The following is a 72,089-nucleotide window of genomic DNA, read 5'->3' on the forward strand; positions in this document are numbered from 1 at the left end:
GTAGTAGACTTTGGTGGGTCTAGTATCACTCTTGTGTTTGATGATTGCGATCCCTCGGCATGTGTGCCCTGGAACTGGAAAATATTTCCAGACACATGCGTGACAGGAATGCTTCCTTGATGCGCTACTAGGACACCTTCAGTGGCACTAGTCCCTAGTGGTGAAGAAAACATTTGTGCTTCTTTTCTCTCATCTTTTTCCTTTCTTGCTTTCTTTATCTGCCTCTTTTTTTAGTGTATCCATGTCGTCTCTGAAAGCATTAATGTGTTTCCTTGCCAATGACATCCCTTCATCAGTAGTGCAAGCGTCTTTTGCTTGTTTCTTGAAATCATTCAGAATAGACGTATATCTCATGATATTTTTTCCTTCCTCTGTCATACCCTTCTTAACCGTTGGTTGTTGGTAATCAGGCTCAACAAGATCCTCTTCTGGATCCCATGTCCACCTATCTAGGATATACCTCCTCGGTATCTCGTAGACTCCAATCTGTTCCATTACTCGTAGTATGTATGCGCACAATAGCCCATTGCGATCAAACTTGCAGCAAGTGCATGAGTATACCCCTTCATCCTTGTTTGCCTACACATGGTAGTCCCTATCCCCATACTTTGGTAGTATGCCTCGGAGCGACCACATCCTGAAGGTTCCATCTTGCAAAGTTTCACATCCGTAAGCAGTCTTTAGCGTCATCTCTACCTGGAACCTGAAGAACAGATTTTGTGTGTATATCCCTCGTATCTGTAACTTGATTGGGTTCAATGAATACATGTCTGCCACTTTGTAAATTGTGTCCACTTGCTCTTTCGCCACAACCACCATTACTTTCTCCTAGATTGCAGTGTATTGAGTTGCGAATTTAATCAATGAGTTGTTGGGGTTCACGTACTTCTTGAGCACAACATTGAATCCCTCGCTCCTTGCAGTTGTCTGCAAGAATGGAAAGAAATGCTTCATGTAGTACACTGAGGCCCAACATTTCCTATTTTCCCACAGCCAGTGAAAATGTTCGTTGTCGATCTGGCCATATTCATCCATCATTTCCCACCATTTGTTTTCAAACTCTTCCTCTATGATACACAAAACATGAGACAATTATAACATCATACACAATCATTGGTAATTAAAGTACAAGTATGCTGGTAACTTTTCTTAGTTGTTAGATGGTAACTTTGTTGAACAATTTTTCCAGATCTGGTAACTTTTCTAAACCAATAGTTGGTATCAACATATGTAATTGCCCCTGGTAATATAACCAACAAGATCATGGTAACTTGTGTAGACCCTCACATGGTAACTTGTGCATCACATATATTCATATGGCTTCTCAAGTTCGCTGCATGGTAATTAAAATGGGTCAACAGATTAGGTACGTAGCAGTCAAGGTGTTGTCGACACAGTCTTTGAACACTTTGTTTAGTCGTTTATCATCAGCCATAAGTTTTCCAAGTTTCTCCTGTGCCTTCTTCATTATATGCCAGCGGCAATTTCTGTGTATTATGTTCAAGAAGACCTCGTCGATCGCACTCCTCATTGCAAAGTCCTAGTCTGTGATGATGTTTTTAGGGGCAACACCACCCGTTGCATGGAGGAATGTGTTAAACAACCACACAAAGTTTTCCTTTAGTTCGTTTCGAACGAAGCCACACCCAAACTGGATGGATTGACCATGGTTATTAATTCCAATGAGTGGTGCACACAACATCTTGTACATGTTTGTCATGTATGTCGTGTCAAACGACAAACATTCATTATACTTTGCATATGTCCTGCGTGATGCGCCATCTAACCAGAACAAGTTCTCAACCCTGTCCTCATCATCAAGTTTGATTCTCCAGTAGAAATATGAATATCTTGCATCTCTTGGAAGTATGAAATTTTGCTCCCAACATCCTCGTGGCGATGCTCTAAGCGAAACTTAGCTCGTTGATTAGCAATGTCTTGTGTCGTGTAGGGTACGTCTTTAGTGCTCCTGTAGAACCATGACATCAGCTGCATCTGCCTCGCAGTCTCAACATTGCATCCATGCAGAACCCTCAAGAAGTCCTGCTCCTCCTTCGGAATGTACCGATGTGATGATAAGAATTTTGTTAGGGTCTGCTTTTTGATCAGGGAGTGATTGTGGGTGTCCTCGAAACGGTCAACATTCCACCATGCATCATTGTGGGATAGGTACATGTGTGCTTAACATTCAGTCCTAACAACTTTATTTTTTCCCTCTTCTTGACAATGCTAGCTGGGTTTTCCACATCTTGTAGCTCATCCCTGTCCTTGCGTTGTTTGCCATATTTTGTACAAACTAGTACCACCCTGCTTATAGTTCCATCAACTCTCTCTTTCTTAAATTGCTGCCTAATTGCAAAGCTAGTCCTGCGCGCATAGGTGATGTAGTGGTCACGTGCGCTCTCCAAGGTGTCAAATTTTGTCCCTTGTAAAGGTAGCTTAGGTGTGGAATACACCTCCATGTTGTTGCCTTCCATATCAGCGTCGATCCCAGTAGATTCTGGAGTTGCTGGTTCGCTTATTGTCTGCTCTCCAAGGCTCCCAGCTCTTGTGCTTGCATTTGTTCTAGCACTATGTGCACTTGTTCCACCACTGGGCAAGCTGTTATTTGCGCTGATTGCCCGAGCACCTGCAATTTGGCCTGGTAGATTAGTGGAATATTACATGATAAATAACAGTTTTCCATCATGGTAGTTTTCTGAAGATTCAGTGAATGTATCTTTCTTTTTTGCCTAAATAACCCTGGTAATTTGCATACTCTGAACCTAGTATTATGAGTGCACCAATGCTGGTAATTTTCAAACCCACTTCAATAGTAAAGCATTCTTTCTGCCTAAAAAACCCTGGTAATTTGCATTTGTTGGACCTGGTAATATGTGTGCACCAATGCTGGTAATTAAACCCACTTCAATAGTAAAGTATTATTTCTGCCTAAAAAAACCTGGCAATTTGCATTTTTGGACCTGGTAATATGTGTGCACCAATGCTTGTAATTTTCAAACCCACTTCAATAGTAAAGTATAAGACTGAGTTTTTTCATTCCATGATGATATGTAAACAATAATGTTGGTAATTTTACCTGTTAGCATGATGTTTGGGTATGCAGAATTGCTGCTTGGTGTGCGCGCTGCATTGTCCTCTTCATGCATTCTCCCTCCTCCTCCATCTTCTGCATTATCTCCTCTGCTAGCATCCATTTATCTACTCCTTCTTGATTTGTTTTTACATTTGCACATTAGTATACATTACACGCGTTGACTCTTTTTTTGAAACTCATTGTTTTGTTTACTCTTTACACAATTGTTTGAAGGCAAGAATCGTAGGGGTGATTGGAAAGAACACTAAACAGGACAATTACAGTACAACATGAGCATCTCCATTAAAAGGCATCACTTTTCTTTATCCAATGTTAGTACTTAGCTAAAGTGGATGATAACTTTTACTATGTATAGATTGATAACTTGTTTACTCCATACAGTATAACATTCTTGTAGACTGAAAAATGAACCTTTTTTGCAATGCATCTTCCATTGTATGAGAGAATGATTTTTGTGGTCAATAAAGGTTCCTCTTTCCTTTATTTGTCTTTATTTTTCCATGGTAGACACAAAATCTATGTTTTTTGTAGCAAGGGAATGGGGTATTTTTTGGGGTACTCTGTTAAGTTGCATAAAGTTGGTAACAAAAACTACGAGGGGTTGGTAATTTTGCACTTAGTTGATTGGTAAGTCACTGCAATAGGCAGAATTATGAGACAAGTTTGCTTATTCTGTTTCCATGAGGTGGAAGGATAGTAATTTTTGCACAGATTGGGAGGGGGGTGGGGTGGGGGTGGGGTAAGTCTTTGTATTAAGCAGATTTTTTTGGAGATTTTGGATGAGTCTTGATTCTTACCAGGGTGAGGTGATGTTGCCTGGTGATTTCTTCGCTGTATCCCTGGTAATTTCCACCGCTTCCCTGATGATCTGCTCTGGGTTGATCCAGATCTGGAGGAGGGGTAGGTCTTTGGTGTTGATTTTGAGTAGCTGTGTACGGGGGGGGGGTGAGTGGGTGGTGGGGAGGGGCGTGTGGGTGGTGGGGAGGGTGAGAGAGGGTATACTTACGTGGGAGGTAAGGGGGGTAGGGGAAAGTTGCGATCTGGAAAGTGCGTCGTTGGGGAGGGGGTGGCATTTTCTGTTTTTTTTTGACCAGGAACAGTAGGAAAGGCTCCTACTATGTTACTATATTAAAAGATTAGTCAAACTATACAATGGGTATTTACATAGGGGGGGAGGTGGAGGTACAACTTGCCAACTTTGTGACAAGTGAACTAAAAAACAAAACAGATGTAAACCACTAAAGGGAGTGCACAAGGTTCAACACAAGGAGCCTATGCTCCTCTTTGACTCTATGTTGAAGAAGCCCAAAGTCTTTCTTGAATCTGTCCAGCCAGGAATTGAGGGAAGGTGTTATTGCTCTAAAATGTTTATTTTTCCTCTCCTTCCAAATACTCCAGACTGCCACAATGAATTTCTCTAGGAACAGTGGGGTGGGATGAATGTTTCTGTGAGTTTCAACAGCTTGTATTCGGCCAAGGAAAGGTTCCCAGTTAAACCCAAGTTTGGCCCAGCAAAGCTTACTGAAAGAGCATGTGAAGATCATGTGCTCCACTGTTTCCTCAATATTCACTCCACATAAGAGGCAATTGTGGTCATCTCCTATGTTATAGTGCCTCCTTTTCAACATGTTCCTCGTATTGAGCCTGTCATGGAAGAGCAGCCAGGCAAAGACCTTCAACTTCATCGTGCATTTTGATTTCCAAATCCAGCAGAATATCTATTGCACTTGGACGTCCTTGAAGAAGAATTTATAGTAATCCGTTGATTTGTAGATGGTCTCGCCTCAAGTATAGTGCCAAATATCCGTGGATGATGTGGATGGCTGTAGCTGATCCGCAATTGTTTGCATGTCTCTAACCTCCGCAAGGGCTTGACGGGTCAAGGGCAGGTGGAACGTTTTTCCCAGCGATGTGATCCCTAGGAAGTTTTTGACCGAGATATCTTCGTCTAGAGAGTGAGAGAAAGCCCGAGGATGGGAGTCTTGGATTATTTGCCCTGACCACAAATCTTTCCAAAATAGAGTCGTGGTGCCACACACAATTTTGATTTGAGAAACCCCACGAAACTTAGGTGTGAGCTTGAGTATGTCCTTCCACCAGAATGAGCCGACTGGTTTAGAGGCATGTGGAATTTTTTGGGTATAGTAGGAGTCCCATGTGAGCTGCACCCAAGGTATATCCAACTTGTTGTAAAATTTATGCAAGATCTTCAGAAGCAATGCTTCATTCTGTACAAGAAGATTAAGCACACAAAGTCCTCCCTTATTTTTAGGTTTACATACCATGTCCCAGGCCGCCAGAGAGTTAAACTTATCACCTTGTTCGGTCTTTTGATCCATAGGCATCGACGCCTAATTTTGTCCAGGAGTTCAATGAGCTTGGGTGGGAGATGTAACGTGCACATAGTATAGATGAGTAATGAGGTAACTGTGGAGTTGAGTAGAGTCAACTTGCCAGCATGGGACATGAGGGACAGTGTTGACGACAAGCTTCTTTCAACCGTGCTGACTAGGGGCATAAAGTCATGAATGGTAGGCCGAGACGTGCCCAGAGGCAGGCCTAGGTAGGTGAATGACATGGTGCCAATTGTACACCCAAAGATATCAGCAAGTTGTGCAGCCAGATCCGCTTCCAAGTTTATGGGAATTAATGTGGACTTGTGGAAATTGATTTTAAGGCCGATGGACTATGCATATTTGGTAAGGATGTCTTTAATGATCAAGGCTTGCTGAGGGCAGGCAGGCATAAGCAAGATTGTGTCATCGGCGTATTGGACAATAGGGTAATCCATTTGTCCCGTGGCTGGAAAAGGAAGCTGTATTCTGCCCTCTCTATAAGCTTCATTAATGGTTGCTTGAAGGAGGTCGGCTGCCAGCACGAAAATGAGTGGAGACAATGGATCGCCCTATCTGACCCCATGCTTGCAGTGGAACTATCTGCCCGGAACACCGTTTAGGAGAACCGAGGATCGGCCTAAAGAAAAAATAACCTTTATCCAGGACATCCATCTTTCATTAAAGCCCATATGACTCATAATGTTGATCATGGGATCATGCTCGATCGTGTCGAAAGCGTTGGCGAAATCCAACTTCAGCAGAACAATCGGTCTCTTGGAGGCTTGGCATTGGTGAATGTATTGAAATGTCCAAGCAAGACAATCTTGTATAGATCTCCCACGTATGAATCCATATTGGTTACGATGAATAATTTTCAAAATGACCTTCTGGAGTCTTTTAGCCAGGAGTTTAGTAATGAGCTTAAGGCAGCAATTAAGTAAGGTGATTGGCCTGTAGTCATTAACTGTGGATGGGGATCCATTCTTCGGGATAAGAGTAATCAATCCATCATTAATGCTCTGGAGGTTAAGTGTTCCTGCATGGAATTGATCACACTGCGAGTAGAAATCATTTTTGATGATTGGCCAACATGCTTTAAGGAAGAGACCACTAAATCCATCCGGACCAAGTGCCCTATCGCCTCGCATCTCTTTAACTACCAAGTCAATTTCCTCATGTGTGAAGGGAAGGGTGAGGTGATCCAAGTTTGCATTGGGCCGGATTAGAGATGGGAGATCAAAATGCATTTGAGTTGGGCTAGAGGTGCCTAGTCTGTCGGAATATGCGTGGAAAAGCAGGGCCTCCTTTCCATTGTGATCTTCCACGACTAACCCATCCGGAGTTTGCAGATTAGCAATCTTGTTTTTGCGATATCTATCAGTAGCCATTGCTTGGAAAAATTTAGTATTTTCATCACCAAACTTAACCCATCGGATGGTACATCGTTTCTTCCAATATTGTTTTTGATAGTCCAATAGCCGAAGGAGATGATTTTTGATAATCTTGCGGAAGTTGCTCTCTGGTAGTGTGAGAGACCGCTGATTTTCCAGATCATCCAACTCTGTCAAGGTTTTGTTGGTGTTCTCAATAGCCACCGAGAGCCGTGAGATACCTTTGCTCCAAGCTTTGAGCTCCTGTCAGAGATGTTTGAATTTACGACAGAGCACAGTGGCTGCATTGTTCACCACAATGGGTTTGTCCCAAACTCTTTTAACCACGTCCATGAAGCCCGGGTGTAGAAGCCAGTAGGATTCAAACCTGAATAACTTGGCACGAGGGATTTTTGTCTCAATGGTTACAACACATGGTGTGTGATCTGATGTGGGCTTACAGAGAGGTTTGACCATGGTATTGGGGTAAACACTTGTCCAGTGCATGGAAGTAAAGAACCAGTCAAGTTGCTCGAGGAGTGGATCGTGTTGCATGTTACTCCAAGTGTATAGCCTACCCTTAATAGGTAATTTGACAAGGTTATGTTTGCGGATAATATCATTGAAGGTGGACATATCATTGACATCACCCCCTGGCTTGTTGCGATTTTCTGGCCCTCTGATATAATTAAAATCCCCAAGAAATAAGCAATCTTCATCTGCCTGAATGTCCCTGTCATAGAACCATTGAGTAAAAGTGTCCCGCGCAGGCCCAGTACAAGGACCATAGATGTTAAAAAGTGTCCACGCTTGGGCAGAAATGGTGCCAGTGAATTGAATTCCCAGAGCAAAATCTTCCTGAAGAACTACTAAACCAGAAAACATGGAGCTGTTCCAAACTGTGAGTAAACCACCCGAAGCCCCGTGAGAGGGAATATAAGAAAATTTATCGAAACGCTTAGGGCAGCAAGTTTTAATAAATGCTAGATTGATAATAGGTTTTTTAGTCTCCTGCAAACAAACGATGGCACAACCACTAACAGAAATCGCGTTCGACAGCGCTAATAACTTTTTCTCTGAATTTAACCCGCGCACATTCCAACATAGCACGTTCCAGCTACGCAAAAGTGGCATAAGAGACCGTGAACTTAAGCTGAAGACGAAGAGGAGCCTTCCGTCAGGCTATTGTGGATGGTAGCCGAATCTTTAGTAGCAAGCAGAGCAGCTTCAGTGAGCTCTTGAGGCGGGACAACGCAACGAATGATGCCAATGTCATGCATGGTGCGGAGAGGTGTTGGTGGAGGAGCCTGATCCATGACCACAGAGCTGGAGCTCGGAGCAGCAGAAGGTATCACTCTGGGCTTCACTTTGGAGACAGTGGGGCGCACATCAAAAATTTGTGGCACTCTGAAGCCATCAAAGCGCGTCGATCTTGTGCTGCGTCTAACTTCAGTAGTGACCACAGGAGCCTTGAACTTCGAGCGGCGAGGATGGGCTGCAGAAGGTCCCGACGCATCAGATAGGACTTGGGCAAGGCACAAATCAGAATCATTCTCCAATGGGCCCTGAGAGACCATAGGAGGCCCATCCCTGGAGACAGCAGATGGCGCCAAGTTGGGTAAAGCATCCAAAGGAGCAGTATCTGACGGCAGAAAGTTCAGAGAAGTGTGATCAGCATCAAGGGCCGCAGTATCATTTGAGGACAGCAGGATCATATCAGTTCTGTCTGCAGTGTCAATTGGGAGAGCACCAAGATGTTTAGAGGGCAGATCTATAGGATGCTCTTCCTCTGGTGACAATTCACTGATCTGCACCGAGGATGGTGTGGCATGCAGGATACACGGAGAAAAACATAGCATGTGAGTGGTCGATTGATCTGCCACCTGCAAGATAGAGCGAGGAGGAACTGCCTGAAATTCCAGCGGGGGCAAACCATAGCCAGAGCTCCAGGGACCAAAAGCAGCAACCATAGACAGGATGGACCTGGATAGATATGCAGTGAAGACATTCCTCGGGATCAAGTCTGAAGTTAGCACTGTGGCCAGCTCATTTCCCTCAACAGAGATACTGACATTCATAGTTGCAGCAGAAATTGCAATATCCACGTTGATGATATTTTGAATCTCAAGAGGATCCACAAAAAGAGTGCTGATCTGACTGTTAGAACCAAGAGAAGAGCCCTGAGTGCTTGCAGAAGAGGCAATTTCATACCAGACTGAATTCAGACTATCAGTTACATTATCTTCAGGTAGAATTCCATCTTGTACCCAGAGACCCTGAGCAGCAAGCCATGATTGGAAGTTAACCAGAGCAGCTGGCAGTTGAGGAACAGGAGGCTTCGGCCATGGGTCCCACTGGGCATCTTGTGGTCCATCATGCTGAGGAGCTAGGTGAGGTGCCTGATCATTACCGATCCCATTCTGAAGCAGCCAGTTCTGAAGCTGTTGCTGATAGAGCTGCTCCGCCTGAGGCCCTCCCCAAACATGGGATGCGGGACACCATTAGCCGGGGGTGGTTCTTCATCAGCTGTTGGAACCTCAGGATCATGGGCATTCCAATCTGTTCCACGGAGAATGAAAACAGCAGCGGTCTAGCAAGCTCTATCTCCACCTAACTGACGGATGACAATGCTCTTAGGTATGAGGCGCATATGAATGACTCGGACCTTAATAAGCACCACAGAGCGACCAGTATTGGGGCTACTCCAAGATACTAGCATGCCGTAATCATCAACCAAGCGTTGAAGATAGAAATCAGTCTGATAATCATCCGTAAAGCCGATGTACATAAGCCAAAGTTCAGGGCCATAGGTGGTGTTGCGCATATTAAGAGCAGCATTGTGACACACAAAAGAAATCACTAGATCCTCATCATCAAGCTGGAAAGTGGTGTTTACCGCAGTGTCTCGGATGAAAGAATTGGCAAAGGCAAACATACCCACTCCCAGCAGATGGTCAGAGGTCTCGGTGGTATGCAGTCCGGCCTCATGCAGCATGCCTTCAATCGTGTTGCGAAGATCTTCCCGGAGATGCAGGGGCATGAACCGGCTAGCTTCGGCAATGGTGAGGAAGTTGTTGTTGAGGGGCGGGATGGGATTGACAGCCATGTCCGCCCTAACCTTGCGATCTGCTGGCCCTGGCTCAATGGACCAGCCAGGCGGAAGGAAGGGAAGGGGTTGACAGGGTAGTTGGCCATGGTGGCGGGCAGGGAGGCGGTGGCGACGACGGCGGTGGTTTGCAGGGGTGGTGGTGGTGCTAGAGCAGAGTGCTCTGTTGCATTGGGAAGCGGGGCGGGCAATGGGAGAGAATGCGGGGCATGAAAGATGGACGGGGGGTTTTTGGTCTTCATTGCCAGCGTTGGGCCCAGCGACACCGCCAGCAAGATTGCGCCAGGTGTTCATAGTGTCCGCATGCAGTGCATCGCATGGTGGAGCGAGGTTGGCTCCTGGGTGCCGTAATCGGGCAAGTTCGCTCCTCAGACGGATAATTGATTTGCTGCTCAGAGTGAGATGATTTGACTGAATGATCAGAATCTGAACCCATAAAAGCCCTGCCATTTAAAGAAGCCCGAGGCCGAGATGGACAATTAATCCCTTTGTGCCCTGGGCCAAGCAGTGCAGACAAATAATCCGGGCGTGACAGTTAAATTTGTCGTGCCCCCATTGTAAACATTTTGCACACAGAACGCCCCAAGCATGAACCAAATCATTCACTTCCATGGAGTTATATCCCGCCCGCAATAAATCTGCAATGTGTGCCTTGGAGAGCAAAGGCGGCCAGGAAGTATTTGGAGGAGCATATTTGAACGCCGAAGCAAGGAAACTTTGCGGTAATTTCGGGTAAATGATATTGCATGGAAAATGGAAAGAGCCAATCTGAAGTAAAGGCTCCGAAGATTCTTCGGGGCATTGAATGCTCATGTCTGCGGATTCCGAAAGCACCATGGAACATACATCGTGCTCATGGGCTTGTGGTGCTTTGTTAGAACATGAAGCTTCATGACTGTTCTTATCAGTGAAATCCATTGAAGCGATAGGCACGAGTCCAAACTTTCTCAACTCATTGGAGGTTGCAAGATCAATTCCTGAGGGTTGTGTGAAAACAGAAGGAGCAATGCGCACAGCCACGTGACTTCGATTAGCCATAGATTCTAGTCTTTCAACAGCATGCCAACGAGAATCCAAGTGCTTGTAACCATTGAAACGGCCATTGAACAGATGAAAATGACAGATGAAATCAGGCCAAATACGGTCCTTGAGGCCATGAATAAAATGTCCAACCTTGTTCCCGGCCACAGAAAAGCGAAAGGACCTCTCAAAAATCTTAGAGACCTTAAAACCAAGATGATGACCACCAATGCAGCATTGTAGAGCCACACCCACAGATTCCTCATTGAGGGGGAAGGAAGCTGAAGAGAAGGAAACAACCAAGAAAAATTCCTTGGTCTTGCGCGAAGGAGAGAAGTGCACCGTCTCTCCAAACCGACGGCGTACCTGGTCGGCCACTGCAAGGCCAGGGTTGAAATCCCAGTGTAGGAGCCCTTCCATGGCATGGATCATTGGCTAGATCCATGGGGAGAGGTGGATCAGGTGGGAGGAGAGGAGAGGAGGAGAGGAGCCATCGACCACTCCATGGGGAGAGGTGAAGCAGGTGGGAGGAGAGGGGTGGCATTTTCTGTTGGGCCTTGTACAACGATCGGCCTGGTTAACTGGCGGGGTGATCGACCTGGTTAGCTGGCGAGGTGATCGGCCTGGTTAGCTGGCGGGTGATCGACATGTATGGTAAGGTAAATTTCCTATCGGGCACACTGTTGCCAAATATCACTGTCCCTATCAAAAATATAAACGTAAAAGCTATTTTCTTAGCAATAGATCTGAATGCATGTGTTCCCGTTTGATCCGCATCTTGCAGTCTGCCATGGTTTCCTTTTTTCTGCTTCGATTGCATGCATGCATGCACAATCTGATTTATTTGCCTCGATAAGAATAGCAAGCGCTCTTCCCGATCCACTTTTTCCACCTCGATCTCCTTTAATCCCTAGTCTTTTCTTAAGGCTGGTCATAGTGAGAGTAACTTAGCTAGTAACATAACGCACCCCAAGATAAGTTTGCCTATGTGGCATATAGTTAATGAGGAGAGAGGTGTTTAGAGTGACATAATATGTTATCATCACATAACACTTTCCAAGACAAGATGAGTCTACAAGTTAATAAATACAACCACCTATGACACTACTTCTATGTTACTTCCCACTATGAAGATAGTAATATAGAGTAGTGTCATATGCATGACACTAGTGTATGTTACTCCCCACTATGACTAGCCTAAGAACAAATGACAAATGAAATGGTGTCCTCTTTATTGATTGAAGTCTGCTATTTATACAACCCCAAAGGGCATGAATGAACAGGCATCTGTTCGCATAACACACGATGTTTGACAACAACAATCGGTTGGTGATTAGGCAGGGATTAAAGCCATAATTAATTAATATAATTAATTCTCAACATTTTCTTTCCTTCGTAATTTTTTGCATGCACGATCCGATTTATTTGCACCCTGGTATAACATATTGAACTCAATCCCAATAGCCAACTCACCCCGGCCACTTTTTTGCTAAGAAAATTGAAGTCATGCTATTTGACCTTGTTTTACGAGTGTGCTTTTTAAACACATTTTTGCTAGTCCTTTACTAGTGCGTTACTACATACACATGAGTTCTCTAGTTTGTCATTGGCATTTTGTCATGTCACTAGTGCACCAACGTTACACTTCAAGTGCATAGGAAGGGAGGCTGGTATCCCACGAAACACTTCAATAGTGTGCGAGGAGGATGTTGGTTATTGTTAGAAGGAAGAGAGGGGTTTGATGAAATCGTTGTTGTATTGCTTGAGGCTCGTGGGCATATATATAGTAGTACACGATCTACTTGGAGTACAAGGCAAGCCAGAATATTTCCTAGTCTAACATATGTTTCCAATCTAATCAATATACTCAACATCCCCCCAGTCACAACGGTAGCGACGCAGACGATGAGACTGGAGAAGAATCCAAAGGGAAGCCAATGGACACCCCCCAGTCATAACGGTTGATGCATCACAGAGTCGTGGCTGGAGTGGAAACCGACGAGGTTGCTCAAGCAAGGCGGTAGCCCTTTGTACCGTTTGTCGATGTAGCCGAGAGCGTGAGTGGTATAGCCGTAGTCGAGGTAGCCATGCGAAGAACGCCGTGGTTGGTGTCGAGTCGGGGGTCGCCGGTGTCGAGGTAGTCGTCGTGGAGCCGCTAAAGATGAGCAGCAGTGGCGGCAGCCTAAGGAGGCGGCGACTAGAGAAGGAGCATGGTGGCGGTGCTCGAAATAGACGATAATGAACCCGACAGCGTGACGAAGACCAGCGCGTACGGTGGTGTTCCCGCGCCTAGGGAGGCGGTGCAACGCATACCGCATAGAAGTTGACGCGCGAGGACAACGGAGTGGACCACGCGCCGCAATGCTACGGCCCGAAGAAGCGCCGCAGTGGCAGAGCGCGGGTCGGGGCGATGGCGGGGAAGACCTCAGGACGGTTGCAGGGACCGCGTGCCACGCTCGCTACGGCCCGACAGGGTGACGCAGCGGCAGCGTGAGGGTCGGTGCAGCCTCGGGGACAGCCTGGAGCGGACGGCCTCGGGGCGGCGGTTGACCGCGGGCCGTGACACTATGGCCCGAAGACGACGTAGCGGCAACGTGTGGATTTGTGAAACCATGGGAACAACCTCAGGGCGGTGGTGGGGACCACATGCCGCGACGCTAAGGCCCAAAGGGGCGACGTAGCGGTGGTGCGGATCAGCGCAGCCACGGGGCGAACCACGGGGCAGCGGCACTGCGGCCCGACGGGGCGACGCAGCGGCATCCCGTTGCTCGATCGAACGAGATGTGCATAATAAATGACGAACGACGGGCGACTCAATCCGATCAGATCAGAAAACCAAAGAAGAATAACACTGATCAATTGATTGGCAAGAAAGAAAAACCCTAATCAATGGATCGGGAAAAGACTCTCTAGGGCAGCCGGTCAACGGGACTGGCAGACGAACCCTAGGTACGGGCAGCGCAGCCCCCCGCGGCGGTCATGAAGGCCGATCACCCCCGGGCGGCGCGGAAGCGGCAGGCGACGGCTAGGGTTGGATCGATTAGGCTGATACCATGTTAGAAGGAAGAGAGGAATTTGGTGCAATTGTTGTTGTATTGCTTGAGGCTCGTGGGCATATATATAGAAGTACATTATCTACTTGAAGTACAAGGCAAACCAGAATATTTCCTAGTCTAACCTATATTTTCAATCTAATCAATATACTCAACGGTCATGATGTCAGTGATAACCCTTCAGGGTAGATCTTTAGATGGACCAATCTTCAAAGGATGTGCATGCCGGCTGTAGTAAAACATTGTAGACGTACGTGCAAAACACCATGGTAGCTTTTGCTCCAAGAGAAAAAAGTGGTTGTAAGCACACGCTCGGTAATTTTTGCGTAAATAGATGGTAGTATATGCATAATAGGTGTGATAACTTACGCACCGCAGAACTGATAACTCATGCACGAACTTCGCGGTAACTTTTGAACCGGGTAAAGGTTGTTGAAAACATACCCTTGATAACTTATGTGTAAATGTCATGATAACTTACGTACCAGATTTGGTAGATTACATACAATTAGCATGATAACTTTGAGCAAGAGATTTTTTTATTGAAAACATACCCCAATAACTTTCGTTCAAATAACATGATAACTTGTGTACCACAGACCTGGTAGATTACATACAAACAACATGATAACTTCGACCTAGAGAAAAGAACGTTGTTGAAACATACCCCGGAAATTTTTATGCAACTAACATGATAATATATGCACCGACTTGATAACTTACATAATAAACACCACAATGACTTTGACTAGGGATTTTTTTGAAATATACACCAATACAGTTCTACATAGTTAACGTGGTAATATGCATAGTGCAAACATGATAGCTTAAGTACAAACACCATGGTAACTAGATCGAGGAATTTTTTTGTTAAAACATACCTCCGGTAACTTCTATGTAAATAGAACAGTAATATATGCACCACGGGCATGATAACTATAGGTACAAACACCACGACAACTTTGACACCAGAAAAAGAAGTTGTTGAAAAACACCCCCCGGTAATTCCTATATAAGTATCATGGTAATATAAACACCGTAGACCTGATAACTTAGCTGCAAACACCACGGTAACTTAGACCCGGATAAAACATTGTTAACACATACCCCGGTTACTTATATGTAAATCACATAGTAATATATGCACAACAGACCTGATAACTTAGGTACAAATATCACGGTAACTTTGACCCAAAGGAGAAGTCGTTGAAAACATACCCCGGTCACTTCTGCGTAAATAGCATGGTAATATACACACCGCGGCCTGATAACTTACATGCAAACACACCAATAACTTTGAACCAAGGGAAAAGGTAGTTGAAAAGATACCCCGGTAGATTCTGTGTAAATACCATGCTAATTTACGCACTGTAGAGTTGATAACTCGGGTACAAACACCATGTAACTTTTATAACCCGGGGAAAAAGTTGTTGAAAATATGCCCCGGTAACTTCTATGTAAATAACATGGTACTATACGAATGCAGACCTGATAAGTCATGCACAAACATCGCGGTAACTTTGACCACGAGGGCGGGAGGGGGGGTTGTTTGAAAACATACGTAGATAACTTCCTATAAATAACATGGTAGTTTACGTATCATATACCTGATAATTCACGCACAAACACTATGATAACTTTGACCCCCGAGGGGGGGGGTGTGTGTTTGAAAACATAACCCCCCTCCCGATAACTTTCATGTAAATATCATGATAATATACGCATCATAAATTTGATAACTCACACACAAACAATTTGATAACTTTGACCTCGGGAGGAGGAAGTTGTTTGATAACAAACCACCGGTAATTTCTGTATAAAATAACATGGTAATATACACATAACATAACTGGGAACTTACTTAATGTTGCAACTTTTGACCCAACAGAAGTCATCAAAACATACCAATATGAAATCTAGTTTTGAAGATATCGTCACGACGGATTTTTGATGTGAGGACGATTTTCAATCGGAACGACGATTTTAGCTATAAAACATTTTGAAGTTTCGAAATAGTGAGAATCTACAATGACATCGGCTTTTTTTGTCCTCTAGTGCATTTGCATGTGGAGAAAATGTTGAGCTTAGTCTGGGTCTGATAACTTTTGACCTGAAAAAAAAGTTGTCAGAACATATCAACATGGGATCTAGTTTCAAAGGTCGCATCACGACGAATCTTTTATGTGAAAATGCTTTTTCAATTCTTTTGAATTTTGAAATTAAAAGAATTCTAGACTGACATCATCAATTTTGTCTTTTTCTACATGCATGCATATATGTGCTAAAATAAGGAGTTTACGTGAAAGGAATTGGGAACACATGCTTACACTGGATGGATCGATGGATATACTATTCTGATCAATCATCCGCACCTGTCGCTAAAATCCTGCCGTACGGAAGTTAGTTGCGTCCAAATATAAAATGGGAAAGTACATCTTATGATGAATCTAATGATATATGTTTGGCATTGTAGATATAAATATTTTTCCACAAACTTGGTCAAAGTTTGTGAGTAAAAAAATATGCATTAAATTATGAAATGGAGGGAATATTCCACAAAAGAAATATTTTTATACATATCAAATTTTGAGTAATGAGACAAACCGAACAGTTATGTTAGTTGTTATTATCGTCATCTTCAAAACTAGATGTTGCCCCAAGCATTGCCGTGGAAACCATATTAAAATAAACTAGAGGACACCCCGTCTGTTGTCTTGAATTTGAAGTGAGATTAAAGATTAAAAATACATATGATTTATTTGTATTTGATTGTACACAATTATAAAATAAATATTAAGTACTCCCTCGTTCCAAAATATAAGTTTTTCTAGATATTCCAACAAGTGACTATATATGGAGCAAAATGAGTGAATCTATACTCTAAAATATGTCTACATACATCCGTATGTTGTAGTCCATTTAGAATGTCTAAAAAGACTTATATTTAGGAACAGATGGAGTAGTATTTCTCATGCATGTTGAAAGTAGCGGAGTTGATAAAGTGGGATGTGTGCATGTTGAGGGAACTAGTATATGTAGCATTTTTTTCTTTTTTCCATGAATACGCAAGAGCTTGCGTATCATTGCATTGATAGGTAGAGAGCAGTAACAAGAGTTCAGGTATACGGTGACAACCCACGTATGCTGGGCCGACATGGGAGCAACCGTGAGCAGTAAAGCCAGTGGGGTTGCTCAGCCCCTCAGAACAAACCAAAAATCACATCGGGTGGATTCTATGCAATCCATTGGCCCCAGCCTTGGCCTACTCCTCCTTGATGGGTGGCGGTGATGTTCATGATCAACAGGCGGTGTCCGTCGAAGACACATGTGTTCATGTGGTTACAAATCGACCAGGCGCTGACCAGGCACACAGAATGACTAGCGTCACAAACCCTTTCCTAGGGCTGGTAGGGCTGGCCGAGTGCGATGGAGCCCACCAGCCTAGGAATCTGACATCGGAATCTAGTGGTTGAAAGGTCACGCAACACCAAAAGAGGATGTCATACCGGACTTGTCGCGAGAAGGGGCAAAAGGATAGCAGATGGTGCATGGACTTGGTTTCCTGTCACAAATTAGGCAAGCAGGCTCATGGGGGCAGGTCATGTCGCTGGAGACACTGAGCAGTCCAACACAGATCCTGCGGGGCCAGCCAAACGAAGATCTTGATGCGAAGGGGCGCTTAGGACTGGCAAGTGAGATCCTAGTGGGGCGCGGACATGGACCCGCGGAATAGAGCGAGATAGCATGATTGAGCAGTGTAGGAAGCATCCGCGGTCCAGTGCCACCAAAAGGCGCCAGGAGAGCTGGAGTGATGGATGTCGTGAAGTCTATGCCAAAGATCCATGAATTCCACCATGGCGGTGGGGCCAAGCGCGCCTTGTATATCCTCGATCCACAAACTCAACTGGAGGCCCTCGTGGAGACTACAGGATTTACACCAGCGTTAAGGAACTAGGGCCGTGAAGGAAGGCGCGATATCCAGGATTGCTTGCCCGTCAAGCCAATGATCTCCCCAAAAGCGGCGGGTCTTACCATCCCCAAGATCTCAGGACGTGGAAGCTCAAACACGGCCCGCACCTCAGGGTCAGTAGACATGTGTAGGTGGTGCCAGGATGTGGTGGCCTATGTCCGTTGAAGCCACATCCATCGCGCGCGCAGGGCCATGCTACTTGTGAGCTGCGTTGGGATTTCGTCAAAGAGGAGGGGATGATGCAATACAGTAGAGATAAGTATTTCCCCTTGGTTAATAACCAAGGTTATCAATCTAGTAGGAGAACCACACAACAGGCCGTTAGCAGCACCTGCACAAAAAATAACAAATCCTTGCACCCAACACGAACAAGGGGTTGTCAATCCCTCGACGGTTACTTGCAAGATTAAATTGTGTAGTGATAGATAGATAGATAGATAGATAGAACAAAAATACAAAATAAAATAAATAAAGTAAAATTGCAGCAAAGTATTTTAGGATTTTAATATATGATAAAAGTAGACTCGGGGCCATAGTTTTCACTAGAGGCTTCTCTCTTGAAAATAGCATACGTTGGGTAAACAAATTACTGTTGGGCAATTGACAGAAAAGCAAATAATCATGATGATATCCAAGGCAATGATCATGTATATAGGCATCACATCCGAGACAAGTAGAACGAAATGATTCTGCATCTACTACTATTACTCCACACATCGACCGCTATACAACATGCATCTAGAGTATCAAGTTAACAAGAACAGAGTAATACCTTAATCACGATGACATGATGTAGACAAAAGTAAACGCACGCATGAATAAACCCCATATTTTTGTCCTTAATTGCAACAATACAAATACGTGTCATGTCCCTTTCTATCACTGGGATTGAGCATCGCAAGATCAAACCCATCACAAAGCATCTCTCCCATTGCAAGAAAAATCAATCTAGTTGGCCAAACAAAATCAATAGATTGGAGAGAAATACAAAGCTATCATAATCATGCATAAAAAAGTTCAGAGAAAACTCAAATAATATTCATAGATAATCTGATCATAAACTCACAATTCATCGGATCCCAACAAACACACCGCAAAAAGTGATTACATCGAATAGAACTCCAAGAACATCGAGGAGAACATTGTATTGAAGATCAAAAAGAGAGAAAGAGAGCCATCTAGCTACTAACTATGGACCCGTAGGTCTGTGGTAAACTACTCACACAACATCGGAAGGGCAGCAAGGTTGATAGAGCCCCTCCGTGATTGATTTCCCCTCCGGCAAAGTGCCGGAAAAGGCCTCCAGATGGGATCTCACGAGAACAAAGAACTTGCGGTAGTGGAAAAAGTATTTTGGCTGGCTCTTTGTTGGTTTCCCGATTTTAGAGAATTTATCGAGGCAGAGTTAGGTGAAATGGAGCCATGTGGGCCCCACGAGCCACCAAGGCGTGCCCACCTCCCTAGGCGCGCCCTGGTGCCTTGTGGGCGACTACTCCATCTTCTGGCCCTCTCCTAAAGCTGCTAGGGTCTCTTATGTCCAGAAAAAAATCTCCAAAAAAATTTGTGCCATTTGCACTTCGTTTGGTACTGATATTCTGAAAAACCAAAAACAGGCAAAAAAACAGCAACTGGCACTGGGCACTAAGTTAATAGGCTAGTCCCAAAAAATGATATATAATTGATTGTAAATGCATATAAAATATCCAAGATTGATACTATAATAGCATGGAACAATAAAAAATTATAGATACGTTGGAGACGTATCAAGCATCCCCAAGCTTAATTCTTGCTCGTCCTCAAGTAGGTAAATGATAAAAATAGAATTTTTTATGTGAAAAGCTACCTATCATATTCATCATATAATCTTTTCTTTGTGGAATGGATATTTGGACTTGAGTGATTCAAAGCAATAGTCTATAATTTGACATGAAAACATAAATACTCAAGCATCCCAACAAGCAACCATGTCTTTCAAAATATCAACGCTAAAAAAGTTATCCCTAGCCCATTATGCTCAATCATTGATCCATTAATGAAACACACTCAATATTAAGTACACCCAATGCTCAAGTATGACAATAATGCTCTCCAGTTGGTGCTTTATAAGAGAAGATGGAGACTCGGAATAAAAATAAAAATTGCATAGGGAAGCAGAGATTTGCAGAGGTGCGAGAGCTCAAAGTTTAAAACAGAGATAAAATTACTTTTTGAGAGAGGCATGCTTTTCCTGTCAACATCACGACCGGAAGTTTCCAATATCTCCCATGCTAGACACATTATAGGCGGTTCCCAAACAGAAAATAAAGTTTATTTCCTTTCCACCATTATTTCACAATCCATGGCTAGCCATATCCACGGGTGCCTTCCAAACTTTCAACTTTCCTAGGAATTTATTATTATTATCACTATTATTATTTTCATTTGGGGACTGGGCATCCCTATGACCGGCCATTTTCTCGTGCAATGACAAGTGAATAAACACTCATCTTGAGAATAACCCATGTAGCAGAAAAGATATTGACCATGCCCTGTCGCTTCATGAGCGGTACGGGCATACAAAATGGATTTTTTTTAATGATTAGAGTTGGCACATGCAAAATTACTTGGAACGACATGTAAATACCGCATATAGGTAGGTATAGTGGACTCATTCGGCACAACTTTGGGTTTAAGGAATTGGATGCACAAGCAGCATTCCCGCTTAGTACGAATGAAGGCTAGCAAATAGATTGAGAAGCAACCAACCAAAAAATGAAAACGGTCATAAACATGCATTGAGAATAACTAACACTGAATAATGCACCATAAGTAGGATGTAACTTCATTGCATAACTATTGACTTTATGTGCATGCATAGGGAATCACAAACATTAACACCAACATTCTTACTAAATCGAAACTACTCACTAGCATAACTCACATATTATCATCTCCATGTCGCAAAACTATTGCAAGGAATCAAACTTATCATATCCAATGATCTACATGAAAGTTTTATTATATCCTTCTTGAATATTCATCACATTGGGACCAAATTCATATCTTGTGCAAATTACTATTGCTATTATCAACTCTCAGAATGATATAAGTGAAGCATGAGAGTTCATCTATTTCTTCAAAATATAATCACTGCCATGCTCAAAAAGATATAAGTGAAGTACTAGAGCAACTGCCTACCTCAAAAAATATAAGTGAAGCACATAGAGTATTCTAACAAATCATGAAAAATGTGTGTCCCTCTCAAATAGGTGTGTCCAGCAAAGATGATTGTGATAAATTAAAATCAAACAAAGCAAAGACTCATATAATGCATGACACTCCAAGCAAAACTCATATAATGTGATTGATAAAAATATAGCTGCAAGTAATATTACCGATGGTCGGTAGAAGAAAGAGGGGATGCCTTCCGGGGCATCCCCGAGCTTAGTTGCTTGGGAGTCCTTGAATATTACCTTGGGGTGCCTCAAGCATCCCCAAGCTTAGGCTCTTGCCACTCCTTATTCCTTCATCCATCGCGATCTCACTCAAAACTTGAAAACTTCAGCACATAAAACTCAACAAAACCTTCGTGACATCCTTTAGTATAATAAAGAAAATCACTACTTTAGATACTGTTTCAAACCTATTTGTATTTTATTATTGCATTATACCTATTGTATTCTAACTTCACCATGGCTTATACCCCCCGGTACAATCCATAGATCCATCAAAACAAGCAACCAATGTAACAAAAATAGAATCTGTCAAAAAAAAGAATAGTCTGTAGAAATTTAAACAATGACCATACTTCCATAACTCCAAAAATTCTGAAAAGTTAGGAAAAGGTGGGAAATTTGTATATCAATCATGTGTAAACAATTCAGAATTTTATCACACTCCAGCAAATTTTAACAATTCTGCAACTCTACGCAAAAGTTTCTGTTTTTGCACAAAATCAAAGCAACTATCATCCAAATCATCTCAAAGGCTTTACTCGGCACAAACACTCATTCAAACACAAAAACATAACCATAATAGTAGCATAATTGTGTGCACACAAGAAAACCAAAAATATAACTATTGGGTTGTCTCCCAACAAGCTCTTTCTTTATAGCCATTAAGATATGCTTTGAGATTTCAATGATGCTTGATAACCCACAAGTATAGGGGAGCAATAGTTTTCGAGGGTAGAGTATTCAACCCAAATTTATTGATTCGACACAAGGGGAGCCAAAGAATATTCTCAAGTATGAGCAGCTGAGTTGTCAATTCAACCACACATGGAAACTTAATATCTGCAGCAAAGTATTTAGTAGCAAAGTAATATGATAGTGGTGGTAATGGTAGCAAAAGGTAATGATAACAAAAGTAATGTTTTTGGTGTTTTGTAGTGATTGTAACAATAGCAATAGAAAAGTAAATAAGCGAAGAACAATATGTGGAAAGCTCGTAGGCAATGGATCGGTGATAGAGAATTATGCCGGATGCGGTTGATCATGTAACAGTCATAACCTAGGGTGACACAGAACTAGCTCCAATTCATCAATATAATGTAGGCATGTATTCCGAATATAGTCATACGTGCTTATGGAAAAGAACTTGCATGACATCTTTTGTCCTACCCTCACATGGCAGCGGGGTCCTAGTGGAAACTAAGGGATATTAAGGCCTCCTTTTAACAGAGTACCGGACCAAAGCATTAACACATAGTGAATACATGAACTCCTCAAACTATGGTCATCACCGGGAGTGGCCCCGATTATTGTCACTTCGGGGTTGCCGGATCATAACACATAATACGTCACTATAGACTTGCAAGATAGGATCAAGAACTCTCATATATTGATGAAAACATAATAGGTTCAGATCTGAAATCATGGCACTCGGGCCCTAGTGACAAGCATTAAGCATAGCAAAGTCATAGCAACATCAATCTCAGAACATAGTGGATACTAGGGATCAAACCCTAACAAAACTAACTCGATTACATGATAAATCTCATCCAACCCTTCACCGTCCAGCAAGCCTACGATGGAATTACTCACGCACGGAGGTGAGCATCATGAAATTGGTGATGGAGGAAGGTTGTTGATGATGATGGCGACGGATTCCCCTCTCTAGAGCCCTGAACGGACTCCAGATCAGCCCTCCCGAGAGGTTTTAGGGCTTGGCGGCGGCTCCGTATCGTAAAACACGATGAATCCTTCTCCTCTATTTTTTTCTCTCTGAAAGCAAATATATAGAGTTAGAGTTGAGGTTGGAGGAGCTCTAGGGCGCCCACGAGGTAGGGGGCGCACCCAGGGGGGTAGGCGCGCCCCCACCCTCGTGGCTAGGGTGTGGGCCCCCTAGTCTTCATCTTTTGCAAGGATTTTTTATTATTTCCAAAAAGACGTTCTGTGAAGTTTCAGGTCATTCCGAGAACTTTTGTTTCTGCACATAAATAACACCATGTTAATTCTGCTGAAAACAGCGTCAGTCCGGGTTAGTTCCATTCAAATCATGCAAGTTAGAGTCCAAAACAAGGGCAAAAGTGTTTGGAAAAGTAGATACGACGAAGACGTATCAACTCCCCCAAGCTTAAACCTTTGCTTGTCCTCAAGCAATTCAGTTGACAAACTGAAAGTGATAAAGAAAAAATTTTACAAACTCTGTTTGCTCTTGTTGTTGTTGTAAATATGTAAAGCCATCATTCAAGTTTTCAGCAAATATTATAAACTAACTATATTCACAATAACGCTTAGGTCTCATGTTTACTCATATCAATGGCATAATCAACTAGCGGGCAATAATAATAAATCTCGGATGACAACACTTTCTCAAAACAATCATAATATGATATAACATGATGGTATATCGCTAGCCCTTTCTGAGACCGCAAAACATAAATGCAGAGCACCTTTAAAGATCAAGGACCGACTAGACATTGTAATTCATGGTAAAAGAGATCCAGTCAAGTCATACTCAATGTAAACTAACAAGAATGAATGCAAATGACAGTGGTGCTCTCCAACTGGCGATTTTTAATAAGAGGATGATGACTCAACATAAAAGTAAATAGATAGGCCATTCACAGAGGGAAGCAGGGATTTGTAGAGGTGCCAGAGCTCGGTTTTGAAATAGAGGTGAATAATATTTTGAGTGGTATACTTTCATTGTCAACATAACAACCAAGAGATGGCGATATCTTCCATGCTACACACATTATAGGCGGTTCCCAAACAGAATGGTAAAGTTTATACTCCCCCTCCACCAACAAGCATCAATCCATGGCTTGCTCGAAACAACGAGTGCCTCCAACTAACAAGAGTCCCAGGGGGAGTTTTGTTTGCAATTATTTTCATTTAGTTTGCATAAAGCATGGGGCTGGGCATCCCGGTGACCAGCCACTTTCTCGTGAGTGAGGAGCGGAGTCCACTCCTCTTGAGAATAACCCGCCTAACATGGAAGATACGGACAGCCCTAGTTGATACATGAGCTGTTCAAGCATACAAAACAGGATACGTATTTGAAGGTTTAGAGTTTGACACATACAAATTTACTTGGAACGGTAGGTAGATACCGTAAATAGGTAGGTATGGTGGACTCATATGGCATAACTTTGGGGTTTATGGGATTGGATGCACAAGCAGTATTCCCGCTTAGTACAGGTGAAGGTTAGAAAAAGACTGGGAAGCGACCAGCTAGAGAGCGACAACAGTCATGAACATGCATTAAAATTAATCAACACCGAATGCAAGCATGAGTAGGATATAATCCACCATGAACATAAATATCGTGAAGGCTATGTTGATTTTGTTTCAACTACATGCGTGAACATGTGCCAAGTCAAGTCAGTTAAATCATTCAGAGGAGGATACCACCCTATCATACCACATCACAACCATTTTAATAGCATGTAGGCACGCAAGGTAAACCATTATAAGCTCCTAGCTAATCAAGCATGGCACAAGAAACAATGATCTCTAGTTGTCATTGCAAACTTTTTTATTCATAATAGGCTGAATCAGGAATGATGAAGTAATCATATTTACAAAAACAGGAGAGGTCGAGTTCATACCAGCTTTTCTCATCTCAGTCAGTCCATCATATATTGTCATAATTGCTTTTCACTTGCACGACCGAAACGATGTGGATAATAATAATAGTGCACGTGCATTGGACTAAGCTGGAATCTGCAAGCATTCAGTAAACAGGAGGAGACAAGGCAATATGGGCTCTTTTGTCAGATCAACAATAATGCATATAAGAGCCACTTCAACAATTTAATTATGGTCTTATCCTATCGACCCCCAAAGAAAAGAAAAGAAATAAAACTATTTACACGGGAAAGCTCCTAACAAGCAAAAAGAAGAACATGAAATCTTTTTGGGTTTTCTTTTTAATTACTACTACAAGCATGGAAATTAAAACTAGCTAAAAGCTACAACTAATTTTTTTGGTTTTTCTTAAGGTTTATTGAACACACAAGAAGAAAGCATAAAAGGAAATAAACTATCATGGATGATACAATGAAAAAGTATGAGCACCGACATCTAGCAATGAGTGTGTGAACATAAATGTAATGTCGATGAGAAATACGTACTCCCCCAAGCTTAGGCTTTTGGCCTAAGTTGGTCTATGGCCACAGCTGGCCTGGCGGATATCCATAATAATAGTTGGGGTCGTACTACGATGCAGCCGTCATTGCATCATGGGCTGCAGCTTGGAGGCGAGCTATCTCACCTCTCCTCTTATACTCTTCCGCCTCCTCTCTGGTTATAAAATATCTCCTTTTTGCTTGAAAGTCAAAGAAAGTAGAAGCAGGGAGAGCGACGTGATAGGTGCGTCATCTGTCAAAGATTAGTCGGTACTGGAGGAACTGATCGTTCCTCTCAACAAACTAATGATGAACCATAGCCTCATAATCCAAATAATCATCGGGCAACTCAATATCATCTTCACGTATGGTTATACCAAGAAAATTAGCTATTGATGACCCACAAGTATAGCGGATCGCAACAGTTTTTGAGGGTAAAGTATTCAACCCAAATGTATTGATTCGACACAAGGGAAGCCAAAGAATACTCTCAAGTATTAGCAGCTGAGTTGTCAATTCAACCACACCTGGAAACTTAATATCTGCAGCAAAGTATTTGGTAGCAAAGTAATATGATAGTAGTGGTAACGGTAGCAAAAGGTAACAGTAGTAAAAGTAATGTTTTTGGTATTTTGTAGTGATGATAGCAATAGCAACGGAAAAGTAAATAAGCGAAGAACAATATATGGAAAGCTCGTAGGCAATGGATCGGTGATGGAGAATTATGCCGGATGCGATTCATCATGTAACAGTCATAACCTAGGGTGACACAGAACTAGCTCCAGTTCATCAATGTAATGTAGGAATGTATTCAGAATATAGTCATACGTGCTTATGGAAAAGAACTTGCATGACATCTTTTGTCCTACCCTCCCGTGGCAGCGGGGGCCTTACGGAAACTAAGGGATATTAAGGCCTCCTTTTAATAGATTACTGGAACAAAGCATTAACACATAGTGAGTACATGAACTCCTTAAACTACGGTCATCACCGGTAAGTATCCCGATTATTGTCACTTCGGGGTTAACGGATCATAACACATAATAGGTGACTATAGACTTGCAAGATAGGATCAAGAACACTCATATATTGATGAAAACATAATAGGTTCAGATCTGAAATCATGTTACTCGGGCCCTAGTGACAAGCATTAAGCATAGCAAAGTCATAGCATCATCAATCTCAGAACATAGTGGATACTAGGGATCAAACCCTAACAAAACTAACTCGATTACATGATAGATCCCATCCAACCCATCACCGTCCAGCAAGCCTACGATGGAATTACTCACGCACGGCAGTGAGCATCATGAAATTGGTGATGGAGGATGGTTGATGATGACGATGGCGACAGATTCCCCTCTCTAGAGCCCCGAACGGACTCCAGATCAGCCCTCCCGAGAGGTTTTAGGGCTTGGCGGTGGCTCCGTATCATAAAACGCGATGAATTCTTCTCTCTGATTTTTTCTCCCCGAAACACAATATATAGAGTTGGAGTTGGAGTCGGAGAGGCACCAGGGGGGCCATGAGGTAGGGGGGCGCGCCCCCACCCTCGTGGACAGGTGGTGGGCCCCATTGCCTTCATCTTTTGCAGGTATTTTTTATATTTTCCAAAAAGTTGCTCCGTGAAGTTTCAGGTCATTCTGAGAACATTGGTTTCTGCACATAAATAACACCATGGTAATTTTGCTGAAAACAACGTCAGTCCGGGTCAGTTCCATTCAAATCATGCAAGTTAGAGTCCAAAACAAGGGCAAAAGTGTTTGGTAAAGTAGATACGACGGATATGTATCAACTCCCCCAAGCTTAAACCTTTTCTTGTACTCAAGTAATTCAGTTGACAAACTGAAAGTGATAAAGAAAAAATTTTACAAACTCTGTTTGCTCTTGTTGTTGTAAATATGTAGAGCCAGCATTCAAGTTTTCAGCAAAGATTATAACTAACCACATTTGCAATAATGCTTAGGTCTCAAGTTTACTCATATCAATAGCATAATTAACTAGCGAGCAATAATAATAAATCTCGGATGACAACACTTTCTCCAAACAATCATAATATGATATAACAAGATGGTATCTCGCTAGCCCTTTCTAAGATCGCAAAACATAAATGCAGAGCACCTTTAAAGATCAAGGACTGACTAGACATTGTAATTCATGGTAAAAGAGATCCAGTCAAGTCATACTCAATGTAAACTAACAGTAATGAATGCAAATGACAGTGGTGCTCTCCAACTGGTGCTTTTTTAATAAGAGGATGTTGACTCAGCATAAAAGTAAATAGATAGACCCTTCGCAGAGGCAAGCAGGGATTTGTAGAGGTGCCAGAGCTCGGTTTTGAAATAGAGATGAATAATATTTTGAGCGATATACTTTCATTGTCAACATAACAACCAAGAGATGTCAATATCTTCCATGCTACACACATTATAGGCGGTTCCCAAACAGAATGGTAAAGTTTATACTCCCCCTTCCACCAACAAGCATCAATCCATGGCTTGCTTGAAACAACGAGTGCCTCCAACTAACAAGAGTCCTAGGGGGAGTTTTGTTTGCAATTATTTTGATTTACTTTGCATAAAGCATGGGACTGGGCATCCCGGTGACCAGCCATTTATCTCGTGAGTGAGGAGTGGAGTCCACTCCTCTTGAGAATAACCCGTCTAACATGGAACATACGGACAACCCTAGTTGATACATGAGCTATTCGAGCATACAAAATAGGATATTTATTTGAAGGTTTAGAGTTTGGCACATACAAATTTACTTGGAACGGCAGGTAGATACCGTATATACGTAGGTATGGTGGACTCATGTGGAATGACTTTGGGTTTTAAGGGATTGGATGCACAAGCAGTATTCCCGCTTAGTACAAGTGAAGGCTAGCAAAAGACTGGAAAGCGACCATCTAGAGAGCGACAACAGTCATGAACATGCATTAAAATTAATCATCACCGAATGCAAGCATGAGTAGGATATAATCCACCATGAACATAAATATCGTGAAGGCTATGTTGATTTTGTTACAACTACATGCGTGAACATGCGCCAAGTCAAGTCACTTAAATCATTCAGAGGAGGATACCACCCTATCATACCACATCATAACCATTTTAATAGCATGTTGGCACGCAAGGTAAACCATTATAAGCTCCTAGCTAATCAAGCATGGCACGAGAAACTATGATCTCTAGTTGTCATTGCAAACATGTTTATTCATAATAGGCTGAATCAGGAACGATGAACTAATCATATTTACAAAACAAGAGAGGTCGAGTTCATACCAGCTTTTCTCATCGCAGTTAGTCCATCATATATTGTCATAATTCCCTTTCACTTGCATGACCGAATAGTGTGAATAATAATAATAGTGCACGTGCATTGGACTAAGCTGGAATCTGCAAGCATTCAATAAACAGGAGAAGACAAGGCAATATGGGCTCTTTTGTCAGATCAACAATAATGCATATAAGAGCTACTTTAACACTTTAATTATGGCCTTCTCCTATCGACCCCCGAAGAAAAGAAATAAAACTATTTACACGGGAGAGCTCCCAACAAGCAAAAGAAGAACATGAAATCTTTTTGGGTTTTCTTTTTTTTTAATTACTACTACAGGCATGGAAAGTAAACTAATTAAAAGCTACAACTAATTTTTTTGGTTTTTCTTAAGGTTTATCAAACACACAGGAAGAAAGCATAAAAAGGAAATTAAACTAGCATGGATGATACAATGAAAAAGTATGAGCACCGACACCTAGCAATGAGTGTGTGAACATAAATGTAATGTCGATGGGAAATTCGTACTCCCCCAAGCTTAGGCTTTTGGCCTAAGTTGGTCTATGGCCACGGCTGGCCTGGCGGATATCCATAATAGTAGTTGGGGTTGTACTGCGATGAAGAAGAAGACTCCGATTGCCATTGGCTGGCAATCATCTTCGGATCCCATTGGTAATTAGACTGTCGTGAAGGATCAACTTGTGGTTCCGGCTCTAGCTCCATAGCTGGTACAGGGTTCCGGTAGGCTTGAATAGCCTTTAACGGAACAAGGTACTGGCCTGCAGATAAATCAAACAAAGAAGGAGCAGGCAGGGTAATAGTCTCAGGATGATGTTTATCAAAGAACAATTTGTATTTAAGCTCTCCTTCTCTATTCTTAACAATAAAATCATGTGCCACCATACTTTTATAATCTAAATAAACACGAGGCAGCACTTTTTCTTCCTTCTCATAATGCCTAATAGGTATGTTAAAATGTGCATCTAGGCGTGAAGCATAGAGGCCTCCAAAGATGGGGCCCTTGGTACGGTTCAGACTTAACTGTTTAGTAATAATGCCGCCCATACTAACAGAGTTATCGCCGTATAAACCGTGGAGCAAAATAATAATATCAGGGACACTAAGGTTTCCACACTTCCCACGACCAATTAAACAACGACTAGCAAATAATGCAAAATAGCGTAAAACAGGAAAAATGTATGCTAGTGATTCGTGCATCGGAAACATTCCTTGTTTCCCCTACAGTGATAGTGTCAATAAACCCATCCACATCCTCACGATGTGGTTCCTCTGTCTTGCCCTCGAAAGGGACTAAACAGACCTGACAAAAATCATAAAGTGACATCTCCTTATGCTCATCATATAAATAAAACTCCACCGTAGGTGGTGAGCTCCTAGAATGGAAATGAAAGTTCTGCACAAAGATATTTGTGAGCAAGAGATACTGATCGCATTGGTCGTGAAGGAAAGCGGTGAGGCCTGCATTCTTAGCCAATTCATAAAAAATTTCATAAATCCCGGCTGCTCTCAAGAAATCATCGGAAGGCCATTCACACGCCCGAACCTCCATGGTGCGAGGCAGATTATACCTAGGCTTTGGTGCCCTTTCCTCGATGAGCCCCTCAAAAGTCTCTTCATCATTTTCTGAAAAAATTCTGAAATTTTTAGTAACTTCAAAATAAAAGTAAACCAAACTCAATAATATTGATAGCAACTACTCCTACAAGTGCCTAGGGCCTTGATAACCCACAAGTATAGGGGATCGCAACAGTTTTCGATAATTAAGAGTGTCGAACCCAACGAGGAGCTAAAGGTAGAACAAATATTCCCTCAAGTTCTATCGACCACCGATACAACTCTACGCAGGCTTGACGTTCGCTTTACCTAGAACAAGTATGAAGCTAGAAGTACTTTGTAGGTGTTGTTGGATAGGTTTGCAAGATAATAAAGATTACGTAAATGAAAAGAAGGGGCTGTTTAGATTAAGAAACAATAAAGTAAATATAGCGAGTGTGGAAAAGTGGTGGTAGGAGTTGCGAAATTGCCCCTAAGCAATTGACTACTTTACTAGACCGATAGCAAGTATTATGTGGGCGAGGCCACTGCTAGCATGTCATCCTTGACTTGGAATTCTATGCACTTATGATTGGAACTATCAACAAGCATCCACAACTACTAATGTTCATTAAGGTAAAACCCAACCATAGCATTAAGATATATTGGTCCCCCTTCAATCCTGTATGCATCAATTTCTATGCTAGGTTGAAGCTTCTGTCACTCTTGCCCTCCAATACATAGTCCTATCAACATACAACTAATCCTAGGGTGTGATCCACGCACGCAATCATATGATGGGCACCAAAGGACAGCAACATAACCACAAGCAAATTAAATCAATCATAGCAATTCATCAACCACCAATAGGTGTAGCGACCCGACCCGAATGGACCAAGTCTCTGTGCTTAGGTGTCATCCCTGGATCGGTATGCTGACACACACAGTACTCGAAGGATTTATAACAGAGGTAAATCACATGTATAAAGTAACGTAAATACTATTACCTCAATCCAAATAGCGGAAGCAACAAGGTTGTGGATTCCCATCAACACCAACGGCAAAGTTGAGTGTAGAAATCGTAACCCTAACGTATCACTTACTCGTCGTAAGGAACCTGCAACATAAGACGTTGCAACCCAAACGGGTTAGTACATTGAATGTACTGGCAAATTCACACCATAGAGGAATGATGAACAATGGCTATCACTATATGCATATTTGGCTGGTGGAAAAGCTCTATGGTTATAAGGTTTTTGCGTAAAGCCAATTTTTCCCTACTGCAAAGGAATAAATTTATTTAACTATCATGGTGGTTGTGAAACATTGAGAATGGTTGACAGCATTCTCAATCCCAATTAAAAATAATTAAAACCCAACAACATTAATTAGAAGTAACATGTTGAGATTCACATGATATTCAAGTACTAGATACTCAAGTTGTCCATAATCGGGGACACGGCTAATCATGATTAGTTTGTACACTCTGTAGAGGTTTGCGCACTTTTCCCCACAAGACTCGATCGCCTCCGTTTGGTTTCTCGCACTACAAGGTGTTTGAGAAGACGGATGACCGAGACACAGTCTTTCAGAAGCGCTAGCACCTTACATGTGGGTAGACCGTACCACCTACTTCCCCTACATCTGCTAGTCTACCCGTAAGAGTTCGCACGACTTAATCAACTATGCCAGAGCCCATAATGGCTTGTGGCTGCACACGTAAGTTTCTAGCATGAATTATCTTATGATCCCTTTGAGCCTGGGTGGCGGTCCAAAAAAAACAGGCAAGTCCTGATAGACATCAGGTGCCTCAATCCACCCAGATGTGTGTTTAAGTTGCCACCTTAGATAAACCATTAAAATTATCAACTCACATCTGTCATGGATATCACTCACCCAATCCACGTCTACTTAGCATAGCATGGCATAATAAGCAAACGTAGAAGTAACTCCCAAAGGTTTGATAATAAACAGGTAATAGGTACTACCTCATCTACTTCCCATCCCACTTAGATCCTAATCATGCAATGTGAGAGGATTGATCTAATGCAATAAAACTGGGTTGTAGAAAAGGTATGATCAAAGTGTGAACTTGCCTGCAATGTAGATGAAGATGATTCGCACTCAAAACTCTTGATAGACCTACTCGTCACACTCCGGTCAATCTATCGTAAGCAAACAATAGTAACCACACAATAAGTACTCAACTACTGCACAAGTAAAACTCGAACGAGAGGACGAACCAGATAGTTCAACTTAAGAACTCCGGTTGCAAAGAAAGAACGAACCGAACAAAGAAACGGAAAACAAACGGCGGAAGAAAACAACTCGGTTCTAGCAAGTTGAAGCTAGGTCAAATTTTACCATAGCAAAAACTTGTTCAAGTTGATTAGACGGAACGGCGATTTCGAGACGAAACTCCAGGCGCTTGAATCACCTGATTCCGATAAACGGGCGAGAAGAAAGACTAGAACGAAGATCGGATCTGAGATCGCGATCGCGGAAAAGACGCGGAATAAATCCGACGAGAAAGAAAACGAAGAACGGTTAAACGAATGGACGTCGTTAACCGGGGAAGAATCGATGATCACGTTCGTTGAGACGAACGGTCCGAAAGAAGAATGAAAACCGATCTAGGGTTTTTGGAAAAGAAACCGAAAAAGAAAATGGAAAACCGATCTAGGGTTTCGAAAAAGATACCGAAACGAAGAATCGGAGAGAAAAACCGGAAAAGAAAACCGGAACGGTTTCCTTTAAAAGAACTGAACCGTGGGGAAGAAAAAGAGAGGCGCGGGGCTACCTCCAGCGAGGCGGGGCGAACGGTGGCGACGGCGGCGTGCTAGGGCGGCGGCGGCGGCGCTATAGGGGCGGCGGCGGCGGGGCGCTGCTTGGGGAGGAGAGGGGGTGGTGTGGGGCTTGGGGGAGGAGAGGGGCTTTTGATTTGATGTTTTGGAGGGGGGGGTGTGGGGGTATTTATATAGGTGAGGGGGGAATTTACTTGGGGTAGGGGACAAGAAAAAGAGAGGAAAAAGGAAAACGAAACAAAGGAAAGGGGGGCTAGAACCGGCCTTGAGTCCTTTTAGGACTCGGCCTAGAGGGCGGCGGCGGCTGGCTGCCTGCGCCTGGCGCGCAGCGCACAGGGAGGCTGGGGGCGGCGGCTGGCTGGGCCTTTGGCCCGGCTGGCCTGCTCTCTCTTTTTTTTAAACGGTTTCGCGCGCAGAAAAACACAGAAAAGAAAATCTAAACGAGCTCCAAAAATTCTAAAGTAAATTTTCCCCGACTCCTAAAAATGAGTCGAACAAAATGAACTTTTCTCCGGGCCTAAAAAGCAATTTTTGAAAACGCGCATTTTTCCCTATCCAAATAAAATGCAAATAAACTCCGGCAAACAAAAATTTGATCTATTTATTAAATCTTCATTTTTCCTCAATTTTGGGAAAGTCATATTATTCCCTCTCTTATATTTTTGATATCGGAAAAATAATTGAAGATGAAATAAATAAATCAAATGATCCTCTTTTCAATTCGAGAAAACTCTCAAATATGAAAATAACAAAATCTCCAACTCTCTCCGAAGGTCCTTGAGTTGCGTGAAATTTCTAGGATCGACCAAAATGCAAGAAAATACGATATGCATGATGATCTAATGTATAACATTCCAAATTGAAAATTTGGGATGTTACAAACCTACCACCCTTAAAAGGAATCTCGTCCTCGAGATTCGGAGAGGCTAGCAAGAAAAGGTTAGGGTTTGGGGGTCTTCTCAAAATCCATCGATCATCACCCGGTGTCTGGGGTGCTACCACCCTTAGAAGCATGGTTACTGTTCCATCAAAACTCATACACTACATCATTATTTTTGACAGTGTCGGTCTTCTCAGATCCTCGAGAAAATTCCTTCTCTGAACTCTTCTGGTAGTGGCATAACCTTTTACTCAATTCTTGTGTCATTTCCTCTTAGTAAGGTTATTCCGAGATTGGGTCTTCTTAGCTGACGGGTCTAGCGGCAAAACTAAACAACTATCGATATCTCATGGTGGTCAACAATGTATGGTTTCTCCTGCAGGAAATGGGTCTGGGTTGATCCTCACCGTATAACCTACGGTTGGCAAAAAGCTGCCGTGTACAAGGGAAAAATTCTTATACCATTCTAAGGATTAAACAAGGTTTAATATCGCCGTCTCTCTACTATAGGTAAGTCACTCAGATTTACCATCCCATATAGCAAGGCGAATAATAAGAGTAAGTCGGTATGGTGATCAATCCATCCCGCACCCAAATCATTACCTTATATATGGTTTAGCGAATCTCGCATACTAACACTTGGTCATTCCTCACAAGCATTGCAGAATTTCTCTTGTCGACGAACCAAGTTCGGATAAATCCATAGATTCTGCAAGCCAAACAACCATCTATCGTTCCTTCACAACTCTCAGGTTTTGCGTAACTCCTATAAGATCGTCTGTCGACAAAGGTATATCCACTTCCAGGGTTTTTCCTTCAGCAAGAATGTGCTTGCTTCTTGGCAGGTCCTGGGGCATGTGGGTTATGGCCCATCTCATCACTTGTAGTCCTTGAACTTATCATCGGGCAACTGATCATTTTTCCAACTTCCTAGTATTCTTAAATCCATCCAATTGTACTGTCTTCCTTCCTTCTATTGGCACCAAACTAAAACGTGATTACTCAAACTCATCATGGAATTTTCCATTGATCCATATTTCTGACATCATACCTCCTTTATATCCAATAGTAATTCATCTCTTCATCCTCGTGGAATATCCCTCATACCGAGATAAAACCTTATACTCATGAAGTCCATATTCCACTTCGTGGAACATCATTATCCTTTCCGCGGTCAAGCGTCTTTACAGGAGAATATTGGCCATCTCTACATGGCACTTCTTCAACTGGGAACCGTGAAACACATCCTGAACTCCTGACAGTCCTTCGGGTGACTCCAACTTGTTGGCCACTTCTCCCATACACTCCAAAACTCGGTATGGTCCTACAAATCTCGGGGCAAATTTTCCCTTAACTCCAATCCATTTAACTCCTCGCACAGGGGACACGCGAAGACATGCTCTGTCTCCAATTTCATAAACTACCTCCTTGAGTTTTTGAGTCTACATAACTCTTTTGCCTGGACTGAACTACCACCAGTCTATCTCAAATCAACTTAACATTCTCTTCCGACTCCTTTGATCACCTTAGGTCCAAACAACTGTCGGTCTCCAACTTCATCCCACATACTCTTGGGGCATCACACATAACGAGACAAAACTCGTATTCATTTTGTCCGAAATCCACTCAGGGAGTATCCTTATCGTTTCCAGGGGTCAACGGTTCTTACAGGGTGCTACCACCCTTAAAATGCTCCAATATTTTATAGACCATATTTCTCATATCCTCAAAAATGGTCACATATTTCCTCATAGAATAACTCATAAAATCCAAATCAGTACCAACACTGCTAACTTTATTGATTCTCAAATTATTACAATCTCCTGTTTTTCCATTACATGCCTCAACTCAACACCTCAATATAAAGGAAAATGTCCTCACTACTACGACTATATTTCTTCTGGTACAAACTCAACTACTTATCACAAGTCTCCTTCGGACAATCTCTGGCAAAGTGCCCTGCTTTATTACAACTAAAACATATTACTTCTGACAAGTATCGAGGTTTCCTTTTTGGGCATTTGTTGAGGTAGTGCCCTGACTCCTTGCACCCATAACAGGTGACATGACTCAGATCCTTCCTGGAATCCAATCTACTTCTCTTTCTGGACTTTTCCATTCCAATCAGGGCTTCTATTTCCTGTGGGTCATACTCTACTTCCTCAGCCGGGAATTCTACTAGATCCCCATTCATACAATTTTGGGAGATGTGTCCTTCTTCTCCACATGAATAGCAAGACTTGGTGTAGGGTTTAATTGGTTCCTCTTTGGGTGTGTCCTCCACATCTTCCTTCATCACATGTTCTTCTAAACTTTCCATAAGGGCTCCTCTCGTTGCTTCTTTCTTCTGCTGGATGGTTCTTTGTACCATGGGGTAAATGTGACACTGAGCAGGGATAGTGGGTAGTCCCTTCACACAAGAAACAAGTGATCTGCCTAGTTGGGCATTCTTCAGCTGGGTGACTTCCTTCACAATTAGGGCATTCATCCTTGTGTTCTTTATGGGTGTGTCCGATTTCTCCACAAATCTTGCATGCACAAGGTTTCTTCATGTCCTTTCCATAAGGCTTCAACTTCTGGGACACAAACTGAGACTTTAGCAAAGTCAACTTAAATTCTTTCCAAGTGGTTACTCCTTGCCATCCATTGATGGTTCGATACATCCTCCACCAAGTAGCAGCACCTCTTTCAAAGCATTGAAGAGCATGCTGGGTCATATCATTTCCAACTATAGGGTTATCCTCCATGTGATCCTCCATGTTCTGAATCCATCGGTCCGTCTCCAATTGACTCATCGGTCCAGAAAATATAAGCTCATCTTCATTCATCCTCTATTGGTCCATGGGTTTGGGGTAAGATAAGAGATATAGAGAGGGATGCACACAATGCAAACAAAAGTTTTGAAAAGACAGATTTTATGGTGGCTGTCGGGAAAACATCAAACAAATGACAGCTCACAATCGTCGCATCTAACGTAGGTATATAACAGGGGTTTGGTCTTCTAAAGGTCAATAAATCTTCAACGTCTCCAAACTCTTCAAGCCTTGTTCATGCCTCCAATGGCTTCTTCCGATCATGCTTGTCTTTCTCAAGTTCTTTTGCCAGATCAATCTCTGTTGACGTGAAATCTCTCGTGACATCCTTTGATGTTCCGGAGTTGCATTTCAAACTTCTGGTTTCAACATCCTTCACATGAACCATGGTCATACTGTCCTTCAGTTCTTGACAATTCTCCGGTATCTTGAGGTTTTTCTACTCTAGCTTGGCTACTTCCAACTTCAGGATCCTGAGTTCCTCATGAAATACTTCCTTGTCTAATACGACTTCCTGGAGCTCCACCTTAAACTTCTTGATGTACTACTCCAGATCTTGGTGATACACCAGCTAAGTTTAAAACTGCATCCTTTGCTGATAGATGCTCCATCAGCCTTCTACCATCCAATCCTTCCGAAGGAATGCATGCTTAGCTCAGCTCGGTGACCACAGTATCAATGGTGATGACATCACGGATAACCGTGTTTCTGCCCTTGTCATTGCCATGAGCTATCTTGCATAGTTGATATCTCCTGCCTTAGGGTTTTTCTTGACAAAACTTTGAGTTCTATGATCCATGTTCCGGTCTTTCTCCAACACACCTTGATCTTGGGTATTGACAACTTCCATAGTCTGCCAAGTTCCATAAGGGTAGCCTTCCTAGGTCATACAAATCTGAGAATTCTTCAGAGCCTTCCAATTCTACTTGTCTTCGGCCTTCACAACTGTAGTTTCCATTATCATAATGTATGGTAAAATCCTCTTCATTCCGAATGGTCTTACTTGTCTGATATCATGTACTTCTTGGAGTGGTCTCCTCAGTCGAATCTTCGAATGGTCAAAAGGGGAAAGGGGGTATGGTCTCACTAAAGGGAATTTTTTATTAAGCTCAAAAGAGAAAAGAGGTAAAAGATCTTTTTGAAAGGGGAAAGTTTGTAGAGGAAAATCTTTGCTATGGGCTTGCCAGTCCCTAGGGTCACGTCCTACAGTCAACATGTGCTCTGATACCATCTTGTAGCGACCCGACCCGAATGGATCAAGTCTCTGTGCTTAGGTGTCATCCCTGGATCGGTATGCTGACACACACAGTACTCGAAGGATTTATAACAGAGGTAAATCGCATGTATAAAGTAACGTAAATACTATTACCTCAATCCAAATAGCAGAAGCAACAAGGTTGTGGATTCCCATCAACACCAATGGCAAAGTTGAGTGTAGAAATCGTAACCCTAACGTATCACTTACTCGTCGTAAGAAACCTGCAACATAAGACGTTGCAGCCCGAAACGGGTCAGTACATTGAATGTACTGGCAAATTCACACCATAGAGAATGATGAACAATGGCTATCACTATATGCATATTTGGCTGGTGGAAAAGCTCTATGGTTATAAGGTTTTTGCGTAAAGCCAATTTTTCCCTACTGCAAAGGAATAAATTTATTTAACTACCATGGTGGTTGTGAAACATTGAGAATGGTTGACAACATTCTCAATCCCAATTAAAAATAATTAAAACCCAACAACATTAATTAGAAGTAACATGTTGAGATTCACATGATATTCAAGTACTAGATACTCAAGTTGTCCATAACCGGGGACACGGCTAATCATGATTAGTTTGTACACTCTGCAGAGGTTTGCGCACTTTTTCCCACAAGACTCGATCGCCTCCGTTTGGTTTCTCGCACTACAGGGTGTTTGAGAAGACGGATGACCGAGACATAGTCTTTCAGAAGCACTAGCACCTTACATGTGGGGTAGACCGTACCACCTACAACCCCTACATCTGCTAGTCCACCCCGTAAGAGTTCGCACGACTTAGTCAACTATGCCAGAGCCCATAATGGCTTGTGGCTGCACACGTAAGTTTCTAGCATGAAAGATCTTATGATCCCTTTGAGCCTGGGTGGCGGTCCAAAAAAAACAGGCAAGTCCTGATAGACATCAGGTGCCTCAATCCACCCAGATGTGTGTTTAAGTTGCCACCTTAGATAAACCATTAAAATTATCAACTCACATCTGTCATGGATATCACTCACCCAATCCACGTCTACTAGCATAGGATGGCATAATAAGCAAACGTAGAAGTAACTCCCAAAGGTTTCATAATAATACAGGTAATAGGTACTACCTCATCTACTTCCCATCCCACAATTTAATTAGATCCTAATCATGCAATGTGTGAGGATTGATCTAATGCAATAAAACTGGGTTGTAGAAAAGGTATGATCAAAGTGTGAACTTGCCTGCAATGTAGATGAAGATGATTCGCACTCAAAACTCTTGATAGATCTACTCGTCACACTCCGGTCAATCTATCGTAAGCAAACAATAGTAACCACACAATAAGTACTCATCTAATGCACAAGTAAAACTCGAACGAGAGAACGAACCAGATAGTTCAACTTAAGAACTCCGGTTGCAAAGAAAGAACGAACCGAACAAAGAAACGGAAAACAAACGGCGGAAGAAAACAACTCGGTTCTAGCAAGTTGAAGCTAGGTCAAATTTTACCATAGCAAAAACTTGTTCAAGTTGATTAGACGGAACGGTGGTTTCGAGACGAAACTCCAGGCGCTTGAATCACCTGATTCCGATAAACGAGCGAGAAGAAAGACTAGAACGAAGATCGGATCTGAGATCGCGATCGCGGAAGGGAATAAATCCGACGAAAAGAAAAGAAGAACGGTTAAACGAACGGGCGTCGTTAACCGGGGAAGAATCGGTGATCACGTTCGTTGAGACGAACGGTCCGAAAGAAGAACGAAAACCGATCTAGGGTTTTCGGAAAAGAAACCGAAAAAGAAAACGGAAAACCGATCTAGGGTTTCGAAAAAGATATCGAAATGAAGAATTGGAGAGAAAAACCGGAAAAGAAAACCGGAACGGTTTCCTTTAAAAGAACCGAACCGCGGGGAAGAAAAAGAGAGGCGCGGGGCTACCTCCAGCGAGCGGGGCGAACGGTGGCGACGGCAGCGTGCTAGGGCGGCGGCGGCGCTATAGGGGCGGCGGCGGCGGGGCGCGGCTTGGGGAGGAGAGGGGGTGGTGTGGGGCTTGGGGGAGGAGAGGTGCTTTTGATTTGATGTTTTGGAGGGGGGGTGTGGGGGTATTTATATAGGTGAGGGGGGGGGAATTTACTTGGGGTAGGGGACAAGAAAAAGAGAGGAAAAAGGAAAACGAAACAAAGGAAAGGGGGGGCTAGAACCGGCCTTGAGTCCTTTTAGGACTCGGCCTAGAGGGCGGCGGCGGCTGGCTGCCTGCGCCTGGCGCGCAGCGCACAGGGAGGCTGGGGGCGGCGGCTGGCTGGGCCTTTGGCCCGGCTGGCCTGCTCTCTTTTTTTAAACGGTTTCGCGCGCAGAAAAACACAGAAAAGAAAATCTAAACGAGCTCCAAAAATTCTAAAGTAAATTTTCCCCGACTCCTAAAAATGAGTCGAACAAAATGAACTTTTCTTCAGGCCTAAAAAGCAACTTTTGAAAATGCGCATTTTTCCCTATCCAAATAAAATGCAAATAAACTCCGGCAAACAAAAATTTGATCTATTTATTAAATCTTCATTTTTCCTCAATTTTGGGAAAGTCATATTATTCCCTCTCTTATATTTTTTTGATATCGGAAAAATTATTGAAGATGAAATAAATAAATCAAATGATCCTCTTTTCAATTCGAGAAAACTCTCAAATATGAAAATAACGAAATCTCCAACTCTCTCCGAAGGTCCTTGAGTTGCGTGAAATTTCTAGTATCGACCAAAATGCAAGAAAATACGATATGCATGATGATCTAATGTATAACATTCCAAATTGAAAATTTGGGATGTTACAATAGGACAACGAAAATCTACTCAGACATCATAGGATGGCAGCACATCATTGGATAATAATATGAAGCATAAAGCACCATGTTCAAGTAGAGGGTACAACGGGTTGCGGGAGAGTGGACCGCTGTAGATAGAGGGGGGAAGGTGATGGAGATGTTGGTGAAGATGGCGGAGGTGTTGGTGTAGATCGCGGTGATGATGATGGCCCCCGGTGGCACTCTGGTGCCACCGGAAGCGAGGGGGAGAGAGCCCCCCTCCTTCTTCTTCTTCCTTGACCTTCTACCTAGATGGGAGAAGGGTTTTCCCTCTGGTCCATGGCATCCATGGCATGGGAGGGGCGAGAGCCCCTTCGAGATTGGACATGTCTCTATGCCTCTCTCTGTTTCCGCGTTCTCAGATTCTCCCCTTTCACCGTTTCTTATATTCCCGGAGATCCGTAACTCCGATAGGGCTGAAATTTTGACACGATCTCTATCCGGAAATTAGCTTTCTTGCGGCGGAAGAAGGGCACCAACCGCCTTACAGTGTGGCCACGAGGGTCAGGGGCGCGCCTAACACCCTGGGGCGCGCCCCCCTTTCTCGTGGGCCCCTCGAGCGTCGTCTCGCGTGGATTCTTCTTCCCAAAAATCATATATATTCCAAAAAAATCTCCGTCAGTTTTTATTCCGTTTGGACTCCGTTTGATATGGATATTCTGCGAAACAAAAAACATGCAACAAACAGGAACTGGCACTTGGCACTGGATCAATATGTTAGTCCCAAAAATAGTATAAAAAGTTGCCAAAAGTATATGAAAGTTGAATAATATTGGCATGGAACAATCAAAAATTATAGATACGATGGAGACGTATCAGCATCCCCAAGCTTAATTCCTGCTCGTCCTCGAGTAGGTAAATGATAAAAAAGATAATTTTTGATGTGGAATGCTACGTAGCATAATCTTGATCATATGTCTAATCATGGCATGAATATTAAGACACTAGTGATTCAAAGCAATAATATATCCTTTGACATAAAGACAATAATATTTCAAGCATACCAACCAAGCAATTATGTCTTATTGAAATAACATAGCCAAAGAAAGCTCATCCCTACAAAATCATATAGTCTGGCTATGCTCCATCTTCACCACATAAAGCATTCACATCATGCACAACCCCGATGACAAGCCAAGCAATTGTTTCATACTTTTGACGTTCTCAAACCTTTTCAACTTTCACGCAATACATGAGCGTGAGCCATGGACATAACACTATAGGTGGAATAGAATATGATGGTGGAGGAGACAAAAAGGAGAAGATAGTCTCACATCAACTAGGCGTATCAACGGGCTATGAAGATGCCCATTAATAATATCAGTGTGAGTGAGTAGGGATTGCCATGCAACGGATGCACTAGAGCTATAAGTATATGAAAGCTCAAACTGAAACTAAGTGGGTGTGCGTCCAACTTGCTTGCTCATGAAGACCTAGGGCATTTGAGGAAGCCCATCGTTGGAATATACAAGCCAAGTTTTATAATGAAAATTCCCACTAGTATATGAAAGTGTTAACTCAAGAGACTCTCTATATGAAGAACATGGTGCTACTTTGAAGCACAAGTGTGGTAAAAGGATAGTAACATTGCCCCCTTTTTTTGCGGGCTTCTTTGCCCCCCTTTTTTTTATTTAGGCTTCTTTGGCCTCTCTTTTTTGGGCAATGCTCTAATAATGATGATCATCACACTTTTATTTACTTACAACTCAATATTACAAATCGATACTAGAACAAAGATATGACTCTATATGAATGCCTCCGGCGGTGTACCGGGATGTGCAATGATCTAGCGTAGCAATGACATCAAAAAACGGACAAGCCATGAAAACATCATGCTAGCTATCTTACGATCATGCAAAGCAATATGACAATGAATGCTCAAGTCATGTATATGATGACGATGAAAGTTGCATGGCAATATATCTCGGAATGGCTATGGAAATGCCATGATAGGTAGGTATGGTGGCTGTTTTGAGGAAGGTATATGGTGGGTTTATGGTACCGGCGAAAGTTGCACAGTACTAGATAGGCTAGCAATGGTGGAAGGGTGAGAGTGTGTATAATCCATGGACTCAACATTAGTCATAAAGAACTCACATACTTATTGCAAAAATCTATTAGTCATCGAAAAAAGTACTACGCGCATGCTCCTAGGGGGATAGATTGGTAGGAAAAGACCATCGCTCGTCCCCGACCGTCACTCATAAGGAAGACAATCAATAAACACCTCATGCTCCGACTTCGTTACATAACGGTTCACCATACGTGCATGCTACGGGACTTGCAAACCACAACACAAGTATTTCTCAATTTCAAAATTACTCGACTAGCATGACTCTAATATCACCACCTTTATATCGCAAAACTATTGCAAGGAATCAAACATATCATATTCAGCGATCTACAAGTTTATGTAGGATTTTATGACTAACCATGTGAATGACCAGTTCCTGTCATCTCTCTAAATAGATATAAGTGAAGAAAGAGAGTTTAATTCTTTCTACAAAAGATATGCCCACGCTCTAACAATTATAAGTGAAGCAAAAGAGCATTCTACAAATGGCAGTTGTCTATGTAAAGAGAAACAGGCAATCCAAACTTCAAATGATATAAGTGAAGCACAAGAAGCATTCTATAAAGCCATACTCAAAAGATATAAATGAAGTGTAAAGAACATTCTATAAATCAACCAAGGACAATCTCATACCAGCATGGTGCATAAAAAAATAAAAACCTAAATGCAAAGACGCTCCAAGACTTGCACATATCGCATGAACGAAACGAATCCGAAAACATACCGATATTTGTTGAAGAAAGAGGGGATGCCTCCCCAGCATCCCCATGTTGGGTTTCGTAGTAATTTCAAAAATTTTCCTACGCGCACACAGGATCATGTGATGCATAGCAACGAGAGGAGAGTGTTGTCTACGTACCCAACGCAGACCGACTGCGGAAGCGATGACACGACGTAGAGGAAGTAGTCGTACGTCTTCACGATCCAACCGATCAAGCACCGAAACTACGGCACCTCCGAGTTCGAGCACACGTTCAGCTCGATGACGATCCCCGGACTCCGATCCAGCAAAGTGTCGGGGAAGAGTTTCGTCAGCACGACGGCGTGGTGACGATCTTGATGAACTACAGCAGCAGGGCTTCGCCTAAACTCCGCTACAGTATTATCGAGGAATATGGTGGCAGGGGGCACCGCACACGGCTAAGGAATCGATCACGTGGATCAACTTGTGTCAACTTGTGTGTTTAGAGGTGCCCCTGCCTCCGTATATAAAGGAGTAGAGAGGGGGAGGCTGGCCGGCCATAGAGGGAGGCGCAGGAGAGTCCTACTCCCTCTGGGAGTAGGATTCCTCCCCCCAATCCTAGTCCAACTAGGATTCCTCGGAGGGGAAGGGAGAGAGGGGGGCCGGCCACCTTCTCCTAGTCCTAATAGGACTAGGGGAGGGGGAAGAGGCGCAGCCACCTTGGGCTGCCCCTTTCTCCTTTCCACTAAGGCCCATGAAGGCCCATATGGCTCCCGGGGGGTTCCGGTAACCTCCCGGTAACCCGGTAAAATCCCGATTTCACCCGGAACACTTCCGATGTCCAAACATAGGCTTCCAATATATCAATATTTACGTCTCGACCATTTCGAGACTCCTCGTCATGTCCGTGATCACATCCGGGACTCCGAACAACCTTCGGTACATCAAAATGCATAAACTCATAATATAACTGTCATCGTAACCTTAAGCGTGCGGACCCTACGGGTTCGAGAACAATGTAGACATGACCGAGACACGTCTCTGGTCAATAACCAATAGCGGGACCTGGATGCCCATATTGGCTCCTACATATTCTACGAAGATCTTTATCGATCAGACCGCATAACAACATACGTTGTTCCCTTTGTCATCGGTATGTTACTTGCCCGAGATTCGATCGTCGGTATCCAATACCTAGTTCAATCTCATTACCGGCAAGTCTCTTTACTCGTTCCGTAATACATCATCTCACAACTAACATATTAGTTGTAATGCTTGCAAGGCTTATGTGATGTGTATTACCGAGAGGGCCCAGAGATACCTCTCCGACAATCGGAGTGACAAATCCTAATCTCGAAATACGCCAACCCAACATCGACCATTGGAGACACCTGTAGTACTCCTTTATAATCACCCATTTACGTTGTGACGTTTGGTAGTACCCAAAGTGTTCCTCCGGTAAACGGGAGTTGCATAATCTCATAGTCATAGGAACATGTATAAGTCATGAAGAAAGCAATAGCAACATACTAAACGATCAGGTGCTAAGCTAATGGAATGGGTCATGTCAATCAGATCATTCTACTAATGATGTGACCTCGTTAATCAAATAACAACTCATTGTTCATGGTTAGGAAACATAACCATCTTTGATTAACGAGCTAGTCAAGTAGAGGCATACTAGTGACACTCTGTTTGTCTATGTATTCACACATGTATTATGTTTCCGGAAAATACAATTCTAGCATGAATAATAAACATTTATCATGATTATAAGGAAATAAATAATAACTTTATTATTGCCTCTAGGGCATATTTCCTTCAGTCTCCCACTTGCACTAGAGTCAATAATCTAGATTACACTGTAATGAATCTAACACCCATGGAGCTTTGGTGCTGATCATGTTTTGCTCGTGGAAGAGGCTTAGTCAACGGGTCTGCAACATTCAGATCCGTATGTATCTTGCAAATCTCTATGTCTCCCACCTGGACTAGATCCCGGATGGAGTTGAAGCGTCTCTTGATGTGTTTGGTCCTTTTGTGAAATCTGGATTCCTTTGCCAAGGCAATTGCACCAGTATTGTCACAAAAGATTTTCATTGGACCCGATGCACTAGGTATGACACCTAGATCGGATATGAACTCCTTCATCCAGACTCCTTCATTTGCTGCTTCCGAAGCAGCTATGTATTCCGCTTCACATGTAGATCCCGCTACGACGCTTTGTTTAGAACTGCACCAACTGACAGCTCCACCGTTTAATGTAAACACGTATCCGGTTTGCGATTTAGAATCGTCCGGATCAGTGTCAAAGCTTGCATCAACGTAACCTTTTACGATGAGCTCTTTGTCACTTCCATATACGAGAAACATATCCTTAGTCCTTTTCAGGTATTTCAGGATGTTCTTGACCGCTGTCCAGTGATCCATTCCTGGATTACTTTGGTACCTCCCTGCTAAACTTATAGCAAGGCACACATCAGGTCTGGTACACAGCATTGCATACATGATAGAGCCTATGGCTGATGCATAGGGAACATCTTTCATATTCTCTCTATCTTCTGCAGTGGTCGGGCATTGAGTCTTACTCAATTTCACACCTTGTAACACAGGCAAGAACCCTTTCTTTGCTTGATCCATTTTGAATTTCTTCAAAATTTTGTCAAGGTATGTGCTTTGTGAAAGTCCAATTAAGCGTCTTGATCTGTCTCTATAGATCTTAATGCCTAATATGTAAGCAGCTTCACCGAGGTCTTTCATTGAAAAACTTTTATTCAAGTATCCCTTTATGCTATCCAGAAATTCTATATCATTTCCAATCAGTAATATGTCATCCACATATAATATCAGAAATGCTACAGAGCTCCCACTCACTTTCTTGTAAATACAGGCTTCTCCAAAAGTCTGTATAAAACCAAATGCTTTGATCACACTATCAAAACGTTTATTCCAACTCCGAGAGGATTGCACCAGTCCATAAATGGATCGCTGGAGCTTGCACACTTTGTTAGCTCCCTTTGGATCGACAAAACCTTCTGGTTGCATCATATACAACTCTTCTTCCAGGAATCCATTCAGGAATGCAGTTTTGACATCCATTTGCCAAATTTCATAATCATAAAATGCGGCAATTGCTAACATGATTCGGACGGACTTAAGCATCGCTACGGGTGAGAAGGTCTCATCGTAGTCAATTCCTTGAACTTGCCGAAAACCTTTTGCGACAAGTCGAGCTTTGTAGACAGTAACATTACCATCAGTGTCAGTCTTCTTCTTAAAAATCCATTTATTCTCAATTGCTTGCCGATCATCGGGCAAGTCAACCAAAGTCCATACTTTGTTCTCATACATGGATCCCATCTCAGATTTCATGGCTTCAAGCCACTTTGCGGAATCTGGGCTCACCATCGCTTCTTCATAGTTCGTAGGTTCATCATGATCTAGTAGCATGACCTCCAGAACAGGATTACCGTACCACTCTGGTGCGGATCTTACTCTGGTTGATCTACGAAGTTCAGTAGTATCTTGATCTAAAGTTTCATGATCATTATCATTGGCTTCCTCACTAACTGGTGTAGGTGTCACTGAAACAGTTTTCTGTGATGAACTACTTTCCAGTAAGGGAGCAGGTACAGTTACCTCGTCAAGTTCTACTTTCCTCCCACTCACTTCTTTCGAGAGAAACTCCTTCTCTAGAAATGATCCATTCTTAGCAACAAATGTTTTGCCTTCGGATCTGTGATAGAAGGTGTACCCAACAGTTTCCTTTGGGTATCCTATGAATACACATTTCTCCGATTTGGGTTCGAGCTTATCAGGTTGAAGCTTTTTCACATAAGCTTCGCAGCCCCAAACTTTAAGAAACGACAACTTTGGTTTCTTGCCAAACCACAGTTCATAAGGCGTCGTCTCAACGGATTTTGATGGTGCCCTATTTAACGTGAATGCGGCCGTCTCTAAAGCATAACCCCAAAATGATAGCGGTAAATCAGTAAGAGACATCATAGATCGTACCATATCTAATAAAGTACGATTACGACGTTCGGACACACCATTACGCTGTGGTGTTCCGGGTGGCGTGAGTTGCGAAACTATTCCACAGTTTTTCAAATGTACACCAAACTCGTAACTCAAATATTCTCCTCCACGATCAGATCGTAGAAACTTTATTTTCTTGTTACGATGATTTTCAACTTCACTCTGAAATTCTTTGAACTTTTCAAATGTTTCAGACTTATGCTTCATTAAGTAGATATATCCATATCTGCTCAAATCATCTGTGAAGGTGAGAAAATAACGATATCCGCCACGAGCCTCAATATTCATCGGACCACATACATCGGTATGTATGATTTCCAACAAATCTGTTGCTCTCTCCATAGTTCCGGAGAATGGTGTTTTAGTCATCTTGCCCATGAGGCACGGTTCGCAAGTACCAAGTGATTCATAATCAAGTGGTTCCAAAAGTCCATTAGTATGGAGTTTCTTCATGCGTTTTACACCGATATGACCTAAACGATAGTGCCACAAATAAGTTGCACTTTCATTATCAACTCTGTATCTTTTGGTTTCAACATTATGAATATGTGTATTACTACTATCGAGATTTAGTAAGAATAGACCACTCTTCAAGGGTGCATGACCATAAAAGATATTACTCATATAAATAGAACAACCATTATTCTCTGATTTAAATGAATAACCGTCTCGCATTAAACAAGATCCAGATATAATGTTCATGCTCAACGCTGGCACCAAATAACAATTATTTAGGTCTAATATTAATCCCGAAGGTAGATGTAGAGGTAGCGTGCCGACCGCGATCACATTGACTTTGGAACCGTTTCCCACGCGCATCGTCACCTCGTCCTTTGCCAGTGCCCGCTTATTCTGTAGTCCCTGTTTCGAGTTGCAAATATTAGCAACAGAACCAGTATCAAATACCCAGGTGCTACTGCGAGCATTGGTAAGGTACACATCAATAACATGTATATCAGATATACCTTTGTTCACCTTGCCATCCTTCTTATCCGCCAAATACTTGGGGCAGTTCCGCTTCCAGTGACCAGTCTGCTTGCAGTAGAAGCACTCAGTTTCAGGCTTAGGTCTAGACTTGGGTTTCTTCTCTTGAGCAGCAACTTGCTTGCCGTTCTTTTTGAAGTTCCCCTTTTTCTTCCCTTTGCCCTTTTTCTTGAAACTAGTGGTCTTGTTAACCATCAACACTTGATGCTCCTTCTTGATTTCTACCTCCGCAGCTTTCAGCATTGCGAAGAGCTCGGGAATAGTCTTGTTCATCCCTTGCATATTATAGTTCATCACGAAGCTCTTGTAGCTTGGTGGCAGTGATTGGAGAATTCTGTCAATGACGCAATCATCCGGAAGATTAACTCCCAATTGAATCAAGTGATTATTATACCCAGACATTTTGAGTATATGCTCACTGACAGAACTGTTCTCTTCCATCTTGCAGCTATAGAACTTATTGGAGACTTCATATCTCTCAATCCGGGCATTTGCTTGAAATATTAACTTCAACTCCTGGAACATCTCATATGCTCCATGACGTTCAAAACGTCGTTGAAGTCCCGATTCTAAGCCGTAAAGCATGGCACACTGAACTATCGAGTAGTCATCAGCTTTGCTCTGCCAGACGTTCATAACATCTGGCGTTGCTCCAGCAGCAGGCCTGGCACCCAGCGGTGCTTCCAGGACGTAATTCTTCTGTGCAGCAATGAGGATAATCCTCAAGTTACGGACCCAGTCCGTGTAATTGCTACCATCATCTTTCAACTTTGCTTTCTCAAGGAACGCATTAAAATTTAACGGAACAACAGCACGAGCCATTTATCTACAATCAACATAAACAAGCAAGATACTATCAGGGACTAAGTTCATGATAAATTTTAAGTTCAATTAATCATATTATTAAAGAACTCCCACTTAGATAGACATCCCTCTAATCCTCTAAGTGATCACGTGATCCAAATCAACTAAACCATGTCCGATCATCACGTGAGATGGAGTAGTTTCATCGGTGAACATCATTATGTTGATCATATCTACTATATGATTCACGCTCGACCTTTCGGTCTCTGTGTTCCGAGGCCATATCTGCATATGCTAGGCTCGTCAAGTTTAACCTGAGTATTCTGCGTGTGCAACTGTTTTGCACCCGTTGTATTTGAACGTAGAGCCTATCACACCCGATCATCACGTGGTGTCTCAACACGAAGAACTTTTGCAACGGTGCATACTCAGGGAGAACACTTCTTGATAATTTAGTGAGAGATCATCTTATAATGCTACCGTCAATCAAAGCAAGATAAGATGCATAAAAAGATAAACATCACATGCAATCAATATAAGTGATATGATATGGCCATCATCATCTTGTGCTTGTGATCTCCATCTCCGAAGCACCGTCATGATCACCATCGTCACCGGCGCGACACCTTGATCTCCATCGTAGCATCGTTGTCGTCTCGCCAATCTTATGCTTCCACGACTATCACTACCGTTTAGTAATAAAGTAAAGCATTACATCGCGATTGCATTGCATACAATAAAGCGACAACCATATGGCTCCTGCCAGTTGCCGATAACTTGGTTACAAAACATGATCATCTCATACAATAAAATTCAGCATCATGCCTTGACCATATCACATCACAACATGCCCTGCAAAAACAAGTTAGACGTCCTCTACTTTGTTGTTGCATGTTTTACGTGGCTGCTACGGGCTTAAGTAAGAACCAATCTCACCTACGCATCAAAACCACAACGATAGTTTGTCAAATAGACTCCGTTTTAACCTTCGCAAGGACCGGGCGTAGCCATACTTGGTTCAACTAAAGTTGGAGAGGCAGTCGCCCGCAAGCCATCTCTGTGCAAAGCACGTCGAGGGAACCGGTCTCGCGTAAGCGTACGCGTAAGGTTGGTCCGGGTCGTCTCGTCCAACAATACTGCTGAACCAAAATATGACATGCTGGTAGGCAGTAGGACTTGTATCGTCCACAACTCACTTGTGTTCTACTCGTGCATATAACATCAACATCATTAACCTAGGCTCGGATGCCACTGTTGGGTTTCGTAGTAATTTCAAAAAATTTCCTACGCGCACACAGGATCATGTGATGCATAGCAACGAGAGGAGAGTGTTGTCTACGTACCCAACGCAGACCGACTGCGGAAGCGATGACACGACGTAGAGGAAGTAGTCGTACGTCTTCACGATCCAACCGATCAAGCACCGAAACTACGACACCTCCGAGTTCGAGCACACGTTCAGCTCGATGACGATCCCCGGACTCCGATCCAGCAAAGTGTCGGGGAAGAGTTTCGTCAGCACGACGGCGTGGTGACGATCTTGATGAACTACAGCAGCAGGGCTTCGCCTAAACTCCGCTACAGTATTATCGAGGAATATGGTGGCAGGGGGCACCGCACACGGCTAAGGAATCGATCACGTGGATCAACTTGTGTCAACTTGTGTGTTTAGAGGTGCCCCTGCCTCCGTATATAAAGGAGTAGAGAGGGGGAGGCTGGCCGGCCATAGAGGGAGGCGCAGGAGAGTCCTACTCCCTCTGGGAGTAGGATTCCTCCCCCCAATCCTAGTCCAACTAGGATTCCTCGGAGGGGAAGGGAGAGAGGGGGGCCGGCCACCTTCTCCTAGTCCTAATAGGACTAGGGGAGGGGGAAGAGGCGCAGCCACCTTGGGCTGCCCCTTTCTCCTTTCCACTAAGGCCCATGAAGGCCCATATGGCTCCCGGGGGGTTCCGGTAACCTCCCGGTAACCCGGTAAAATCCCGATTTCACCCGGAACACTTCCGATGTCCAAACATAGGCTTCCAATATATCAATCTTTACGTCTCGACCATTTCGAGACTCCTCGTCATGTCCGTGATCACATCCGGGACTCCGAACAACCTTCGGTACATCAAAATGCATAAACTCATAATATAACTGTCATCGTAACCTTAAGCGTGCGGACCCTACGGGTTCGAGAACAATGTAGACATGACCGAGACACGTCTCTGGTCAATAACCAATAGCGGGACCTGGATGCCCATATTGGCTCCTACATATTCTACGAAGATTTTATCGGTCAGACCGCATAACAACATACGTTGTTCCCTTTGTCATCGGTATGTTACTTGCCCGAGATTCGATCGTCGGTATCCAATACCTAGTTCAATCTCGTTACCGGCAAGTCTCTTTACTCGTTCCGTAATACATCATCTCACAACTAACATATTAGTTGTAATGCTTGCAAGGCTTATGTGATGTGTATTACCGAGAGGGCCCAGAGATACCTCTCCGACAATCGGAGTAACAAATCCTAATCTCGAAATACGCCAACCCAACATCGACCATTGGAGACACCTGTAGTACTCCTTTATAATCACCCATTTACGTTGTGACGTTTGGTAGTACCCAAAGTGTTCCTCCGGTAAACGGGAGTTGCATAATCTCATAGTCATAGGAACATGTATAAGTCATGAAGAAAGCAATAGCAACATACTAAACGATCAGGTGCTAAGCTAATGGAATGGGTCATGTCAATCAGATCATTCTACTAATGATGTGACCTCGTTAATCAAATAACAACTCATTGTTCATGGTTAGGAAACATAACCATCTTTGATTAACGAGCTAGTCAAGTAGAGGCATACTAGTGACACTCTGTTTGTCTATGTATTCACACATGTATTATGTTTCCGGAAAATACAATTCTAGCATGAATAATAAACATTTATCATGATTATAAGGAAATAAATAATAACTTTATTATTGCCTCTAGGGCATATTTCCTTCACCCCAAGCTTAGACGATTGAGTCTCCTTGAATATTTACTTGGGGTGCCTCGTGCATCCCCAAGCTTGAGCTCTTGCCTCTCTTCCTTGTTCTCACATCGAAACCTTCTCAATCATCGAACACTTCATCCACACAGAACTTCAACAGAAAACTCGGTAAGATCCGTTAGTATAATAAAGCAAATCACTACTCTAAGTACTGTTGCAAACCAATTCATATTTTGTTTTTGCATTGTGTCTACTGTAATATAACTTTTTCATGGCTTAATCCACTGATATAAATTGATAGGTTCATCAAAACAAGCAAACTATGCATCAAAAACAGAATCTGTCTAAAACAGAACAGTCTGTAGCAATCTGAATATTCACCATACTTATGATACTTGGGAAATTATACCAAAATTATAAAAAATAAAAAATTTGTATAGGAAGACAGTGCAAAAAGAATCAGAACCATTCGACGTTCCAGCTAAAATCGTAAAATCGCACACTACAGCCAAAGTTTCTGTCCTACACCGTACAAACCATCAAGCAAATGTAAACATCCTAAAGGCAAACCTTGGCACATTATTTTTATAATACAATGAAATTGTACAAGGGGATAATTATTTTTTATGAAAGGTTTCTGTAATTAAGATTCACAAAGTTCCCATGGGCATGAACAAAGTTCAAGGACGTCCCCCACTTTCACAATGCTCGTCTCTCTCACTTTCACTTTTCTTTTTGAAAAAGCTTTGGGTTCCCCTCTTTATTTTTGTTGTTTCTAAACTATATGCAAGAACTCAACAGAAATAAATGACTCTCTAGAACTTCCGGGTTGTCTCCCTGGCAGCGCTTTCTTTAAAGCCATTAAGCTAGGCATATAGTGCTCAAGTAATGGATCCACCCGGATCCCAAGGTATATCAAAGCCAATTTTAATTAGCAATGATTTGTAATTTAGTAGTGAGCACAAAGTAACATATATCAAGCAATGACGAATTCTAACTCTCTTCATATGCATCGGCATGTCATAAAAGAACAATTTATGCACACATAGTAAAGGCCAATGCATAGTATAAACAGTTTCTTGCAATTTTATCGTATTGGAAACATAGAGAGGTGGAGATATAGTTCTTCTCTCATAATAATTGCAAGTAGGAGCAGCAAGCACATGCATATTATATTCATCAAAATCATCATGTGTAACGGTAATAGGCAACCCATCAATGTAATCCTTAATAAGTGCAAACTTCTCTGATATAGTGAAATCGGGAGAATTCAAAAAAGATAATAGGACTATCATGTGTGGGTGCAATAGCAACAATTTCATGTTTAACATAAGGAACTATATCCATTTCATATCCATAAGCATCATTCATATTGGCATCTTGGCCACAAGCATAGCAAGCATCATCAAAAAGGGATATTTCAAGAGAATCAATGGGATCATAACAGTCATCATAGCAATCATCCTTCGATAAGCACAAAGGGGAATTAAACAATGTATGAGTTGAAGAGTTACTCTCATTAGAAGGTGGGCATGGGTGATCAATCCGCTCTTCCTCCTTTTGTTCTTCGCTCTCCTCCTCATCTTTTTCATCCAATGAGCTCACAGTTTCATCAATTTCTTCTTCCATAGACTCCTGCAAAATATTAGTCTCTTCTTGGACAGCGGAGTATTCCTCAATATATTGTTTAACATAGGTATTAGAAGCATACTTCTCATAACAATATTCAAGTATATCAAAATTTTCAGATTTGTAAAGAGTAGCATCATACTTTTCAATCAAAGAAGCAATTTCAAAAGCACCCTTAAAAGCAACAAATTCTTCAATTTGTTGAACATCATAATAATTATAAACACCCTTAGCATATGAAGACACGATTCAATTATTACTAAACTCACATTGATAGGGAAGGTGTTTCTTAGGGTTTTCAGAACAACAAGTAAAATTATATATTTCACATAAATTCCAAGCATAGCATTGCAAGCGTTGAATTTGACCCCATAAAATTTTCCCTTCTTTAGATATTCGGTGTCGCACATAACAAGCATGCTCATCTAAAGATTTGCCCTCAACTAAGCTAGTTGGGGTTTCAGCACGAGCACATAGGGATCGAAGATGATCCAAGTAATAAGCTTCAGCAGTGTGATAGATTTTGAGTGGTTCTTCAACCATTGGTTCAATAGGTACCATTAATTTTTTGGTATTTTGCGTTTCCTACCCATGACTAAAGATAGAAAACAACTAAGAACAGCAAATAAAAATTACTTAGTGATAAAGCAAACAAGCACACATGAGAATATTCACCCCACGCTATTGCTCCCCGGCAACGGTGCTAGAAAAAGGTCTTGATAACCCACAAGTATAGGGGATCGCAACAGTTTTCAGTAAGTAAGAGTGTCGAACCCAATGAGGAGCTAAAGGTAGAACAAATATTCCCTCAAGTTCTATCGACCACCGATACAACTCTACGCACGCTTGACGTTCGCTTTACCTAGAACAAGTATGAAGCTAGAAGTACTTTGTAGGTGTTGTTGGATAGGTTTGCAAGATAATAAAGATTACGTAAATGAAAAGTAGGGGCTGTTTAGATTAAGAAATAATAAAGTAAATATAGCGAGTGTGGAAAAGTGGTGGTAGGAGTTGCAAAATTGCCCCTAAGAAATTGACTACTTTACTAGACCGATAGCAAGTATTATGTGGGAGAGACCACTGCTAACATGTCATCCCTGACTTGGAATTCTATGCACTTATGATTGGAACTATTAGCAAGCATCCGCAACTACTAATGTTCATTAAGGTAAAACCCAACCATAGCATTAAGATATATTGGTCCCCCTTCAATCCCGTATGCATCAATTTCTATGCTAGGTTGAAGCTTCTGTCACTCTTGCCCTCCAATACATAGTCCTATCAACATACAACTAACCCTAGGGTGTGATCCACGCGCGCAATCATATGATGGGCACCAAAGGACAGCAACATAACCACAAGCAAATTAAATCAATCATAGAAATTCATCAACCACCGATAGGATAACGAAAATCTACTCAGACATCATAGGATGGCAACACATCATCGGATAATAATATGAAGCGTAAAGGACCATGTTCAAGTAGAGGGTACAGCGGATTGCGGGAGAGTGGACCGCTGTAGATAGAGGGGGGTAGGTGATGGAGATGTTGGTGAAGATCGCGGTGATGATGATGGCCCCCGATGGCACTTCGGTGCCACCAGAAGCGATGGGGAGAGAGCCCCCCTCCTTCTTCTTCTTCCTTGACCTTCTCCCTAGATGGGAGAAGGGTTTCCCCTTTGGTCCATGGCCTCCATGGCATGGGAGGGGTGAGAGCCCCTCCGAGATTGGATCTGTCTCTCTGTCTCTCTCTGTTTCTGCGTTCTCAGATTCTTCCCTTTCACCGTTTCTTATATTCCCGGAGATCCGTAACTCCGATTGGGCTGAAATTTTAACACGGTCTCTATCCGGAAATTAGCTTTCTTGCGGCGAAAGAAGGGCACCAACCTCCTTACGGGGTGGCCACAAGGGTCAGGGGCGCGCCTGACACCCTGGGGCGCGCCCTCTACCTCGTGGTCCCCTCGAGCATCGTCTCGCGTGGATTCTTCTTCCCAAAAATCATATATATTCCAAAAAAATCTCCATCAGTTTTTATTCTGTTTGGACTCCGTTTGATATGGATATTCTGCAAAACAAAAAACATGCAACAAACAGGAACTGGGACTGGGCATTGGATCAATATGTTAGTCCCAAAAATAGTATAAAAAGTTACCAAAAGTATATGAAAGTTGAATAATATTGGCATGGAACAATCAAAAATTATAGATACGACGGAGACGTATCAGGCCTATATCATGCATCAAAACTACTTTTGACCATATAAATTTGACATGCAAGCTCAAGAACAGGGTCACCTAAACAGCAAAAATTTGCAATGAATAAAGCACTAGAACAAAAACTAATTGGACCAATGGAGGAGTCACATACCAAGGAACAATCTCCCCAAGCAGTTTTGTGAGAGGTGCTTTGAGCAAGGAGATCAAAAATGGCAACAAAATGAGCTAGAACTCGTGCTTGAGCTGGATATTCGTGTTTGGGGGAGGAAGAAGGAGTGTGTGGGTGCAGGAATAAGTGGAGGAGGGCCACCATGGGCCCACGAGGCAGGGGGCGCGCCCAGGGGGGGTAGGGCGCGCCCTCCACCCTCGTGGGCAGGTGGGTGACCCCCCTGCTGTGTTCTCAGTGCCAAATATTCTAGAAAAAATCATATTTAAATTTCAGGGCATTTGGAGAACTTATATTTTCGGGGTATTTTATATTGCATGGATAATCAGATAATAAACAAAAAAATACTATTTTTATTTTATTTTATATAAATAATAGAAAGTAAAAGGAGGGTACAGAAGGTTGTGCCTTCTAGTTTCATCCATCTCATGATCATCAAAAGGAATCCACTAACAAGGTTGATCAAGTCTTGTTAACGAACTCAGTCCGAATAACATGGAACCGGAGAAATTTCGAATAACACTATGTTACCTCAATGGGGATATGCACGTCCCCAATAATAAGAATATCATATTTCTTCTTGACAGTAGGAAGAGGAAATTCAAAACCTCCAAATATAATTGATGGAATTTTTCCAATAGAGTTGATACAATGAACTTGAGGTTGTTTCCTCGGAAAGTGTACTGTGTGCTCATTACCATTAACATGAAAAGTGAGATTGCCTTTAGTGCAATCAACAACAGCCCCTGCAGTATTCAAAAAGGGTCTTCCAAGAATAATAGACATACTATCGTCCTCGGGAATATCAAGAATAACAAAGTCCGTTAAAATACTAACGTTTGCAACTACAACAGGCACATCCTCACAAATACCGACACGTATAGCAGTTGATTTATCAGCCATTTGCAAAGATATTTTAGTAGGTGTCAACTTATTCAAATCAAGTCTACGATATAAAGAGAGAGGCATAACACTAACACCGGCTCCAAGATCACATAAAGCAGTTTTAACATAGTTTCTTTTAATGGAGCATGGTATAGTGGGTACTCCTGGATCTCCAAGTTTCTTTGGTATTCCACCCTTAAAAGTATAATTAGCAAGCATGGTGGAAATTTCAGCTTCCTGTATCTTTCTTTTATTAGTAACAATTTCTTTCATATACTTAGCATAAGGATTCATTTTGAGCATATCAGTTAATCGCATACGCAAAAAGATAGGTCTAATCATTTCAGCAAAGCACTCAAAATCCTGATCATCCTTTTTATTGGATGGTTTGGGAGGAAAAGGCATGGGTTTCTGAACCCATGGTTCTCTTTCTTTACCGTGTTTCCTAGCAACAAAGTCTTTCTTATCATAACGTTGATTCTTTGATTGTGGGTTATCAAGATCAACATCAGGTTCAATTTCTATATCATTATCATTACTAGGTTGAGCATCATCATGAACATTATCATTAACATTATCACTAGTTTCAGGTTCATTACCAGATTGTGTTTCAGCATCAGAAATAGAAATATCATTTGGATTCTCAGGTGTTTCAACAATAGGATCACTAGAAGCATGCAAAGTCCTATCATTTTTCTTTTTCTTCCTTTTAGAAGGACTAGGTGCATCTATATTATTTCTCTGAGAAGCTTGCTCAATTCTCTTAGGATGGCCTTCAGGATACAAAGGTTCCTCAGTCATTTTACCACCTCTAGTCATAACTCTAACAGCATTATCATTATCCTTACTATTCAATTCATTGAGAAAATCATTTTGAGCTTTAAGTATTGTTCTACTTGAAGTGGTAACCATAGAAGCATGTTTACTAATAAGTTTAAGTTCACCTTTGACATTAGCCATATAATCACCCAAGTGTTCAAGCATATTTGAATTGTATTTCAATTGTCTACCAAAATAAGCATTAAAATCTTCTTGCTTGGCCATAAATTTATCAAAGTCATCTAAGCATGGGCTAGCAAACTTAGTAAATGGGATTTCAGCTTTATCATATCTATAGAGAGAATTTACCTTTACTACCTGTGTCGGGTTATCAAGACCATGAGTTTCTTCAATAGGTAAAGGATTAAGATCATATGTTTCTTCAACAAGCGGTAGATTAAGACCATGTTTTTCTTCAATAGGAGGTAAATTCTTAACATCTTCAGCTTTAATACCTTTTTCTTTCATAGATTTCTTTGCCTCTTGCATATCTTTAGGACCGAGAAATAGAATACCCCTCTTCTTCGGAGTTGGTTTGGGAATAGGCTCATGAATTGGCTCCGGAGGTGTCCAATTATTTTCATTTGTCAACATATTATTCAATAGAATTTCAGCTTCATCCGGTGTTCTTTCCCTGAAAACAGAACCAGCACAACTATCCAGGTAATCTCTGGAGGCATCGGTTAGTCCATTATAAAAGATATCAAGTATTTCAATTTTTCTTAAGAGGATGATCAGGCAAAGCATTAAGTAATTGGAGAAGCCTCCCCCAAGCTTGTGGGAGACTCTCTTCTTCATTTTGCACAAAATTATATATATCCCTTAAAGCAACTTGTTTCTTATGAGTAGGGAAATATTTAGCAGAGAAGTAATAAATCATATCCTGGGGACTACGCACACAACCAGGATCAAGAGAATTAAACCATATAGGATATAAAAGTAGCGAGTTCTCTCATCTTTAGTGAACAAGGTGGCTATATCATTTAATTTAGTATGATGTTGTAACATCCCAAAATTCTAAATTTTGGAATGTTATAATAAATAGATAGATTTGATTGTTTGCTTGTTTGTTGTGTGATTGATTGACTGAAAGTGAGTGAATTCGAAACTTTTTGAAAGTTAAATGAGAGGGAATAAAAGGACTTTCCCAAACTTTCATCATTGCTTTCTGATCTCCATGAATTCCAAATTCTTTTCAAATACAAAACCCTTGAGCGAAGATGATATGACTTCTTCCATTTAATTAAATGAAAGGGTATTTGAAAATATTTGAATTTCATTTGGAAATATTTCAATTCATAAACTTCATGCAACTCAATGATTTTCATGAGAGAAGATAAAATGACTTCTTCAAAACAGATGAAATATGAGTTGGAAGTTTAAAAGGATCAAATTGAAACCCTTTTGAAATTATTCTCAATTTGAAGTTATTTGGGTTTTATTCAAATTATTTTTTTTCCAAAAATAAAATATATGGAAATTAGGGTAAATGATTCCCTACAACAGAAAATTGGAGAGAAATAAATTTGAATTCATTTTTGGTATTTTTAAAATGATTTTTATTGGGTTTTAGTAGGGCAGTAGCACTCTTTGAATTATTTGAAATTGTGTGCATTTTATTTGACTCTAGAAAAATGTTCATGTTGTAGGAAATCTTTTTCTGAAAATTTTGATATATTATATGCCTATGTAATATTTTTATATTTTTGTTTTATTTGTTTTTGTCTGAGAAAATGTTTTATATAAAAAAACCTTTCCGCCGAACTGACCCAGCCAACCGACCAGGCCACGGCCCAGCCCAGCCGCACCGCCTCCCTCCACCCGAGTGGGAGACCGCCGCCGCCACGACTGCCGCCACCGACCTCAGCGTCCGTGCCGAGGCAGGGCACCTCTGCCCCCTTGCCCAAGGCGCTCCGCCCCGCCTCCCATAAATAGGCCGCCGCCTCGCTCCTCCTCTTCTTGCCGCCGCCTGCACAACCGCACCGCTGCCGCATCTCGCCATTGCACCCCGCTGCAACCGCCGCTTGCCGCGCCGCCGTAGTCCACCTCGTCGGCTCCGCCGTTTGCCGCCCCGCCCCACGCTGTCTTCGCCTGTCGCCGCCGATGCCCGCAGCCGTCGTCCCGCTCCTCACCGCCACCCGCCGCCGCGGGAAGCTGCCGAAGATCCACCGCTGATTTTCGACGAAGGACCGCACCGAACCGGTAATAAAACCGCTCCGATCTGGTTTAGTCGTTTGGTTTTCTTAGGTTTTGTTTAAAAAACCGGTTTTCTTTTAGTTAGATCTAATTAGCGAATGTTCATTAGGTTAGGTTCTGCAGTGAACGGTTTCATTCATTAGCGTTCGGTAGCGAACGTCCGTTCGATAGGATTTTTTTTCTTTTTAATTTTCTGCCACGGACCCGTTTGGGAATAAATTATTTGCAGAATAGCCCCTGATCTTCAAAACACCGTAACTTTTTGCTCGTTTATCCAAATTCAATGAAACCAACGCCCACTTCTTCATCTTGATCTCCTCTATCCAGTAAAACAACTTAAACATGTTTTTGAAAGTTTAAAATTTGAATTAGACTATATTTGAATTCAAACTTTGTTTGATCGTAACTTGAGTTTCGTAGTTCCGTTTTAGTTGATTCTTTTTGCAAATTAAAGCTCTTGACCTAAACTTTCTGATAAGGCCCAATTCACATAATTTTGGTACTGTTAGAAATTGTTTTATGTTGCAAGAGTTATTTGCTTGGTTTTGATGTTTTCTGAACTGTCTTCTTCGTTCTTTCCGACCTTTTGAGTGATTGCTTATGTGTGGTTACTATTGTTTGCATACGATAGATTGACCGGAGTGTGACGAGTAGAACTATCAAGAGTTTTGAGTGCGAATCATCTTCATCAACATTGCAGGCAAGTTCACACTTTGATCATATTCCTTTCATACCTAGTTTTTATGCATTAGTTTCAACGTCAAACATTGCATGAGTAGGATTGATAACATGTGGGTATTGGGAAGTAGTTGATGAGGTAGGAACCTATCACCCTGCATTCAAACCTTGGGAGTTACTATTACGTTATGCTTATACTGCTATGCTATGCTCGTAGACGTGGATTGGGTTTGAGAGTATTCACGACAGATGTGAGATTGTTAATTAATGGTTTACTTAAGGTGGCAACTTTAACACACATCGGGGTGGATTGAGGCACCTGGGTATTCCAACAATTGCCTGTTTAGGCACCTGGGTATTCCAGCGATTGCCTGTTTTTTTATGGACCGCCACCCAGGCTCAAAGGGATCATGAGATTATTCATACTAGAAACTTCTGTGTGCAGCCACAAGCTATTATGGGCTCTAGCATAGTTGATTAAGTCGTGTGAACTCTTACAGTGGTAGACTAGCAGATGTAGGGGTAGTAGGTGGTACGGTGTACCCATCGTAAGGTGCAAACGCTTCTGAAAGACTATGTCTCGGTCATCCGTTTCTCAAACACCATGTAGTGCGAGAAATCCAACGGAGGAGATCGAGTCTTGTGGGGAAAAGTGCGCAAACCTCTGCAGAGTGTATAAACTCATCATGGTTAGCCGTGTCCCTGGTTATGGACGTCTTGAGTATCTAGTACTTGGATTATCATGTGAGTCTCATCATGTGACTTTAATTAATTTTGTTGGGTTTTAATGATGATACTTAATTGAGATTGAGAGGGTGTCTACATTCTCAATTTTTAACAACCACCATGTTAGTTAAATAAAAATTTATTCCTTTGTAGTAGGGAAAATTTGGCTTTTCGCAAAAACCATATAACCATAGAGCTTTTCCACCAGCCATATATGCATGTAGTGATAGCCATTATTCATCATTGCTCTACAGTGTGAATTTGCCAGTACATTCAATGTATTGTCCCTTTGTGGCTGCAACATCTCATGTTGCAGGATTTCTTACAACGAGTAAGTGATACGTTAGGGTTACGATTTCTACACTCAACTCTGTCGTTGGTGTTGATGGGAATCCACAACCTTGTTACTTCCGCTATTTTGGATTGAGGTAATAGTATTTACGTTACTTTTACATGTGATTTACCTCTGTTATAAATCCTCGAGTACTGTGTGTGTCAGCATACCGATCCAGGGATGACACTTAAGCACAGAGACTTGACCGTCTGAGGTCGGGTCGCTACAAGATGGTATCAGAGCACATGTTGACTGTAGGACGTGACCCTAGAAATTGGCAAGCCCATAGGAAAGATTTTCTCCACAACTTCATTTTTTTCAAAAGATCGTTTACCTCTCTTATCTTCTGAGCTTATTCAAATATTCCCTTTTAGTGAGACCAAATACCCTTTTCCCCTTTTTGACCACACGAAGATTCAACTGATGAGACCACTGCAAGAAGTACAAGATATCAGACAACCAAGATCATTTTGGAATGAAGAGCATTTTATCGTGCATTATAATAATGGAAACTGCAACGGTTGAAGACTCCGAAGACTAGGAGAATTTGAAGGCCCTGTAGAATTTCTAGATTTGTATGACCTAGGAAGGCTACCCTATTGGAATTTTTCAGACTATGGAAGCCGTCAATACCCGAGTCAAAGTGTATCGGAGAAATACCGGAACATGGAGCACGAGAACTCAAAGTTTTGTCAAGAAAACCCTAAGGCAGGAGATATAAACTATGGAAGATAGCTCATGGCAATGACAAGGGCAGAAACACGGTTATCCGTAATGTCATCGCCATTGATACTATGGTCACCGAGCTGAGCTAAGCATGCATTTCTTCAGAAGGATTGGATGGTAGAAGGCTGATGGAGCACCTATCAGCAAAAGATGAAGTTTTAACCTAGGCCGGTGTATCACCAGGATCTGGAGTAATACATCAAGAAGTTTAAGATGGGCCTGTAGGAAGTCATATTTGACAAGGAGGCATTTCGTGAAGAACTCAGGACCCAGAAGCTGAAAGTAGCCAAGCTGGAGGAGCAAAACCTCGAGATACCAGAGATTCGATATGAACTGAAGGACAGTAGGATCATGGTCCATGTCGAGGTTGATGAAACCCAGTTTGGAACGGAGCTCGAAAATATTAAAGGATGTCATGAGAGACTTCGCGTCAACAGAGATGATCTGGCAAAAGAACTTGAGAAGGACAAACACGATCGGGAGAAGCCATCGGAGACATGAACAAGGCTTGAAGAGTTTGGAGACTTTGAAGATTTATTGACCTTTAGAAGACCAAAACCCTGTTATATACCTATGTTAGATGCGACGATTGTGAGCTATCATTTGTTTGATGTTTTCCGACAACCACAATAAAATTTGTCTTTTTAAAACTGTTGGTAGTATTGTGTGCATCCCTTTTCTATCTCTCTCTTACCCCAAACCCATGGACCCAATAGAGGATGAATGAAGATGAGCTTGTATTTTCTAGACCGATGAGTCAACTGGAGACGGACTGATGGATTCAGAACATGGAGAATCACATGAAGAATGACCCTATAGTTGAAAATGATATGACCCCGCATGCTTTTCAGTGCTTTGAAAAAAGTGCTACTACTTGGTGGAGGATGTACCAAACCATCAATGGATGGCGAGTAACCATTTGGATAGAATTTAAGTTGACTTTGCCAAAGCCTCGGTTCATGTCCCAGAAATTGGAGCCTTCTGGAAAGTATATGAAGAAACCTTGTGCATGCAAGCTTTGTGGAGAAATAGGACACAACCATAAGGAACACAAGGATGAATGCCCTAATTGTGAAGAAAGTCACCCAGATGAAGAATGCCCAACTAGGCAGATTACTTATTTCTTATGTGAAGGGACTACCCATTACCCTGCACAATGTCACATTTACCCCATGGTACGAAGAACCGTGCGACAGAAGAAAGAAGTAAAGAAAGGAGCCCTTATGCGAATTTTAGAAGAACCCGTGATGAAGGAAGATGCAGAGGACACACCTAAAGAAGACCTGAGTAAACCCTGCACTAAGTCTTGCTATTCATGTGGAGAAGAAGGACACATCTCCCAAAATTGTCTGAATGGCGATCTAGTAGAATTCCCGACAGAGGAAGTAGAATATGACCCACAGGAAATAGAAGCCCTGATTGGAACGGAAAAGCCCAGAAAGAGAAGTAGATTGGATTCCAGGAAGGATCTGAGTCATATCACATGTTATAGGTGCAAGGAGTCAGGGCACTACCTCAACAATTTCCCAAAAACGAAGCCAAGGACCCAAGGAGGCTATCTAATCACAAGGAATCCTCGGGAGTTGTCAGAAGTAATATGTTTTCATTGTAATGAAGCAGGGCATTTTGCCAGGGATTGTCCCAAGGAGAAGGAGACTTGTGATAATTAGTTGTGTCTGTGAGAAGTATAGTAGTAGTAGTGAGAACATTATCTTTATATAGAGGTGTTGAGTTGAGACATGTAATGGAAAAGCGAGAGATTGTAATCATTTGAGAATGAATAAAGTTAGCATGTTGGTACTCATATGGATTTTATGAGTTGTTACTCTATGAAGAAGAATTTTGGCCATTTTGAGGATATGAGAAATATGGTCTATGGAAGATTTGTGCATTTTAAGGGTGGTAGTACCCTGTAAGAACTGTTGACCCCTGGAAAAGATAAGGATACTCCACTGAGTGGATTTCGGACAAAAATGAATACGAGTTTTGTCTCGATATGTGTGATACCCCCAAGATTAGGTGAGATGAAGTTGGAGACCGTCAGTTGTTTGGACCGAATGTGATCAAGGAGTCAGAAGAGAATGTTAAGTTGATTCGAGATAGACTAAAGGTAGCTTAGTCCAGGCAGAAGAGTTATGCAGACTCAAAACGCAAGGAGGTAGTCTATGAGATTGGAGACATAGCATGTCTTCGTGTGTCCCCTCTGCGAGGAGTTAAATGATTTGGAGTTAAGGGAAAGTTAGCCCAGAGATTTGTAGGACCATACCGAGTTTTGGAGCGTATGGGAGAAGTGGCCAACAAGTTGGAGTCACCCGAAGGACTGTCAGGAGTTCATGATGTGTTTCAGGTTTCCCAGTTGAAGAAGTGCCATGCAGAGATGGCCAATATTCCCCTGTAAGGACGCTTGACCCTGCAAAGGATAATGATGTTCCACAAAGTGGAATATGGACTTCAGAAGTATAAGTTTTTATCTCGGGATGTGGGATGTCCCACGAGGATGAAGAGATAAATAACTATTGGATATAAAGGAGGTATGATGTCAGAAATATGGATCAATGGAAACTCCATGATGAGTGTGAGTAATCATGTCCTAGTTTTGTGCCAATAGAAGGAAGAGAGACAGTACAATTGGATGGATTTAAGAATACTAGGAAGTTGGAAGTTGGAGTAATGATCAGTTGCTCGATGATAAGTTCAAGGACTACAAGTTATGAGATGGGCCATAACCCACAGGCCCTAGGACCTTCCAAGAGGCAAGCCCACTCTTGCTAAAGGAAAAACCCTAGAAGGAGTTACGACTTTATCAACCGATGATCTTATAGGAGTTACGCAAAACCTGAGGGTTGTGAAGGAACGATAGATGTTTGTTTGGCTTGCAGAATCAATGGATTTTTCCAAACCCAGTTCGTCGACAAGAGAAATTCTGCAATGCTTGTGAGGATGACCGAGTGTTAGTATGCGAGATTCGCTAAACTGTATGCATGGTAATGATTTGGGTGCGGGATGGATTGATCACCATACCGACTTACTCTTATTGTTCGCCTTGCTATATGGGATGGTAAATCTGAGTGACTTGCCTATAGTAGAGAGACGACGATATTAAACCTTGTTTAAACCTTAGCATGGTATAGGTATTTTCCCTTGTACAAGGCAGCTGTTGCCAATCGTAGGACATACGGTGAGAATGAAGCTTAGACCCATTTCCTGCAGAAGAAGTTATAAATGGTTGACCACCATGAGATATCGATAGTTGATTAGTATTGGTGCTACACCTGTCAGCTAAGAAGACCCAGTCATGGTAGAACCTTACCAAGATAAAAGAACAGAAGAAATGAGGAAAAGGTTATGCCACTGCCGAAAGAGCCAGAGAAGGAATTATCCTTACGATCTGAGAAGACAGGCCCTGTCAAGAATAAGGATGGAGTATATATATTTGAATTAGGGTAAATGATTCCCTACAACAGAAAATTGGAGAGAAATATATTTGAATTCATTTTTGGTATTTTTAAAAGGATTTTTGTTGGACTTTAGTAGGGCAGTAGCACTCTTTGAATTATTTGAAATTGTGTGGATTTTATTTGACTCTAGAAAAATGTTCATGTTGTAGGAAATCTTTTTCTGAAAATTTTGATATATTATATGCCTATGTAATATTTTTTTATTTTTTTGTTTTATTCGTTTTTATCTAAGAAAATGTTTTATATATATAAAAAAACCTTTCCGCCGAACTGGGCCGGCCCCGCCAACCGGCCAGGCCACGGCCCAGCCCAGCCGCACCGCCTCCCTCCACCCGAGCGGGCGACCGCCGCCGCCACGACTGCCGCCGCCGACCTCGGCGTCCGTGCCGAGGTAGGGCACCTCTGCCCCCTTGCCCAAGGCGCTCCGCCCCGCCTCCCATAAATAGGCTGCCGCCGCCCCGCTCCTCCTCTTCTCGCCGCCACCCGCACAACGCGCCGCCACCGCATCTCGCCATTGCACCCCGTCGCAACCGCCGCTTGCCGCGCCGCCGTAGTCCACCTTGTCGGCTCCGCCGTTTGCCGCACCGCCCCACGTCGTCTTCGCCTGTCGCCGCCGACGCCCGCAGCCGTCGCCCCGCTCCTCACCGCCGCCTGCCGCCGCGGGAAGCCACCGGAGATCCACTGCCTGTTTTCGACAAAGGACCGCACCAAACCGGTAATAAAACCGCTCCGATCTGGTTTAGTCATTTGGTTTTCTTAGGTTTTGTTTTAAAAAGCCGGTTTTCTTTTAGTTAGATCTAATTAGCGAATGCTCATTAGGTTAGGTTCTGAAGTGAACGGTTTCATTCGTTAGCGTTCGGTAGCGAACGTCCGTTCGATAGGATTTTTTTCTTTTTAATTTTCTGCCAGGGACCCGTTGGGGAATAAATTATTTGCAGAATAGCCCCTGATCTTCAAAACACCGTAACTTTTTGCTTGTTTATCCAAATTCAACAAAACCAACGCCCACTTCTTCATCTTGATCTCCTCTATCTAGTAAAACAACTTAAACATGTTTTTGAAAGTTGAAAATTTGAATTATATTAGATTTGAATTCAAACTTCGTTTGATCGTAACTTGAGTTTCGTAGTTCCGTTTTAGTTGATTCTTTTTGCAAATTAAAGCTCTTGACCTAAACTTTATGATAAGGCCAAATTCACATAATTTTGGTATTGTTAGAAATTGTTTTATGTTGCAAGAGTTATTTGCTTGGTTTTGATGTTTTCCGAACTGTCTTCTTCGTTCTTTTTGACCTTTTGAGTGATTGCTTATGTGTGGTTACTATTGTTTGCTTACGATAGATTGACCGGAGTGTGACGAGTAGAACTATCAAGAGTTTTGAGTGCAAATCATCTTCATCAACATTGCAGGCAAGTTCACACTTTGATCACATTCCTTTCATACCCAGTTTTTATGCATTAGTTTCAACCTCAAACATTGCATGAGTAGGGTTGATAACATGTGGGTATTGGGAAGTAGTTGATGAGGTAGGAACCTATTGCCCTGCATTCAAACCTTGGGAGTTACTATTACGTTATGCTTATACTGCTATCCTATGCTTGTAGACGTGGATTGGGTTTGAGAGTATTCATGGCAGATGTGAGATTGTTAATTAATGGTTTACTTAAGGTGGTAACTTTAACACACATCTGGGTGGAACGAGGCACCTGGGTATTCCAGCGATTGCCTGTTTAGGCACCTGGGTATTCCAGCGATTGCCTTTTTTTAATGGACCGCCACCCAGGCTCAAAGGGATCATGAGATTATTCATACTAGAAACATCCGTGTGCAGCCACAAGCTACTATGGGCTCTACCATAGTTGATTAAGTCGTGTGAACTCTTAAAGTGGTAGACTAGCAGATGTAGGGGTAGTAGGTGGTATGGTGTACCCATCGTAAGGTGCAAACATGTAACGCCCAAGACCGGAGCTTCTGATGCCTTCCAGGGTTTCCGGGTTTCGTCGTGTGTTTTGTTTGGTCCGTTGCATTTCATCTTGGCATCATGTGCATTGCATCATGTCATCATGCAACCCGTTTTAAAAACTCAACTAAATTAAATGGCATGGATCCTCCCAATATTTTAGGGAGCTATATTAAACCATTCCATTGGCTTGGAATCACCCACAAACACATATGCATCGTTCTTCAAATTTCCTTTTATCCTTCTCAACTTCCCCTTCTTCCTTTGGGGCCTTTTGGTAAAATTGAGTGGCAATTTTACTTTACCCATAAATGTTCCAAATCTTCCCATAAATCACATATATTCTGTAGGGTCACCTCCTATAATTTCAACCCATTTGAAGTTCATTTGAATGGGTTTCGAAATTCAAACTTGCCGAGTTAAATCCAACGCGTGTGGATTTTACTTCCTCTAAAAATCGTCAGGCCATTTTGTCAAATTCCTCGTATTTTTGCGAGTCCGGAATATTATCCATGTGTCCAAGTCCTATCCCTAACTCTTCCTTTCTTCTCTTTTTCTTCTTTGTTATTTTCTGTTTATAGAAAATAAGAGAGATAGGAGCCTAACCAGCCATCGGGCCACCTGGGCCTCCCATCCTCCCCGTAGTCCTCAAGGTTGGCCCAGTTTCCTTGCCCCTCTAAGGCCAGCCCGCACCGGCTCTAACCCTACCGATTCCCCTGCTCGATCCCTTTCTCTCCCTGGTTTCCTCCTCCCGCCGCCTCACGCATCGCACCAGGCACCAGGGAGAGAGAAGCGCTGCTCCTCGTCCCCGACTCCCTCTGCCTCCTTCCTCCTCCGCCGCGCCAAGTCCCTCCTTCTCCTTCCCGAGGCCGCCGCCGGCGCCCCCAAGTTCTCCCCTCTGCCAGCAGCCTCCTCCCGCGGCCGTTAACGCCGCCCCGCCGCCCGCACGGCTCCATCCGAGCAGTCGCCGCGCCCTGCTGCCGCTGCCTCCATCCTCGCCGCCTGCAAGTTTCGTCTAGCGAGCGCCGCTGCGTTCCGCGTGCCCGCGCCTCCTCCTTCCTCCGGCGCCTCAAGCTCCCCTGGCCGATAGCCCCGCAGCACCAGGATGGCCTGTCCCCGCCATCGCGACCCCGCGCCACGCCGGCCGCCCCAAGCTCGCTCTCCTCCGGCCTCGTGCCGCCCCGCGGCCGCTGCGTTCCTTGCGACCCTGCGCCGCGCCGTCCATCCTCGCTGCCGGCGTCCAGCCTCGCCGTGCTCGGACACCCACCTTCGAACCGAGGCCTTTGTGCCGCTTCTTTTGAGTTCGTGCCAAGTCTTGCGAGACCGGTCCTCTTTGCGCATGACCGCCGTAGCGTTCCGTTTCATCTTTGTCAAGTACCCTATATGGACCGCCAAGTTCCTTTACCGGTGACTCGAACGTCTACGGAACGTGTACGCCTACCGTCGTTGAAGGCCATCGAGTGAACGACTACGGACGCCGTGTTTTTTTACCAAGTTCGGTGACAACCTCCGAAGAACTCGGAAACGCCAAGTACCACTACCGTCGACCTGCAAAGACCTCGTGGACGTCAAGTTTCATGTCGCGACCCCGAACATCTACGGACGTGCACTAGGGAGAGAGCAGCGCTGCTCCTCGTCCCTGACCCCCTCTGCCTCCTTCCTCCTTCGCCGCGCCAAGTCCCTCCTTCTCCTTCCCGAGGCCGCCGCCGGCGCCCCCAAGTTCTCCCCTCCGCCAGCAGCCTCCTCCTGCGGCCGTTAACGCCGCCCCGCCGCCTGCACGGCTCCATCCGAGCAGCCGTCGCGCCCTGCTGCCGCTGCCTCCATCCTCGCCGCCTGCAAGTTTCGTCTAGCGAGCGCCTCTGCGTTCCGCGTGCCCGCGTGCCCGCGCCTCCTCCTTCCTCCGGTGCCTCAAGCTCCCCTGGCCGACAGCCCCGCAGCACCAGGACGGCCTGCCCCCGCCATCACGACCTCGTGTCCACGCCGGCCGCCCCAAGCTCGCTCTCCTCCGGCCTCGTGCCGCCCTGTGGCCCCTGCGTTCCTTGCGACCCTGCGTCGCGCCGTCCTTCCTCACTGCCGGCGTCTAGCCTCCCCGTGCTCGGACACCCACCTTCGAACTGAGGCCTTTGTGCCACTTCTTTTGAGTTTGTGCCAAGTCTTGTGAGACCGGGCCTCTTTGCGCATGACCGCCGTAGCGTTCCGTTTCATCTTTGTCAAGTACCCTCAATGGACCGCCAAGTTCCTTTACTGGTGACTCGAACGTCTACGGAATGTGTACGCCTAACGTTGTGGAAGGCCATCGAGTGAACGACTACCGACGCCGGGTTTTTTACCAAGTTCGATGACGACCTCCGAAGAACTCGGAAACGCCAAGTACCACTACTTTCGACCCGCAAAGACCTCGTGGACGTCAAGTTTCATGTCGCGACCCCGAATATATACGGACGTGCACGACTACCGTTGCCCGAAGAACCGCGAGTCACAAGCGCCGTGAACAACTACCGTCGTCGTGGATCCGACAAGTTCACGAGTACGACTACTTCCCACGACTACCCTCGAGGACATTGGTTCCATCAAGTTCGACGACAACATGGGTACAACTACTGTCGCCTTCAGAAGCCTCGGATGCGTCAAGTACCTCTTTAAAACGAACGTGTACCACTATCGCGAGGACCAAAAGTACCACTACGTCCCATCGAATCCGAACCCTCTGGTTTGCACGCTTCGAAGGTATAACCCCGAGACGACGTCCGTGAACGAATGCTTGCGATGTTTGAAATGTTCACGTTTGCACCCTGCCCGACATGTTTTCTTGCATGTTCCCCGTTGCCATACCGTCGTCTCGTGGGACACCCGTTTGCCGGGATCACCCCACCATGCTTGCATGACATGCTCCCGTTACCCTCTCTTTTGCACCGGCATCTCAATCGAGTTACCGTGGAACCCCTTTTCTTTCCGCCACGATGACAAATGCATCATATCTTATCATGTCAACATTTTCATAAATACTGCATAAAACTTGAACATGTCATCCGCATCATGTTAACAACATTTGAATGTTTAAAATTGTTGTTGCATTAAATTACTAAGGCATATGGGGATTTACCGGATTTGTCATTTGTCATATCCGGTCCCATTTAAATTGTTTAGATGGTGTAGTTTTGTTATGCCTCACCTCTTGCCATGTTTTAACAACATTTAATATTGTTGGGTACCTAAACGAGAGAGAACTAAATAATTGACGTGGTGTTCTGTCAATGTGCAACTCGTTGCATATTGAGCTCCACTTAACTTGTAGTTTTGTTTGTGCCCTTTGCCATGCCATGCATATTTAAACCGGACATGCATCATACTTGGTTGCGCATCATGCCATGCTTATGTGGTGGTTGTTTACTATGTTGTTTGCTTCTTTTCGGTGTTGCTTCTTTGGGTTAGTTCCGATAACGTCGCGTTTGTGAGGATTCGTTCGACTACGTCCGTTTGTCTTCTTCATGGACTCGTTCTTCTTCCTTGCGGGATCTCAGGCAAGATGACCATACCCTCGAAATCACTTCTATCTTTGCTTGCTAGTTGCTCGCTCTTTTGCTATGTCTATGCCGTGATGCCTACCACTTGCTTACCATGCCTCCCATATTGTTGAGCCAAGCCTCTAACCCACCTTGTCCTAGCAAACCGTTGTTTGGCTATGTTACCGCTTTGCTCAGCCCCTCTTATAGCGTTGTTAGTTGCATGTGAAGATTGAAGTTTGTTCCTTGTTGGAACATGGATATTTTGTTGAGATATCACAATATCTCTTATTTAATTAATGCATCTATATACTTGGTAAAG

The sequence above is a fragment of the Triticum aestivum genome, chromosome 4A, assembly GCF_018294505.1.
Source record: "Triticum aestivum cultivar Chinese Spring chromosome 4A, IWGSC CS RefSeq v2.1, whole genome shotgun sequence".
Classification (NCBI taxonomy): Eukaryota; Viridiplantae; Streptophyta; class Magnoliopsida; order Poales; family Poaceae; genus Triticum; species Triticum aestivum.